General features: G+C 46.5%; 1 protein-coding gene and 1 long non-coding RNA gene across 3 annotated transcripts in view; both read right to left on the bottom strand.

Annotated features, from left to right (window-relative positions):
- LOC135054877 (zinc finger protein 26-like) overlaps positions 1 to 11582 on the bottom strand; it is a 21441-nt gene extending 9859 nt beyond the window's left edge. Inside the window, exons 1-6 of one of the 2 annotated variants that reach the window (XM_063958299.1) lie at positions 11415 to 11582; positions 8176 to 8304; positions 7595 to 7774; positions 6930 to 7053; positions 5836 to 5972; positions 5361 to 5549 (exon numbers count right to left, since the gene is read on the bottom strand). In XM_063958299.1, the coding sequence (XP_063814369.1) occupies positions 5361 to 5549; positions 5836 to 5972; positions 6930 to 7053; positions 7595 to 7774; positions 8176 to 8253 (708 nt within the window). In that variant the 5' untranslated portion in view covers positions 8254 to 8304; positions 11415 to 11582. Of the gene's footprint in view, positions 1 to 5360; positions 5550 to 5835; positions 5973 to 6929; positions 7054 to 7594; positions 7775 to 8175; positions 8305 to 11234; positions 11318 to 11414 lie in introns of those variants that run through there. The other variant, XM_063958300.1, reaches the window with a different exon arrangement.
- A 14163-nt stretch (positions 11583 to 25745) lies between these two features.
- LOC135054890 (uncharacterized) lies at positions 25746 to 53992 on the bottom strand. The gene is made up of 4 exons (XR_010243584.1): positions 53898 to 53992; positions 27695 to 27771; positions 27158 to 27234; positions 25746 to 26399 (listed from the first exon to the last, which is right to left on the bottom strand). It is a non-coding gene; the product is annotated as an uncharacterized LOC135054890 (long non-coding RNA).
- Positions 53993 to 72089: the final 18097 nt, after the last annotated feature.

Below are 72089 nucleotides of genomic sequence, written 5' to 3'. Positions count from 1 at the left end.
AGGACCATGGGGAATAGCGGGCTCCGAAGGAGACTGGGCACTCTTAAGAAAGAATTAGGACTACCTGGTGTGCACTGGCTCTTCCCTCTATGCCCCTCCTCCAGACCTCAGTTAAGGAAACTGTGCCCGGAAGAGCTGACACAATAAGGAAGGGATTTGGAATCCCGGGTAAGACTCATACCAGCCACACCAATCACACCGTACAACTCGTGAACCTATATCCAGTTAACAGTATGAACAACAACTGAGCCTCACGAACAGATGGCTCATAACAATAACCCTTTAGTTAGGCAATAACTATATACAAGTATTGCAGACAATCCGCACTTGGGATGGGCGCCCAGCATCCACTACGGACTACGAGAAATAGAATTACCGGTGAGTAAATTCTTATTTTCTCTGACGTCCTAGTGGATGCTGGGAACTCCGTAAGGACCATGGGGATTATACCAAAGCTCCCAAACGGGCGGGAGAGTGCGGATGACTCTGCAGCACCGAATGAGCAAACTCAAGGTCCTCCTCAGCCAGGGTATCAAACTTGTAGAATTTTGCAAATGTGTTTGAACCCGACCAAGTAGCAGCTCGGCAAAGTTGTAAAGCCGAGACCCCTCGGGCAGCCGCCCAAGAAGAGCCCACTTTCCTTGTGGAATGGGCTTTTACAGATTTAGGATGCGGCAGTCCAGCCGCAGAATGTGCAAGTTGAATCGTGCTACAGATCCAGCGAGCAATAGTCTGCTTAGAAGCAGGAGCACCCAGCTTGTTGGGTGCATACAGGATAAATAGCGAGTCAGTTTTCCTGACTCCAGCCGTCCTGGAAACATATATTTTCAGGGCCCTGACTACGTCCAGTAACTTGGAATCCTCCAAGTCCCAAGTAGCCGCAGGCACCACAATAGGTTGGTTCACATGAAAAGCTGAAACCACCTTAGGAAGGAATTGGGAACGAGTCCTCAATTCCGCCCTATCCATATGAAAAATCAGATAAGGGCTTTTACAAGACAAAGCCGCCAATTCTGATACACGCCTGGCCGACGCCAAGGCCAACAGCATGACCACTTTCCACGTGAGGTATTTTAGCTCCACGGTTTTAAGTGGCTCAAACCAATGCGACTTTAGGAAATCCAACACCACGTTGAGATCCCACGGTGCCACTGGAGGCACAAAAGGGGGCTGAATATGCAGCACTCCTTTAACAAAAGTCTGAACTTCAGGCAGTGAAGCCAGTTCTTTTTGGAAGAAAATCGACAGAGCCGAGATCTGGACCTTAATGGAACCCAATTTTAGGCCCATAGTCACTCCTGACTGTAGGAAGTGCAGAAATCGACCGAGCTGAAATTCCTCCGTTGGGGCCTTCCTGGCCTCACACCAAGCAACATATTTTCGCCATATGCGGTGATAATGTCTTACGGTCACATCTTTCCTAGCTTTAATCAGCGTAGGAATGACTTCCTCCGGAATGCCCTTTTCTTTTAGGATCCGGTGTTCAACCGCCATGCCGTCAAACGCAGCCGCGGTAAGTCTTGGAACAGACAGGGCCCCTGCTGCAGCAGGTCCTGTCTGAGCGGCAGAGGCCATGGGTCCTCTGAGATCATTTCTTGAAGTTCTGGGTACCAAGCTCTTCTTGGCCAATGCGGAACCACAAGTATAGTTCTTACTCCTCTCCTTCTTATTATTCTCAGTACCTTGGGTATGAGAGGCAGAGGAGGGAACACATAAACCGACTGGTACACCCACGGTGTCACTAGAGCGTCCACAGCTATCGCCTGAGGGTCCCTTGACCTGGCGCAATATCTTTTTAGCTTTTTGTTGAGGCGGGACGCCATCATGTCCACCTGTGGCCTTTCTCAACGGTGTACAATCATTTGGAAGACTTCTGGATGAAGTCCCCACTCTCCCGGGTGGAGGTCGTGCCTGCTGAGGAAGTCTGCTTCCCAGTTGTCCACTCCCGGAATGAACACTGCTGACAGTGCTAACACATGATTTTCCGCCCATCGGAGAATCCTTGTGGCTTCTGCCATCGCCATCCTGCTTCTTGTGCCGCCCTGACGATTTACATGGGCGACCGCCGTGATGTTGTCTGACTGGATCAGCACCGGCTGGTGTTGAAGCAGGGGTCTTGCCTGACTTAGGGCATTGTAAATGGCCCTTAGTTCCAGAATATTTATGTGTAGGGAAGTCTCCTGACTCGTCCATAGTCCTTGGAAGTTTCTTTCCTGTGTGACTGCCCCCCAACCTCGAAGGCTGGCATCCGTGGTCACCAGGACCCAGTCCTGTATGCCGAATCTGCGGCCCTCTAGAAGATGAGCACTCTGCAGCCACCACAACAGCGACACCCTGGTCCTTGGAGACAGGGTTATCAGCCGATGCATCTGAAGATGCGATCCGGACCACTTGTCCAACAGATCCCACTGAAAGATCCTTGCATGGAACCTTCCGAATGGAATTGCTTCGTAAGAAGCTACCATCTTTCCCAGGACTCGCGTGCAGGGGTGCACCGACACCTGTTTTGGTTTTAGGACAATTCCTTGGCCTTCTCCTCCGGGAGAAACACCTTTTTCTGTTCTGTGTCCAGAACCATCCCCAGGAACAGTAGACGCGTTGTAGGAACCAGCTGCGACTTTGGAATATTCAGGATCCAGCCGTGCTGTTGTAGCACTTCCCGAGCTAGTGCTACTCCGATCAACAACTGTTCCCTGGACCTCGCCTTTATAAGGAGATCGTCCAAGTACGGGATAATTATAACTCCCTTTTTTCGAAGGAGTATCATTTCGGCCATTACCTTGGTAAATACCCTCGGTGCCGTGGACAGACCAAACGGCAACGTCTGGAATTGGTAATGACAGTCCTGTACCACAAATCTGAGGTACTCCTGGTGAGGAGGGTAAATGGGGACATGCAGCTAAGCATCCTTGATGTCCAGCTTGTAGAATCCAGGGATCCACCCGTGAGCGAACCCACTGGTCGCTGAAGTTCCGGAGACGGGCCCCCGCCGCACCTGGCTCCACCTGTGGAGCCCCAGCGTCATGCGGTGGACTTAGAGGAAGCGGGAGAGGACTTTTGTTCCTGGGAACTTGCTGTTTGGTGCAGCTTTTTCCCCCTACCTCTGCCTCTTGGCAGAAAGGACGCGCCTTTAACCCGCTTGCCTTTCTGGGGCCGAACGGACTGTACCTGATAATACGGTGCTTTCTTTGGCTGTGAGGGAACATGGGGTAAAAATGTCGACTTCCCAACCGTCGCTGTGGAAACGAGGTCTGAGAGACCATCCCCAAACAATTCCTCACCCTTGTAAGGCAAAACCTCCATGTGCCTTTTAGAATCCGCATCACCTGTCCACTGCCGAGTCCATAATACTCTCCTGGCAGAAATGGACATTGCATTTATTCTAGATGCCAGTTGGCAAATATCCCTCTGTGCATCTCTCATGTATAAGACTACGTCTTTAATATGCTCTACAGTTAGCAATATAGTGTCCCTGTCAAGGGTATCAATGTTATCAGACAGGGAATCTGACCATGCAGCTGCAGCACTGCACATCCATGCTGAAGCAATAGCCGGTCTCAGTATAATACCTGAGTGTGTATATACAGACTTCAGGATAGCCTCCTGCTTTCTATCCGCAGGCTCCTTTAGGGCGGCCGTATCCGGAGACGGTAGTGCAACCTTCTTTGACAAGCGTGTGAGCGCTTTATCCACCCTAGGGGATGTCTCCCAACGTATCCTATCCTCTGGCGTGAAAGGGTACGCCCTTAGTAACTTTTTGGAAATTACCAGTTTCTTATCGGGGGAAACCCACGCTTCATCACACACTTCATTTAACTCTTCAGAAGGGGGAAAAACCACAGGTTGCTTTTTCTCCCCAAACATAATACTCTTTTTTGTGGTACCAGGGTTAATGTCAGAAATGTGCAACACATTTTTCATTGCCGTAATCATGTAACGGATGGCCCTATTGGAATGTACACTAGTCTCATCGTCGTCGTCGACACTGGAGTCAGTATCCGTGTCGACATCTGTGTCTGCCATCTGAGGTAACGGGCGTTTTTGAGCCCCTGATGGCTTTTGAGATGCCTGGGCAGGCACGGACTGAGAAGCCGGCTGTCCCACATCTGCTCTGTCATCAAACCTCTTATGTAAGGAGTTGACACTGTCACGTAATTCCTTCCACATATCCATCCACACAGGTGTCGACCCCGCAGGGGGTGACATCACATTTATCGGCACCTGCTCCGCCTCCACATAAGCCTCTTCATCAAACATGTCGACACAGCCGTACCGACACTCCGCACACACACAGGGAATGCTCTGACTGAGGACAGGACCCCACAAAGTCCTTTGGGGAGACAGAGAGAGAGTATGCCAGCACACACCACAGCGCTATAAATCACAGGGATGTACACTATAATGAGTGATTTTACCCTATAGCAGCTATATATATATATATATATATATATATATATATATAGTATTTGCGCCTAAATTTAGTGCCCCCCCTCTCTTTTTTACCCTATTGAGCCTGGAAACTGCAGGGGAGAGCCTGGGGAGCGTCCTTCCAGCGGAGCTGTGAGAGGAAATGGCGCCAGTGTGCTGAGGGAGATAGCCCCGCCCCCTTCACGGCGGACTTCTCCCGCTTTTTTTATGGATATATGGCAGGGGATTTTACACACATATATAGTCTTAATGACTATATTATGTGTATTTTTTTTTGCCAATGTAAGGTAATCTTATTGCAGCCCAGGGCGCCCCCCCCCAGCGCCCTGCACCCATCAGTGACCGGAGTGTGAGGTGTGCATGGGGAGCAATGGTGCACAGCTGCAGTGCTGTGCGCTACCTTAATGAAGACCGGAGTCTTCAGCCGCCGATTTCCTGGACGTTCTTCTTGCTTCTGGCTCTGCAAGGGGGACGGCGGCGCGGCTCCGGGACCGGACGACCGAGGCTGGGCCTGTGTTCGATCCCTCTGGAGCTAATGGTGTCCAGTAGCCTAGAAGCCCAAGCTAGCTGCAAGCAGGTAGGTTCGCTTCTCTCCCCTAAGTCCCTCGTAGCAGTGAGTCTGTTGCCAGCAGATCTCACTGAAAATAAAAAACCTAAATATACTTTCTTTTCTAGAAGCTCAGGAGAGCCCCTAGTGTGCATCCAGCTCGAGCCGGGCACAGATTCTAACTGAGGTCTGGAGGAGGGGCATAGAGGGAGGAGCCAGTGCACACCAGGTAGTCCTAATTCTTTCTTAGAGTGCCCAGTCTCCTTCGGAGCCCGCTATTCCCCATGGTCCTTACGGAGTTCCCAGCATCCACTAGGACGTCAGAGAAATCGGCAACGAGCGAACAACTCGGAATGACCCCCAATGTCCCATTCCCAGCAGTCACCTCTCCAGTCAGCAGCTGAATGATCTTGTTGGTGAGTTCCAGAATCTTCTGCTCATTGTCTCTCTCATGTATCAGTGAGTGAGGTGGAGGCTCCGTGATGGGGCTCTGGGTCCTGCTCAGTCCTCCAGACACACAAGGATGGCTGCCGGGTGTCACATTGTCACCAGGTGTCCTTATTAGTAAATATTTCTATAACATTACAAAAGTTGTATTACTTATGCCAGTTATTTTACACACTCATGATTAAACACAGTCTATTACCCACCCCTTCCAGGATGCTCTGATCTTCCAGTAGAAAAAGGTTACACCAACCAGCAGCTTATATATTTTATAACAGTTTATAACGAAGCCTATTCTTGTTATCTACAAAGTAAATGTCCGAAGAAAGCAGATACAAACCACATCGACCATGGATATCCAGATTTACTCATAACGGTCTAAGCCAAGTCACAGTAACATTCCCAGAATCCCTCACCTCTCTAGACAGCAGCTCAATCATCTCCACTGTGAGATTTAAGATGATCTCTGTCACATGATTCCCGTATTTCTCCATCGGTGGGTCAGCCCCATGCACTGAGGCTGTATTAATGAAGCTATGGATATCAAAGTCACCTGGCGGGAACAGATAATTAGATGCAAACCTCTAACATCATTTGTCATTTTCACAAAGGGCGGATCCTAGTAAGCAACATGTTACAGCTAAATTATTACACGTTCTGCAGCTAGAATCCTTTATACCTAAGTGGAAATAAACCTTCAGAATATCGACAGTACATGTCACCGTCAGGCTGCGGTTGGGATTAGGATTAGGCCTCTAACATTAGAAAAACGCTATGTTGACATATCCAATGTCACCACAAGGTGGAAATTATGACCATGCTGACATGTCACCATAAAGTCCATGTCAACATGCTGACTGTTGACATTACATACCAAACATCTATATATAGTTGGCTTTCACTTATGGTTCAACTGTCCAATCTGGTCTCTCACTGAATGGGAGATCTGTTTTCTTACTGTTCTCTGACATATATTTGTGAATATCCATCACACAAAGTCAAACAACAACGATCACTGTGGCAGTGTCCAAATTGCAAGAGCCGTTTCATGGTACGGATGGTGTAATGGTTAGCATTACTGCCTCACAGCACTGAGGTCATGGGTTCCATTCCCACCACGGCCCTAACTTTGTGGAGTTTGTATATTCTGCCACTACTTGGGTGGGTTTGCCCTGGGCACCTCCGTTTCCTCCCACACTCCAAAAAATGTACTGGTAGGTGAACTGGCTCCGAACATAAAAGTTTAACCCTAGCGTGCACGTGTACCTGGGCAGACTAGATGGGGCAAGTGGTTCTTATCTGCTGTCAAATTTTATTTCTGGATACAAGTCAGTTTACACAGAAAGAGATTTACAACAGGTGTTTTATTTTTACTTTTGGGGTTAGCACTACTAAATCATAAATAAAACAGAACAAAATATAATCAAAAAGGCATACGTTATTGTATGTAATTACAAGATTTATTGCATATGTATTTTGTAAAGAATACAGAAAAAAAAGCTCCACTTACCCGCTGAATTGTGGAGACTGTGATTCTCCATCAAGACGTCCTTGTACAGATCCCTGTGTCCCTCTAAATACTCCCACTCCTCCATGGAGAGATAGACAGTGACATCCTGACACCTTATAGGAACCTGACACACACAATGACACAGTCATCACCCAGACACCTTCCCTGGTGTTACTGTATAATGCCCCATTCCCAGCAGTCACCTCTCCAGTCATCACCCAGACACCTCCCCTGGTGTTACTGTATAATGACCCATTCCCAGCAGTCACCTCTCCAGTCATCACCCAGACACCTCCCCTGGTGTTACTGTATAACGCCCCATTCCCAGCAGTCACCTCTCCAGTCATCACCCAGACACCTCCCCTGGTGTTACTGTATAACGCCCCATTCCCAGCAGTCACCTCTCCAGTCATCGCCCAGACACCTCCCCTGGTGTTACTGTATAATGCCCCATTCCCAGCAGTCACCTCTCCAGTCATCACCCAGACACCTCCCCTGGTGTTCCTGTATAATGCCCCATTCCCAGCAGTCACCTCTCCAGTCATCACCCAGACACCTCCCCTGGTGTTACTGTATAATGCCCCATTCCCAGCAGTCACCTCTCCAGTCATCACCCAGACACCTCCTCTGGTGTTACTGTATAATGCCCCATTCCCAGCAGTCACCTCTCCAGTCAGCAGCTGAATGATCTTGTTGGTGAGTTCCAGGATCTTCTGCTCTTTGTCTCTCTCATGTGTCAGTGAGTGAGGTGGGGAATCCGTGATGGGGCTCTGGGTCCTGCTCCCTCCTCCGGACTTACGGAGGTGTTTGACAGAGTCTCCAAACCTCTTCAGCAGGACACAATCCTATATATTGAAAAGGCAACATGTTCAAATAAGTGAGATAACATTTCCCTTACATTCCCGTGGCCTGTTGTGGGCGTGATCTAGATAAAGCAGGCGTGTCTGGACCGTTTTTCGGGGCGGCTGCATGATGTCACATGCAGCCGCTCTGAGAAACAAAATGGTGCCAGACCACTTGCCGGTGCAGCCAGGCTTGCACAGGCAGGGATTATTTTTTTTGTGTGGCCATTTTCCATTTTGCACAGAAGTCCACTCCAAGCTCAACAGGTGTTTTTCCTGGTTAGCCCGAGACCCCCGGCGAGCAGTATCCCAACATGTCACATGTGCGCAGAGATATTGGCCAGATCCTTACAAATAACTTTCGTTAATAAGGGCAGTCATGTGACATTTCCCGCGTCACTCACCTGCCCGGTCAGAAGACACAGGAGCCTGAGGGCGTGTGCCAAGACTCTCTCCTTCCTTTCATCCTGGCCATGGTCCATGACATACTAGTCAGTCAGACAGTGTACAAGGGCTGCTACATTTCCGCCAACCTATTGTGAACAGTGAAAATGTTAGTAAGTACCAGACAAAGCGGAGAGTTTGTCTCAGCCACAATAATACAGATGTATCTTGATTGATCAGGACAGTTTGGAATAATATAAATGAGCCTAGACTTGGCCCAGAGTTTGAATTATGAGTTTTTTTTCCCCTTTCCTATTACATTTACATATCTAGAAGGGCCAGCTTATCAAACAGTTTATGGCTTCCAGTGTTTGCAGGGACCAGTAGTGCTGCAACTTATGTGCTGCAGTAGTGCTGCAACTATATGTGAGGTATTTTTAGCCTTTATATAGGTTACATTTGCCTCCCAGGGCGCCCCCCTCCCAGCGCCCTGCACCCTCAGTGACTGCCGTGTGAAGTGTGCTGAGAGGAAAATGGCGCACAGCTGCAGTGCTGTGCGCTACCTTTAGAAGACTGCAGGAGTCTTCAGCCGCCGATTCTGGACCTCTTCTGACTTCAGCATCTGCAAGGGGGCCGGCGGCGCGGCTCCGGTGACCATCCAGGCTGTACCTGTGATCGTCCCTCTGGAGCTTGATGTCCAGTAGCCAAGAAGCCAATCCATCCTGCACGCAGGTGAGTTGACTCCTTCTCCCCTCAGTCCCTCGCTGCAGTGATCCTGTTGCCAGCAGGACTCACTGTAAAATAAAAAACCTAGCTAAACTTTTTCTAAGCAGCTCTTTAGGAGAGCCACCTAGATTGCACCCTTCTCGGCCGGGCACAAAAATCTAACTGGAGTCTGGAGGAGGGTCATAGGGGGAGGAGCCAGTGCACACCACCTGATCTGGAAAAGCTTTACTTTTTGTGCCCTGTCTCCTGCGGAGCCGCTATTCCCCATGGTCCTTTCAGGAACCCCAGCATCCACTAGGACGATAGAGAAATACTATTTAGAATTTATAATAATTACCCCAACACCCGCCACCCAGGGGTGCTCATATTTTCCCAAGGGACAGAGGGCCTAAGCCAGAGACATGCACTAATGCCTTCACAGCTGCCAATGAAAAATACGCAAATGCCGCAGCTGGGAATATTGAGACATCCACTGGAGGCGTTGCAGGTCTCCTGCTGTGCAGGAAGACTAACCATCGGATGCTATGCCTATCTCCTATCTGGGGGTGTGATCTGTGCATCACATACCTCCCAACTGGCCCGATTTTCGCAGGACAGTCCCTCTCGCAGGCTGCAGTGTCCCACGGTGGAGGTGGGGCAGTTAAGAGTATCCTGTCACTCACTGCGGTAGTGGTGTCATGTGAAGCCACGCCCTTTTTATAGAAGCCACACCCCTTTTTGGGCATGAACAACTTTGCCACGCAAAGGAGCTCTGACCTGCCTCTTAGGAATGTTGGGAGGTATGGTATCGGGGGTAGAGCACCCACAGGAGCTAGTTCTATTTCCTATCTGGGGGTGTGACCTGTGCATCAGGGGTAGAGATACAGATGTAGCCATGTTCATCTCGCTGCAATGCGGCATGCTGTATGGCATGCCGTGCTGTAACTATTCACAGCCAATGATCACTGCAAAAGTATGTATGTGTATGTATGTGACGCATTGTGGGCAGTTTGTATGTGAGGCTTTGGGGGCAGTATGTATGTATGTATGTATGTATGTATGTGAGACTCTGGAGGCAGTATGTATGTATGTGAGGCTTTGGGGGCAGTATGTATGCATGTGAGACTCTGGGGGAAGTATATACGCATGTATGTATGTGAGGCTTTGGGGGCAGTATGTATGTATGTATGTATGTATGCGAGACTCTGGGGGCAGTATGTATGTATGTATGTGAGGCTTTGGGTGCAGTATGTATGTATGTATGTATGTATGTGAGACTCTGGGGGCAGTATGTACGCATGTATGTATGTGAGGCTTTGGGGGCAGTATGTATGTATGTATGTATGTATGTATGTGAGACTCTGGGGGCAGTATGTAAGTATGTATGTATGTGTGGGCTTTAGGGGCAGTATGTATGTATGTATGTATGTATGTATGTGAGACTTTGGGGGCAGTATGTATGTATGTATGTATGTGAGGCTATGGGGTCAGCACGTGTGTATGTGGAGCTATGAGGTCAGTGCATGTATATGTGAGGCTATGGGGCAGTATGCATATATGTATGTATGCATGTGAGGCTATGGGGGCAGTATGTATGTATGGGGCTATAGGGTCAGCGCGTGTGTATGTGGAGCTATGAGGTCTGTGCATGTATATGTGAAGCTATGGGGGCAGTATGCATATATAAATGTATTTATGTATGTATGTATGTATGTAAGTATGTATGTATGTAAGGCTATGGGGGCAGTATGTATGTACGTATGCATGTGAGGCTATGGGGGCAGCATATATGTGAAGTTTTTGGGGTAGTATGTATATATGGGTTGCAGTTACGATGCCAGCATCCCGATATAGATAGCAATACTGGCGTCAGTATGCCAAACGCCAGAATTCTAATCGAGATGGCTTCACAATATTACACTGGTAAGTCCTGGGAGTAGGGGGCGGGGGTTAGGAACCCCAGGGGAGGGCTAGGGTTAGCCACCACTGGGGAGGGTTTTGGGTCAGGCTGTAGGAAGGGTGAGAAGAATCACACCCCTATGTGATGTCATACATTGTGATATTACATATAGGTGGACCTACAGGATTGGTTCAGAGAGCTGATGCGCAGGGAAAGCTTTTTTTAAGAAGTCCTCCAAGTGCATCTGCCTGCTGTTGTCTCACAGCCTGGTGCAGCTCTCCAGGTATTGGTGGTAGGAGCCAGGCCCCCCTCTCATTAAGGGCCAGTCCCCCCCTGATGGCTGCCCTGTATGTATGTATGTATGTATGTATGTATGTATGGATATGGATATGGGAGCAGTATGCATATATGTATGCTAGACTATGGGGGCACTATATATGCTTATGGGGGCAGTATGCATGTATGTATAGTCACAGTGCACACGCAGACTTCTTCTCAAACGACCGCAGCAGCAACAATCCCCCAGGTATACACGCAGGACACAATAACATAACAGCAGCACGCACAGGAGTCATTTATATCTGCGGGTCTATGCATGAAAAAGGGACTACAGTGGCAGTAATGCAGCATCCGGGTATCGGGCGCTTTACTCACCACCGCGCTGCGGGTTCGTCCCTAGTTATCGTGGTACAAGAGGAACTTGAATGAGTCTCTGCCGATAGGCATCACGGGAGTTGAAGTCCGGGAAATCACTGGGCCATGCGTGCAGTGACGTCACCGGCTGCTAGCCGCCAGGCTGTTCGCTTCTGAACATGCTGGATTGAGTATCGAGCACTGGGAGGGTTATTGCTATCCATTTTGTGTCCTCCTTGCGGCCATCTTGTTGTAGACCATCGTTGTTCCCCAGTTGGACTGAAGTGGAACTAGAGCTCTCAGAATAGGACACATTTTTCCAGTATGATTTACTGCGCGTCTTCCTCCTATGCTTTACACCGTAGAGGGGGGATTGCTTTCATTACAGATTTGCATTGCTAGTTTCTGTACTTTTATTTTTCACATTTTACCAACCCTCCCAAACAAATAATATAGATTGACTGCGAAGTGTGTCTTTCCATACAGCAATTAATTCACAAGATGTTAATACCCCAATTAAATATGGCAATTCATTTGTAAGGCTTTAAGGCAGACACGCCTGCTCGCCTGGAATGTCCGGGAGACTCCGAACTGCTGCTTTAGGGTCTAATTGAGCTGCTCCCGATACTTTATCCAGGAGAACAGACCGCGCAGCAAAACCTGTGTACATCCGGACCCTGCTTTTAACATCGGGAGGCAGTCAATTTGCCAGTTGTCAGGAGACCGACACCAGAACCCCGACACCTGGTGAAATACCGGCGGCCGAAATTCCCACTCGGGTGGTGGTCCACACCACCACCCAAGAGGGAATATAAACCTGTGGCGACCGAAGATCGCCACCGGGCCCAAAGCGTGGCAAGCGCAGCGAGCCTACGACGGGACAAGCTGTGCTCGCTGCCAGTATTCCCGCTGTCGGGATCCCGGCGTAGGTCTCCTGACCGCCGGGATATCATACTGATCCCTGTTTTAACATCTAACAACCTACAGAGACGTTATTTTATAGCATTACTGCTCTTTTCTTAAGCTAGGTACACACTATCCAATTTTCGGGCATTATCAGGCCCATCAGATGATAATATGTGCATGGAGCGTTGGGCTGTTTGATGCCGATAAAAAGAGGATTTTGGTACTTACCGATAAATCCATTTCTCTGAATCCACTTGGGGACACTGGAACTCTCAGATAGCTGGGTGTGAAGTATGCAGACCGGAGGTAGCACAATCTAAATAAAAAATGTATGCACAGCTGGCTCCCTTCACGCCCCCAATCCCTCAGTGTGAAAAATGTTACGGAGAGAAGAGGGAATATGAAAACTAAAGCCTTATAGAAAGGAACCAACCATACCAACAAGTCAAACAGCAACCAAGAACTATTAACATAATAATCCAAACCGTTTGAACTAAATTTAACAAGAAAACGCAGGCTAACAGCACCGAGGCGGGCGTCTAGTGTCCCCGAGTGGATTCAGAGAAAAGGATTCATCGGTAAGTACCAAAATCCTCTTTTCCCTTTCATCCACTAGGGGACACTGGAACTCTAAGACAGCTGGGGACGTCCCAAAGATACTCCAATTGGCGGGAGTGCTGTCCGAAGCCTGTAGAACCAAACGTCCAAATCTGGTATTCCTAGAAGCAAACGTACAAACTTGTAGAATCGAGTGAACGTGTGTGCTGATGACCACGTTGCAGCTCTGCAAAGTTGGGTAGTGGAGGATCCTCTAGCCGTAGCCCGTGAAGCACCCACTGATCTGGTGGTATGAGCATCTACCCGAAATGGAACTCTCTTACCACTAGGGATATAAGCCTGTTTGATGATAAATCGTATCCATCTGGCTAGGGTCTGCTTTGAAGCCGGCAAACCCTTCTTGGGCCCATCATACAGAACAAAGAAAGGGTCAGACTTTCTAATATAGGACGTAGCCTGTACGTAAATCCTTAAGGCTCTGACCACATCCAAAGGCAAGTCCCTCTCCACAAATCCTTGGAAGGAGGGGACCACAATGGGCTGGTTAATGTGGAAAACCAAAACCACCTCAGGGAGGAACTCCGCCTTTGTACGGAGTTCCGCTCTGTTCTCATGAAAAACTAGAAAGGGAAATTACACGAAAGATCCCCTGACTCTGAGACCCTTCTTGCTGATGCTAAAGCTAGGATCAGGGTAACTTTCCAGGATATATATTAAGATCTGCCTTCTCCAAAGGCTCAGAAACTGACGATTTAAAAATTAGAGCACTATATTTAGATCCCATGGGACTTGTGACAAAAGGTCTTCCCTCTGAGGCAGCCTCCAAGGATCTTACGCCAGGAGTGCCCTCAGGTCCGAGTACAAACTTCTGCGAGGCCAGTCTGGTGCTCTCAAAATCACCCATGCACCTTCCTTTTTCACCTTCTTTAAGACTCTTGGTAAAAGGGGAAATGGCGGAAAGATGTGCACAAGATCATATGACCAGGGAATCGCCAGTGCGTCCACCACCTCTGCTGCTGGATCCCGAGTCCTGGCCACCTACCTTGGTAACTGATGGCTGTTTTGAGAGGCCATTAGGTTTATTTGCGGTAGGCCCCACCATTGTACTACTGCCTCAAAAAATTGTGGGTGCAGACACCACTCCCCTGGATGCATATCTTGGCGACTGAGATAGTCTGCTTCCCAATTTTCCACTCCTGGAATGAAGACTGCTGACAGGATTAAGTTGCGCTTTTATGTCCAAGACAGGATCTTTGTGGCCTCCTTTAATGCCATGCGGCTTTTTGTTCCTTCCTGCCGGTTTATGTAGGTCGTTGCAATCACGTTGTCCGACTGTACTCTCACATGTTGAGCCCTCACTAGGTCTTCCACCAGAAGAAGAGCATTGTAAAAGACTCTTAGTTCCAGAATATTTATTGGAAGACTCCTCTCCTGTGGTGACCATCTTACCTGAAACTGATGGTTTTCCAGCATATCCTCTGAGACTGGCATCTGTTGTCAGAATCTTCCAATCCCAGATGCCAAACCTCTTTCCCGCAACTAGATTCTTGTGGCCCAACCACCAAATTAACGAGGTCCTGGCCTGGTGCGACAAGCGAATCCTTCGGTGGAGAAGCCAATGCATGCCTGCCCCCTGAGCAATCAGATTCAGCTGAAAAGGTCTGGAATAAAGCCTGCCATATTGGATCGCTTTGAAGGATGCTACCATCTTTCCAAGAAGCTTTAAACAAAGATGTAGAGAGACTGTTTGGTTCTGCAGAACCTGACGTATCATTTCTTTGATGTCTTGAATCTTGTCTTCTGGGAGAAACACCTTCAGATGTACTCCGGACCAGAATAATTTCTTGTGACTGGTGGCGTGGTTCTAGGATACGTGGTAGGCAGAAAAGTAGATTTCCCTGCTGTTGCTTGTGAAATCCACTTGTCTAATTCCGGACCGAAAAAAAGTCTCCCCTACAAAGGGGATCGCCTCCACTGACTATAGCAAGTATTTGTGGTCTTGGTTGGTGCTTTTGACATGTTAAACACCTACACACACACCACTCAGCAGTGCTTTCACCCTATTAGAATAGGAAGAGAAAGACCGTAGGGATATAGGGAGCAAAAAGAAATTGGAGTCACACAGCTGGAATTATATTCATTAAAACAAAACAAAAAAATTAACATAAACCAGCCTGACGTTTGCAACCCTTACACCACCAACTGGTAATACAGCTTGAGTTGACTGGGTTGGTAATTCTGTTGCACCACCTCCGCAGGACCTGTTAGCAGTGTCCCTTGGAAGATAAAAACATATAGTTTTAAGTCAATTATATTCAGAGAGATCTCAGCAGCAGGGCTTCTTACTCTAACAGCGCCAGACTCAGCCCTCATTTACTTGAGACCCTCCTCCTCTTCTACTGCTATCACTTCCGTGACTGGACTTTGCCTATATCCTCCCCTCAGAGAGGAAAGCCTGCTCAAGTTGTGCGCCTAACACTAAAAACAAAATGGCCACAACTAAAATTTTATGGTCACATCATTCCCTCAGAGAAGTCTGCCGGCGCCGAGACTCCTCCCGCTCCGTTCACTGCCTCCCACACCCGGGAACCTGATCAGCGGCTTTGCCTGCACTTCTCCCCTTGATTTCACCATCGCTCCGAAGCTTCTGGTCCTGCAGCGGCCAAACCCTCCGACAGCCCCCGCAGTGTCCTGCGCCGCCAAGCCGCCTAGTCTCCGCTCTCTCAGCGGCGACCCCAGCTTCTCAGCATTGTACCTTGTGCGCTTTGTAACTAACGTGGCTTACACTATTTCCGGGGGAATGAAACTCAGATGCAGGAAGGGACGGTCGCTCTTCTGCCTGCTACCCAAACCGCTGTATTCCCCCTCAGTGATAGTACTCACTCTGCTCCTGCTGCCTTTCAATCTCCTGAGAGAGATCCAGAGCCCTCAAACGGGATCTTTGTCTCTGCTACACCTTGGAGCCTCCGCCTCCTTTCAGACAGGTTGGCTCGGCCCCAGACAGATATTAGATATAAATGAATTCTTTAGAGGAGCAGGTGCTCATTTTCTGTGCTGCACCTCCAGCACAATTTTTCAAACTGAGGGATTGGGGGGCGTGAAGGGGGAGGAGCCAGCTGTGCATACATTTTTTATTTAGATTGTGCTACCTCCGGTCTGCAAGCTTCACACCCCAGCTGTCTGAGAGTTCCAGTGTCCCCTAGTGGATGAACGAGAAACAGTGTATACGGGTGCGCACATATCCGATATGGACTCTGTCAACTTGGAGTGTTTACAGGATTGGTGGCACCCATCCGCCAGTGTGTTACTAGCTTTATTTCTTGCTCTATTAATGCTATAGCAGTGTTTGTAGAATTAGTATTTTTTCCTACCCAGATATTGTACACGCTGGGACACATGGAATAGCTTCTTCATTTGCAAACATGTAGCTTATTCTGTCTTTTTTTCCTCTGGATTTAGGGGTTGCTTCAGAGGTGGGCACAGCTGCTGCGGCTGTACGACAATATGCAGAAGCCAAATTAGGCATCCTGTGTAAAAAGACGCCCACTGCCGGCTTCTGTGATCCGCTGCCTGCATCTGAAGGGGATGCGGTTAGCATCCCAGCAGTTAGGATGGCGGTGGTCAGGTGACTGATGCTGGAATCCCAACACCACTCTAAGGGGTACATTTACTAAGCAGTGATAAGAGCAGAAAAGTGAGCCAGTGGAGAAGTTGCCCATGGCAACCAATCAGCACTGAAGTAATATCTATAATTTGCGTACTATAAAATGATACAGAGCTGCTGATTGGTTGCCATGCGCAACTTCTCCACTGGCTCACTTCTCCACTCTTATCACTGCTTAGTAAATGTCCCCCTAAATCCCGGCGCCGGAATTCCGATTGCCGAAATCTCAAAGGTAAGTATCACATCACTACTAGGGTTAGAGTTCAGGGGGGAGGTTAAGTTAGGCACTGGGGGGAGGGGGAGGGGTTAGCCGTAGCGCCAACCCCCAACTCTTAAGGTCCATACACATGGAGCAATATAGCTGAGAGGTTTTGACTATATAGTCAAAATCGCTCAGAAAGTTAGTGCATATCGCTCTGTGTGTACACAGATAGCGATGCGCATCCCCGCCAGGTCGCTATCGCTGCTAAAAATAGACTGTGCAGGCAAGTCATTTTGGCTAGGTCGCTGGAAAAGAAAAAGCATCCCCTTGCTTAAATGAGTTAGCCAAATCGCCCATAGCCAAAACCGCTCATAAAGTTAGTCAAAATCTCTGTAAAAGTTAGTCAAAATCAAGGGAAAACTTTCCGTCAAAATCTCTCATAGTTAAAATCTCTCCGTGTGTGTGCACCTTTAGCCCTAGCTGCCATCCACAGAGTCTTAAGGTGCATACACACGGAGCGATATGGCTGAGCGATTTTGACTATATAGTCAAAATCACTCAGAAAGTTAGTGCATATCGCTCCGTGTGTACACAGCCAGCGATAGCGATGCGCGTCCCCGCCAGGTCGCTATCGCTGCTAAAAATAGACTGTGCAGGCAAGTCAATTTCGACTAGGTCGCTGGAAAAGGGAAAACATTCCCCTGTTTAAATGAGTTAGCCAAAATCGCTCATAGACAAAATCGCTGGTAAAGTTAGTCAAAATCTCTTGTAAATTTAGTCAAAATCTCCTACTGCCAGTTCAAGGGAAATCGCTCAGTCAAAATCTCTCATAAGGTCCATACACACGGAGAGATTTTGACTGAGCGATTTCCCTTGAACTGGCAGTAGGAGATTTTGACTAAATTTACAAGAGATTTTGACTGACTTTACCAGCGATTTTGTCTATGAACGATTTTGGCTAACTCATTTAAACAGGGGAATGTTTTCCCTTTTCCAGCGACCTAGTCGAAATTGACTTGCCTGCACAGTCTATTTTTAGCAGCGATAGCGACCTGGCGGTGACGCGCATCGCTATCGCTGGCTGTGTACACACGGAGCGATATGCACTAACTTTCTGAGCGATTTTGACTATATAGTCAAAATCTCTCAGCTATATCGCTCTGTGTGTATGGACCTATAGACAAAATTGCTCCGTGGGTACGGACCTTTAGCCCTAGCCACCACTCCAGTTAGCGTAGGGGACAGGTAAAGTAATTACCCCGTCACCTGACGGCATTCTAATTGTCAGGGTGTTGGTCATGAGACCACCGGTAACATGTATCGCACCCGTCCGAAGACACAGCATCGGATACATGGAGGGAACAATCATCTCCAGACATCTGAGTAACCCCGGGGCCAGTAACGCAGATACTGACTTCAGGACACAAATGTTTTGTATTTTTTCCTGTGAGAACCAATATGTTTGCTTTAACCCCTCCCCCTCCACAAACCCCACCCCCTCAACAGACCTCGCCTCCATTAGTTCTGCTTCTTCTAGATATTTTCCAGGCTGGTTTTCCATAGCAATCTGTCCCTATCAGTGCTTACCCCCAGCCAGCAGCAGGCAGCCCCAGCCAGAGAGCAGCAGCAGCAGTAGACACCGCCAGTGACTCTGTACCTCAGAGGTGCTAAATGCAGGTGGTGGTGGGGGGGGGGGTTGCACACTCCTTTACACCCCCCCCCCTGTGGCCATTATGTTTAAGTGGAACTATACATTGTGTCCATTACACAGCAATTACAGGAGCACTCTCTGGTTAGTGGGTGGTCGCAGAGTCTCTTCCCTGCTAAAGGATCTTCCCTTCCAGGATCTCCGAAGGTGTCGGTACTTGGAAGTTGTCCTGTACTCTCAGTATGATGGCTTTTGTATCACCCAGACACGTCATACGAGTACGTGTCTTACTAGGTGCACAAATACCCTGTATAATACCAACACTGACAGTCCCTGCACATTCATTATTACTGTAACATGTGATGCTCGTTGTAGGAGAGAATATGGGAATGAATAAACATTCTATGGTCACCGCCATCGATGGAGCATGCACAGAACAAGATAGCACAGTGACTTACCAAGTGAACACTGGAAAGATGGCACCTTGGCACACTAATTATAGGGAGGGACCTGCTTTCCGCACCCACTGGTGACCAGTGGGGTATGCTGCTCTGGGTGCAGGGTGTGTGGGTGAGGCACCCATAGACCGAACACACTGCACCTATTATAAATATGCCTATGATTAGGGTGATGGTAACGTAATAGTAGGCAGGAAAGTGACACCTGTACATCTGCATGTGCACCAGCAATCCCCCAAACATAGGACCAGTTGTTTGAGGCAGGTACCAAAGGTATGTGATCTTCTACCTATGAATGTCCTAGACGGACACCTCTGCGCACATTTACACAGCACAAAGCACACTGTTGCCCTGATTCAGAGTAGGGCGATACTGTGTCTGCAGTAGCGCCCGCTGCTGGATTTGCAGGTGCAATAATATGCCAATGCTGGTTTCAGCCCTCCCCTTGTGCATTAGCATGTGCCAGACAGTGCGAGCTCTGAGACGCCCATTTCCTGTGCCCCCCATACACAGTAACACCGCCGGAGGTTCCAGACAGTCCCCTGTCAGTGCTCCATCGCGTTCAGATTTTTCTCGGACGTCCTAGTGGATGCTGGGTACTCCGTAAGGTCCATGGGGAATAGACGGGCTCCGCAGGAGACTAGGCACTCTTTAAAGAAAGATTAGGTACTATATCTGGTGTGCACTGGCTCCTCCCTCTATGCCCCTCCTCCAGACCTCAGTTAGAATCTGTGCCCGGCCAGAGCTGGATGCACTTAGTGGGCTCTCCTGAGCTCACTAAAAAAGAAAGTATTTGTTAGGTTTTTTATTTTCAGTGAGATCTGCTGGCAACAGACTCACTGCTACGTGGGACTTAGGGGAGAGAAGCAAACCTACCTGCTTGCAGCTAGTTTGTGCTTCTAAGGCTACTGGACACCATTAGCTCCAGAGGGATCGAACACAGGGCCCGACCTCGATCGTCCGTTCCCGGAGCCGCGCCGCCGTCTCCCTTGCAGAGCCAGAAGACGGAAGATTCCAGAGAAAATCGGCGGCTGAAGACTCCGGTCTTCAATAAGGTAGCGCACAGCACTGCAGCTGTGCGCCATTGCTCCCACAGCACACCACACGCTCCGGTCACTGATGGGTGCAGGGCGCTGGGGGGGGGGGCGCCCTGGGCTGCAATTTGTATACCTTACTTGGCAAAATGCACATAATACAGTTCTAAACTGTATATGTGCCTAATCCCCCGCCATAAATATTATTAAAAAAGCGGGAGAAGCCCGCCGCTGAAGGGGCGGGGCTATCTTCCTCAGCACAGCCAGCTCCATTTTCTCTTCACAGCTCCGCTGGAAGGACGCTCCCCAGGCTCTCCCCTGCAGTATACACTATGGAAAGGGTAAAAAAGAGAGGGGGGGGCACATAAATTTAGGCGCAATTGTGATAATAAGCAGCTATTGGGGGGAAAATTCACTTTGTACTAGTGTAAATCCCTCTGTTATATAGCGCTCTGGTGTGTGCTGGCATACTCTCTCTCTGTCTCCCCAAAGGACTTTGTGGGGTCCTGTCCTCAGTCAGAGCATTCCGTGTGTGTGTGTGTGTGTGTGTGTGTGTGTGTGTGTGTGTGTGTGTGTGTGTGTGTGTGGTGTGTCGGTACGGCTGTGTCGACATGTTTGAGGAGGACGCTTACGTGGAGGCGGAGCAGGTGCCGATAAGTGTGATGTCGCCCCCTGCGGGGCCGACACCAGAGTGGATGGATATGTGGAAGGTATTAACCGACAGTGTCAACTCCTTGCATAAAAGGTTCGATGACGCAGCTTTGGGACAGCCGGCATCTCAGCCCGCGCCTGCCCAGGCATCTCAGAGGCCATCAGGGGCTCAAAAACGCCCGCTACCTCAGATGGCAGACACAGATGTCGACACGGAGTCTGACTCCAGTGTCGACGAGGATGAGACAAATGTACAATCCACAAGGGCCATCCGATGCATGATTATGGCAATGAAAAATGTGTTGCACATTTCTGACATTAACCCGGTTACCACAAAAAAGGGTATTATGTTTGGGGAGAAAAAGCAGCCAGTGACTTTTCCCCCATCTGATGAGTTAAATGAATTGTGTGAAGAAGCGTGGGGTTCCCCAGATAAGAAACTAGTGATTTCTAAGCGGTTACTAATGGCGTACCCTTTCCCGCCAACGGATAGGTTACGCTGGGAGACATCCCCTAGGGTGGACAAGGCGCTCACACGCTTATCAAAAAAGGTGGCATTGCCGTCTCAGGATACGCCTTAAAGGAGCCTGCAGATAGAAAGCAGGAGGCTATCCTGAAGTCTGTGTATACACACTCAGGTACTATACTGAGACCTGCTATTGCTTCAGAATGGATGTGTAGTGCTGCAGCAGCATGGTCTGATTCCCTGTCAGATAACATTGATTCCCTTGACAGGGACACTATTTTGCTAACCATAGAGCATATTAAAGACGTAGTCTTATATATGAGGGATGCACAGAGGGACATTTGCCAGCTGGCATCTAGAATTAATGCAATGTCCATTTCTGCCAGGAGAGTATTATGGACTCGGCAGTGGACAGGTGATGCTGATTCTAAAAGGCACATGGAGGTTTTGCCTTATAAGGGTGAGGAATTGTTTGGGGACGGTCTCTCGGACCTCGTATCCACAGCAACAGCTGGGAAGTCCACTTTTTTACCTCAGGTTCCCTCACAGCCTAAGAAAGCACCGTATTATCAAGTACAGTCCTTTCGGCCTCAGAAAGGCAAGCGTGTCAGAGGCGCGTCCTTTCTGCCCAGAGGCAGGGGTAGAGGGAAAAAGCTGCACCAGACAGCCTGTTCCCAGGAACAAAAATCCTCCCCTGCTTCCACTAAGTCCACCGCATGACGCTGGGGCTCCACAGGTGGAGCCAGGTGCGGTGGGGGCCCGTCTCCGGAACTTCAGCGACCAGTGGGTTCGCTCACAGGTGGATCTCTGGGTTCTACGAGTGGTATCTCAGGGATACAAGCTGGAGTTCGAGACGTCTCCCCCTCGCCGTTACCTCAAATCAGCCTTGCCAACTACTCCCAAGGAAAGGGAGGTAGTACTGGCGGCAATTCACAAGCTGTACCTCCAGCAGGTGATAATCAAAGGGGTTACTATTCCACAATGTTTGTGGTACCGAAACCAGACGGTTCGGTGAGACCCATTCTAAATTTGAAATCCTTGAACACTTATATAAGGAAGTTCAAGTTCAAAATGGAATCGCTCAGGGCGGTTATTGCAAGCCTGGAAGAGGGGGATTATATGGTATCACTGGACATCAAGGATGCTTACCTACATGTCTCCATTTACCCACCTCACCAGGAGTACCTCCGATTTGTGGTACAGGACTGCCATTACCAATTCCAGACGTTGCCGTTTGGTCTGTCCACGGCACCGAGGGTATTTACCAAGGTAATGGCCGAAATGATAATACTCCTTCGAAAAAAAGGGAGTTATAATTATCCCATACTTGGACGATCTCCTTATAAAGGCGAGGTCCATGGAGCAGTTGTTGGTCGGAGTAGCACTATCTCAGGAAGTGCTACAACAGCACGGCTGGATTCTGAATATCCCAAAGTCGCAGCTGGTTCCTACGACGCGTCTGTTGTTCTTGGGTATGATTCTGGACACAGAACAGAAGAAGGTGTTTCTTCCGGAGGAGAAGGCCAAGGAGTTGTCATCTCTGGTCAGAGACCTCCTGAAACCAAAACAGGTGTCGGTGCATCACTGCACGCGAGCCCTGGGAAAGATGGTAGCTTCTTACGAAGCAATTCCCTTCGGCAGGTTCCATGCAAGGATCTTTCAGTGGGATCTGTTAGACAAGTGGTCCGGATCGCATCTTCAGATGCATCGGTTGATCACCCTGTCCCCGAGGGCCAGGGTGTCTCTGCTGTGGTGGCTGCAGAGTGCTCATCTTCTCGAGGGCCGCAGATTCGGCATTCAGGACTGGGTCCTGGTGACCACGGATGCAAGCCTCCGAGGTTGAGGGGCAGTCACTCAGGGAAGAAACTTCCAAGGACAATGGTCGAGTCAGGAGACTTCCCTACACATAATATTCTGGAACTAAGGGCCATTTACAATGCCCTAAGTCAAGCAAAACCCCTGCTTCAAAACCAGCCGGTGCTGATTCAGTCAGACAACATCACGGCGGTCGCCCATGTAAACCGACAGGGCGGCACAATAAGCAGGATGGCAATGGCAGAAGCCACAAGGATTCTCCAATGGGCGGAGAATCACGTGATAGCACTGTCAGCAGTGTTCATTCCGGGAGTGGACAACTGGGAAGCAGACTTCCTCAGCAGGCACGACCTCCACCCGGGAGAGTGGGGACTTCATCCAGAAGTCTTCCAGCTGATTGTAAATCGTTGGGAAAGGCCACAGGTGGACATGATGGCGTCCCGCCTCAACAAAAAGCTAAAAAGATATTGCGCCAGGTCAAGGGACCCTCAGGCGATAGCTGTGGACGCCCTAGTGACACCGTGGGTGTACCAATCGGTTTATGTGTTCCCTCCTCTTCCTCTCACACCAAAGGTACTAAGGATAATAAGAAAGAGAGGAGTAAGAACTATACTCATCGTTCCGGATTGGCCAAGAAGAACTTGGTACCCGGAACTACAAGAAATGATCTCAGAGGACCCTTGGCCTCTGCCGCTCCGACAGGACCTGCTGCAGCAGGGGCCCTGTCTGTTCCAAGACTTACCGCGGCTGCGTTTGACGGCATGGCGGTTGAACGCCGGATCCTGATGGAAAAGGGCTTTCCGGTTGAAGTCATTCCTACGCTGATAAAGGCTAGGAAGGATGTGACAGCAAAACATTATCACCGCATATGGCGAAAATATGTTGCTTGGTGTGAGGCCATGAAGGCCCCAACGGAGGAATTTCAGCTGGGTCGATTTCTGCACTTCCTACAGTCAGGAGTTACTATGGGCCTAAAATTGGGATCCATAAAAGTCCAGATTTCGGCCCTGTCTATTTTCTTTCAAAAAGAACTGGCTTCACTGCCTGAAGTTCAGACGTTTGTTAAGGGAGTGCTGCATATTCAGCCCCCTTTTGTGCCTCCAGTGGCACCTTGGGATCTCAACGTTGTGTTGGATTTCCTAAAATCACATTGGTTTGAGCCACTTCAGACCGTGGAGTTGAAGTATCTCACGTGGAAAGTGGTCATTCTTTTGGCCTTGGCTTCGGCTAGGCGTGTGTCAGAATTGGCGGCTTTGTCATGTAAAAGCCCCTATCTGATCTTCCATATGGACAGGGCAGAATTGAGGACTCGTCCCCAATTTCTCCCTAAGGTGGTATCAGCGTTTCATTTGAACCAACCTATTGTGGTGCCTGCGGCTACTCGGGACTTGGAGGCTTCCAAGTTGCTGGACGTAGTCCGGGCCCTGAAAATCTATGTTTCCAGGACGGCTAGAGTCAGAAAAACTGACTCGCTGTTTATCCTGCATGCACCCAACAAGCTGGGTGCTCCTGCTTCTAAGCAGACTATTGCTCGCTGGATCTGTAGCACGATTCAACTTGCACATTCTGCGGCTGGACTGCCGCATCTTAAATCAGTAAAAGCCCATTCCACGAGGAAGGTGGGCTCTTCTTGGGCGGCTGCCCGAGGGGTCTCGGCTTTACAGCTTTGCCGAGCTGCTACCTGGTCGGGATCAAACACGTTTGCAAAATTCTACAAGTTTGATACCCTGGCTGAGGAGGACCTTGAGTTTGCTCATTCGGTGCTGCAGAGTCATCCGCACTCTCCCGCCCGTTTGGGCGCTTTGGTATAATCCACATGGTCCTTACGGAGTTCCCAGCATCCACTAGGACGTCAGAGAAAATAAGAATTTACTCACCGGTAATTCTATTTCTCGTAGTCCGTAGTGGATGCTGGGAGCCCGTCCCAAGTGCGGACTTCTGCAATACTTGTATATAGTTATTGCTTAACTAAAGGGTTATTGTTATGAGCCATCTGTTGAATGAGGCTCAGTTGTTGTTCATACTGTTAACTGGGTAAGTTTATCACAAGTTGTACGGTGTGATTGGTGTGGCTGGTATGAGTCTTACCCTGGATTCCAAATCCTTTCCTAGTAATGTCAGCTCTTCCGGGCACAGTTTCTCTAACTGAGGTCTGGAGGAGGGGCATAGAGGGAGGAGCCAGAGCACACCAGATATAGTACCTAATCTTTCTTTAAAGAGTGCCCAGTCTCCTGCGGAGCCCGTCTATTCCCCATGGTCCTTACGGAGTACCCAGCATCCACTACGGACTACGAGAAATAGAATTACCGGTGAGTAAATTCTTATTTTTTTGCAAAGAATCTCCCAAATTATGTGAACTCTCGCCTTGTGTGCGGATCTGAATCAGGCCCTGTATGTGATGTGTATAAGGGCACACTACCCAGAGATCTCAGATTTAGGGGACATGTTGTCAGATGGTTTCATCTTGGTTCCACTGATCCCTCATGATCCCTCTTCTATTCAGTGACACATTCATCTGCATCACGTCCTTTGTGATTACTCCCAGGATACCGGTGTGGTATGGTATGCCGGCGGCCGGGCTCCCGGCGATCAGCATACCGGCGCCGGAAGGCCGACCGCCTGCATACCGACAGCGTGGCGAGCGCAAATGAGCCCCTTGCGGGCTTGCTGCGCTCGCCATGCTGCGGGCACGGTGGCGTGCTAAGCGCGCCATGCTATTTATTCTCCCTCCAGGGGGTCGTGGACCCCCACGAGGGAGAAAAACTGTTTTTATGTCAGCTGTCGGGATCCCGGCGCCGGTATACTGTGCACCGGGATCCCGACAGTCGGCAACCTGAAGACCACCCCAGGATACATAAGCTGTCTGATGGCTGATCCCCTCCCCTCTCTTTTCAGCCCAGATTACACCACCCCATGAACTTCAGGTCAAATAAAGACAAGGAGACGGATGTAGGAGGAAAAGGGAACAGAGCTTTTATTTATAACTTGGTTCTTTTGGTAATTTAAGCTTGTCCTATAAGAGGACCTATGTGGTGGAAGCCTCGTGACTCACGAGGAATCATCCTTCAGCACTCAGGAGAGGAAAACCCCCTGTGGGGGAAACCTTTGGGGCTGGAAGGACTGCCCTTCCCTCTGGGCATTAAGAAGCTCTGCAGCTGTAGTCAATGGGTATTTTGCTCCTAGGCATGAGGTGTGTACTAAACATTAAGTTGGTATGGGAGCGTCACAGTGGAAGACCCGAATGGAACAAGTAGAGCAGTAGACCTGGCTGGAAAGGGAATGCTTGGTGCTGGAGTAGATATGTTGGACTTGGATGGGCTTTTCAATGGTATGTCAGGTTGGATCCGGCTATGCTGGTGTGCCGGACTCGGCTAGTCTTGGACACTGGGCTGGAACTGCTTATGCAGAATGCCGCTATGGGATCGGCCATGCTGGAATAGTGTGCTGGGGTCAGCTACGTTGTAATGCCGTGCTGGTATCGGCTAGACTCGGACTCCGGGCTGGAACCAGCTATGCTGGTATTCCAGGCTGGGACAGCTGTGCTGGCGTAGTTAACTGGAATGGAAGCAGCTGGAAGTCAGTGAAGCACTGGAGACCTTAGCAGCTGAAAGAAGCAGCGGAGAGGTAAGTTGCAGGGGTGCCATGAGCCATGACACATATGCTATGCTGCATTCATAATGACGTCACATACATTCACCTTTACAACAGACAACAGATTCCTTGTGTGCAGCAGCATTCATCCCACTCTCTAATAATTTCCTCTGCGATGTTACTAATCCTGCTCATTAAACTGATTATCTTGTCCTCATTATCTTCCCTGGCTCAGTGTGAGACTACAGGGGGGGTACGCACGGAGAGATCCGTGCTTAACTTCTAAGCAGTCTTACTAGGTTGCTTAGAAATGAAGCACGGTTCTCTCAGTGTGTATGCCCCATAGGGATAGCGATGTGCGGCCCCGCGCCTCGCTAACGCTGGTTCTAGAGTGTGCCTGCATGCAAGCACAAACTAGTCAGGTCGCCCACTTCACTGCTGTGTGAAACGAGCATCCCCCCCCCCCCTGTCCCCCCTCCCTCACTCAGCACACATCGCGCTGTGGGCTGAGTGGGGGGAGAGATGTGTGCTGAACGGTCTGTGCTAGATCGCTCGGCACAGATCTCTACCATGTGTACCCCCCTTACATCACAATCTGAGTATGAGATTACATCACATTGTGAGATTTAGGCCTACTAAATTGGGACAAAACACCGCCTTCTGCAACCAGACACACCCACTATCACATGAGCACCGCCCCTTTTGAGATCTATGAAAAACATAATTCTGCAAACAATAAAGTATAATAAATAAAAATAACAGCGCACTTACCTTTCTCCAGATGCATGGCCAGGGAATCTTTATGGGGAAACAGCCACGCATGGCTAATGCGTCATTGCTTCACGCTCCTACAAAATATAAAAATACTTACGACACTAAATATAAATTACACTCCCTACACTTAACACTAAGCATGCTTATAAAAAATGTAACCTAACTGACAATCCTCTGCTAGTAAAGCTGAATCCACTGGCTGACCACGGTATACTAAAATCTGGATTTTTTTTCAAGCTTAATGGTACTTTCAAGATGCTTAAATTCCCAGAAGGTCCATCCCAGAACTTTCTTCTTATTGCATTTCATTCATTCATCTCCTGTAAATTACAATCTGCATGTGAGATTACATGACATTGTCAGATTTAGGCACAGACACCTCCCGACATTTAGGCCTACTAAATTGGGACAAAAACCACCTACTGCGCCCAGATACACCAACTATCACGTGAGGTTCACACCTTTTGAGATCCATGAAAACCCTAATCCTGCAAACAATAAAGTACAATAAAAAAAAAATAACAGCGCACTTACCTTTCTCCGGAGGTGCAGCCAGTGAATCTTTATGGGGAAACAGCCACCCATGGCTAATGCATCCTGGCTTTTCTCGCCTCCAAAAAATTAAGGGGGATATTTAATAAAACATAATTATCTCATAAAAGCTGGAAAATGTGATATTTATGTTCTCTGGAGATAGAGCTAAATATCTCCTCTCCAGTGGCAGTTGCAGAGCAGTCCACAATTCAAACCACAAAGTACAATAAATAAAAGTAACAGCGCACTTACCTTTCTCTGAAAGCATAGGAAGCAAAGCTTAAAGGGGAAACAGCCAGGAGAAGGAGGATACAGAGCAGCTGCTGCAGGGGCCAGGGCTGTGAGGATGCAGCAGGGTGCCGTTACCGCTGAGAGCTGCCATTACTGCTGGGAGGTGTGGCTAAATGAAGAGAGCAGGAGCCAGCAGACTTTGATTAGTATCAGCTGTGGTACTGCTGGAGCAGTGTGGAAAGTGGGAGACCCCGGCGCCTTTCAATTGGTGACACCGCCAGAGGAGAAAACAGCAGGAGGCGTTATATCCAGATGTTTATACCAGGCTTCAGGATTGGGCAGAAGGCAAAATACTCCCAGGCAATTTTACAACGACCCTTTTTCCTAGTCTGGACAGATCTGGACTGGCATGTGAGTGGTGGGGCAGCACATCACCCACATTGCATTTGCTGATGGATTCCCTTCCCTTACATAGTAACATAGTTAATGAGGTGCAAAAAAGACAAGTTGTCCATCGAGTTCAACCTGTATTATATTTCCTATACTATTCTATGTGTAACTTAAGTTTAACTATAATGACCCAGGTATAGTCTAAATGACAGCTATAATTCATGCTGTTACTAAAATACAATCATTTTAAATGCTATACCCTTGGATATTTCTTTCAGTTAGGAACTGATCAAATCCATTTTTAAGCATAATGACTGAGTCCGCCATTACTACCTTCTCTGGCAGAGAATTCCAAATCCTTACTGCCGTTACTGTGAAGAACCCCTTCTTTAGCTTAGTATGAAATTTCCTCTGATCTAACATCAGAGGGTGTCCACGTGTCCTGTGTAGAGATCTCCCAAATAACAAATCGCCTGATAGCTCCATGTATTGTCCTTTTATATATTTGTACATATTAATCATTTCTCCTTTTAGACGCCTCTTTTCCAGTGTAAATATATCTAACCTAGTAAGCCTCGCCTCATAATCCAGCGACTCTAACCCCTTTATCAGTTTGGTAGCTCTTTTCTGAACCCTTTCGAGTTCCAAAATATATTTTTTATAGTGTGATGCCCAGAACTGTACACAATATTCCAGGTGTGGCTGCACCAATGACTTATACAGAGGGATGATTACACTCTTATCCCTTGTCTTAATTCACCGTTTTATGCATGCTTATACCTTATTTGCCTTTGTTGCTGCACTTTGACATTGGGTACTGCTGCTAAATCTACTATCAGTGAACACCCCCAAATCTTTTTCTATTACCGTTTCCCTACATTTTCCCCATTCAATTTGTAGGTTGCATGTTTATTTTTAGTCCCAAAGTTCATAACTTTACATTTTTCTATATTAAACTTCGTTCTCCATGTAGCAGCCCAAATTTCCAGTTTAAATAAGTCATTCTGAAGAGACTCAACATCCAGATCTGAATTAATTACCCTACACAGTTTAGTATCATCTGCAAAAATTGACACTGTGCTTTCCAGACCTATTCCTAGGTCATTCATTAATATATTGAACAGTAGTGGCCTGAGTACTGACTCTTGTGGTATTCCACTGGATACAGTGGCGCAGCTGGAAAACATCCCATTAACCACCACTCTCTGTTCCCTGTTATCCAGCCAATTACTTACCCAAGTACAAATAGTGTTTCCTAGACTTAGCTCTCTTAGTTTGAAAATCAGTCTTGTGTGGCTCTCTGTCGAAGGCTTTAGCAAAATCTAAATAGACCACGTCCACTGCTTTCCCTTGTCGAGATTATCACTCACTTTCTCATAGAAGCTGATTAAGTTAGTTTGACATGACCTGTCCCTCACAAAACCATGCTGGCTCCTATTAATAACCTTGCAGGTCTCCAAGTACTCCTGTATGCTATCCCTTATTATACCTTCCAATATTTTCCCCACTATAGATGTCAAGCTTACCGGTCTATAATTACCAGGATGAGTTTTAATTTCCCTTTCAAATACTGGCACTACCTCAGCTATAAGCCAGTCCTTTGGTACCATGCCTGATATAATTGAATCAGAGAAAATCAAATATAAAGGCCTTGCTAGTTCTCAGTTTAGCTCCATAAGAACCCTTGGGTGAAGTCCTTTTGGATCAGGGGATGTAGTAATCCTCGGTGGATCCGTGGAGACACTGGAATCCAGTCACCCAAGATTACACCTTTTATTTCCACTCCCACCATTCATCTGCTACGTTAGTCTCAAATTCCCTGCTTCCCAGAATACATGAATCCCGCCTTGAAAACATAGTTATTTCAAATCACGCTCCAACGTGGTTTTCCTTGCAATTGGCTAACCCTAAAGTTTCCTCCTTCAATTGGACATTGCACTCATATTTGTTCTCCTCCCCAAATTTTAAGCAATATTTGGAACAGCAGTTTCTCAATTATATTGACGACAATGTATCACACCTTGATGATCCTTTATTTTGGGCTTCATCTAAACCTGCCTTTACTATGCAATTCCTTAGGGCAGCTAAATTATCAACTCTTTTGGAGGAGGTAAGTGAATCCTTAACGACTCCCATCACAGTGCTGCAGGTTCTTTATCTAATGGTAAGTCCTCGTGTCCACACCGCATCAGTGTCGAATATTATAAAATATTGGCCCCTCATTTACTTTCCCTTTACAATTGTATTTTAACAGGAGAGCGCCGCAAGATTTTATTCAAGCCCGTATTATAGTTTTATTGAAATCTGGTAGGGACCCAGCTCTGACTGAATCTTATAGGCCTATGTTCCTGCTAAACGAAGATTTCAAACTTTCCGCTAGTATTATTGGCCAACGTTTGCAGTTAGTGCTTCCCAATTTGATATATCCTTCGCAGACGGACTTTATGAAGGGTAGCCATTTAGGACCCGATTCAGACCTGTTCGCTGCTGTGCGTTTTAGCACAGCGGCGATCAGACCCAAACTGCGCATATGTATGCACCGCAATGCGCAGGCGTGTCGCACGGCTACAAAGCGGATCGCCGCTCAGCGTTGGGTTTGTGCGAAGAATCCATTCGCACCGGCGATCGCAAGGAGATTAACAGGAAGAGGGCATTTGTGGTTGTCAACTGACCGTTTACGGGTTTGTTTGCAGGGAGGGTGTCCGACGTCAAATCCAGTCCCGAACAGGCTGATGTGATCACAGCGGCTGAGTAAGTCCTGAGTTGCGCAGAGACTGCACTAAATCAGTTTTTGCAGCTCTGCTACACAAGCGATCGCGCACTTGCACAGCTAAAATACACTCCCCTGTAGGTGGCGAATATCCGATCGCAGGGCTGCAAAAATCGCTGCCCAGTGATCAGGTCTGAATTACCCCTATTGCATAAAGTATAGCAACTGGTAGCAGTTTTGACTAAATCACATCTTGCAAAGGAAAAACACGTTGCTTGTGAGTTGTGATGCTGACAAGGATTTTGATAAAGTCTCATGGTCACACTTGTTATGTGTCTTTCATTTGCAGCGCTTCAGCTCAGAATTTGAGAGTCTGTTCCAAACACTATATTATACTCCCACTGCATTTCTTTCGATTAATAGCTTGAATACGCCTTCCCTACAGTTATTTCAGGGAATGCAGCAGGGTTGCCCATTTATCCCCTCTTTTATTTAATTTGGCAATTGATCCTCTTATTCACAGTTTTTTTCTTTGTCAGGATTGGGTCAGGGACTGTAATGACATTGTATTCAAATACATATACTTTAATATGGCGTTGGCCCCCTTTTACAGCTATAACAGCTTCCACTCCTCTTGGAAGGCTTTCCACAAGATTTTGGAGTGTTTCTGTGGGAATTTGTGCCCATTCATTCTGTAGAGCATTTATGAGGTCAGGCACTGACGTTGGAACGAGTAGGCCTGGCTCGCAATCTCCATTCCAGTTCATCCCAAAGGTGCTCAATAGGGTTGAGGTCAGGGCTGTGTGCGGGCCAGTCAAGTTCTTCCACATCGAACTCATGAAACCGTGTCATTATAGTCCTTGCTTTGTGCACTGGGGCACAGTCATGTTGGAATAGAAAAGGGCCTCACCCAAACTGTTGCCACAAAGTTGTAAGCATAGCATTGTCCAAAATGTCTCGGTATGCTGAAGCATCAAGATTGCCCATTACTGGAGATAAGGGGCCTAGCCCAAAACCTGTAAAATTGCCCCATACCAGTATCCCTCCTCCACCAAACTTCACAGTTGGTATAATGCAGACAGGTAACGTTCTCCCGGCATCCGCCAAACCCAGACTTGCCCATCTGACTGCCAGAGAAGCATGATTCTTCACTCCACAGAACACGTTTCCACTGCTCCACAGTCCAGTGTCAGTGTACTTTACACCACTCCATCCGACGCTTGGCATTAGACTTGGTGATGTGAGGCTTGCATGCAGCTGCGTGGCCATGGAAACCCATTTGACGCACAGTTTTTCTGCTTACATTAATACCAGTGGAAGTTCTGAACTCTTCAGCTATGGAATCAGCAGAGCATTAGCGACTTTTACGCACCATGCGTCTTAGCAGTTGTTGACCCCGCTCTGTGATTTCATGTGGTCTTCCGCTTTGTGGCTGAGTTACTGTTGTTCCTAAACGCTTCAACTTTCTAATAATATCGCTTACAGGTGACCGTGGAATATCCAGAATGGATGAAATTTCATGAACCATTGATAGAGTCAGTTATTACCTAAAAACATCCAGCTATATTCTATAATGGACTAAGTATGCTATTGGCGCACAGAGTACCGTAAGGGTACGCACCTAGCATAGCGGACGCTAGGCCGCGGGCGCGACACACAAGCGAAACGCACGCTCACTGAATGTTACACAGTAACCCTTAGTAACAACACACCATAAGGGTATGCTTTACACTTTGAACCTTGGCAATGAAATACTAAAACGATGTAATGCTTATTAACCTTGATTATATGAGAAGCTGCTTGAGCGATTGAGACGCTCAGAAAACCCTTTACAGTAACTAGTGAAAACACAAGACCTGGTTAGGATACAAAAACCACTTGGGCTCTAACACCCAGTGGATGATTCTATTTGAGTAAAAAGGCTACAGAGAACTTACACACGTGGGAATGATTCGCAGGCGCGTCCTGAATCCAGCCCTCAGCCTTCAATATGAAAACCTTGCAGAGAGAGTGAGTGACTGGACAGGCAATGGTGGTCTTTATATACACAACATACAGTAACAATACAATGGTCCCTATAATCTTATGGTTCATTGGACACAGGAATGTGTCTCTGCATTATAACAAAAGGTCATAGGTGGGTTCGAACAGGTGGGCTGTGCCTTTCTCCAACTGCTCAGGTGGGAGGTATCCTTAGGATTCCCGCCGCATGGGTAATGAACAGCAAATACAGTAAATATCTATAAACTACTTTTGTACATAACTATGCGCAGGAGCGAGCAATCTCTTCCTAACCAACACCGAAATGTTACCAATAAAATACTCTACAGCTGGATACTAGACACCACCGTTCTACCTTTATCTGACCCTTCCTATCATGCAAAGAGGAATTTCTCTGTCCAAGAACCGTTTACACTAAACATACTTTCTGACATTGTTAAAGGGAATATTCACTATAAAACACACTATGTGGGTAAAATATGTTATGATCGAGTCGCCCGCTAGACGCTTACAAACTCTACCGTAAATACGCATACACCGTGCGTGATCGCCGGAGCGATCTTACGCAATTTGCGGATATCTGCACGCACGGCAGAGCGCATGCACGTGCCGCGGGCATGTGCATGAGGGGTTAGTACAAGGCATATGTAAGAGGATATTTTTCGACTTTGACAGTCCACCCTTTGGCAGTCAACAATAACTGCCACTATCTAAACAATTAAGCAGAAAAATATATTACCATGAAATACCTTATTATGATTGGGAGTAGGGAGAAGAGGAGGAGGTGGGAAATGTATGACCTAGTGAGATAGTAAAAAGCATGTATGTATGAAATCCATGTCTGAGGGGTCATGTATCATCGTGCCGTACATGTTCTAAAAATAAGCTTCGAGGTATTGCGAAGTATACATTGAATCCTTCTTATCCCGTATTAAGGGTCTGTAAGTGGGCTAACAAACTCTACCGAGCTCTTTTCGGCCTTTAGTTCCAACAAATGGGGTGCACATTAGTTGATGATACATGAAGGGGGAAAGTATGTGAGTGCTAATATATGTGTCTATATCACCTGTCGACTATGTGTGTCACTACCTGAAGATAGAAGAGATGAAGATAAGAAACATGCTTTATAAATGCATTCGTATGGATATATATGTGTGGTCGTCCTTGGGCGTCTGTTGGGGTCTTGTTGATGTCTTGTCGAAGTCTTGTCCGGATAACTGTATCTTTGCTGAGTGGCAAGCAAAGCTCTTCAAGTGTCCATAAAAATTACAGTCTCTAACAGTTCATCAAATGGCTGTGACAAAGTTCATCAATGGTCTGTATAATGGGTCATCAAAATCTTCTTCCGAGTCGGTGTCTTCTTACCTTGGAGGAAAACAAAGGAGAAACGGGTGAAAGAAACGGACCGTGGAATCACGTTTTATCACAACATTGTCTCGATTGCTGGGTCATAAATTAAACTAGTTGTTGTTACAATGCCCTCGCTCCTTAAACTCATCAATTTGGTACTACGCTTGCAATTCATTAAAATTCGAACACATCTGAATATCAAACCAATCATTATGATAACTCCTAGGATACATAAGAGGAATTTCCCTACAGTAATGATAACATTTTGAGCCCATTCTCCTAAACCTGAGAACCAATTGCGTGGGTTCAACCATGATACCCAGCCGGTCAGTTCATTGCCCACAGAAGCAAGGGTAAGGTTGTGTCTCCTTCGGAACTCCCATTTCAATTGCAAGATATCGTCCATCTTTTGATCTATGACCTCGGTTGGGTCCTCAGTGCTGTTTGTGATATACGTACAACACTTCACACCATACTGAGTTGCTAGGGTGACACAATACCCTCCTGTCACTGCTGTGATGTAATTGAGAACCATCCTGTGCTGGATCAGTTCCGTTTTGTAAGCTTGCAATTCTCTCCCAGTATACCTGAAGGTGTCATCATACATCTCGGTGATATTGTCTATCAGGTTCGCTAGCGCGGTAATATACCTAAAATTTATAACTCCTCTGGCGGTACGGGTGATATCTAGCGCGAGCAGGAGTTGAATCCCGGTGGATTCGTGGATCAAATCAGAGGCTGCATGCTCTGTCCTATCTATAAGGTGTCTTTTTACAATGTGTTCGTAATGGGTGTGAGTGTAAGGAGCTTGAGCATTGCGGTGAACGTCTTTCATTTTATCATGGGTAATGGTCATTACTTCCGGTAACACTCTTCCAATGTAACACAATCCCTCTGAGTTTGGGGCAAGCCACTTATACGCCTTCCTCCCACATATGAAATATGCATCATCGGGGAGGACATATGGGACAGAATATGACATCACCATATTACAAACCTTCCAGGTGAAAAATCCTACCCCTAATTCTCTCATCTGACTAGTACACGTATCGGGTTGTATGATATGCGCACAGTATCCTGGTGATACTTCTCCAACTCGCATGGGCCTACTTCCTAGAGTGTACCTATATTGGAAATATCTTCCACTGTTGGTTATTTGGCGTATAAGCTCTGAGTCAATGGGCATTCTATCGGCTCTGTGTGAGAATGTCATGGTTCGGTTGTTCCATGTCACTTCCCAATTTCCCGGCTTTCGGGGATTGGAAATGTTAAAACATATTAAGGACCTATCTACATGATATTGGAGGAGCTTCAAACTAGGAGGCCTAGAAATATTAAATTTCTTGTCCACCGGTCTCCCATCCCTTAATTCAAGTACCTCATCTATCGTTAAGGAGTATGGCACTAGTCCTGACTTTCTATGACCTTGAGGTACTTGTGAGCACACCCAGCATTCCGTTTGGTTTAAAACCTTACCCACTAATGAGTGATAGTCACTCAATGGATGTCGGTCCATATTGATATTAATGCTGGACTGACATCTCTGGATGCATCCGTCCTCAACTATGTTGTCACAATTCCTACATATGCAATTTTCTTCAGCTAACAATCCTTCACAATGTCTGTTAGTTTCATGGCTACCAGATCGTTTTCTGATACTCTCCTTTGCTCGGTGATTGTGTTGCTCTTGGAATTCTACGAATCCATCCTGGTCATCAGAACCCATTCCAGATCCTTTCTCGACCTCACTGGTACTCTCACCGAAACAGACTGCTCTGGTCAACAACAGGAAAACACGGACTGCAGTCTCTTGGGGCGAGTCCATCTTAGGAGGAGAAAGAAAGAGTTGTAATGGGGGAAAGAAAACAACTAGAAGGGGAAGAAAACTTGGTGCGACAACCGCCTCCGATCTTGTGGTTCTCTGTGCTCAGGTGCCGTGACAACAGTCCTGCCTCTCAGCCTTCCCGGAACAGACACTCCAGTGATATGGTTTCCTCCACACTCTGCTCTTTGTCACGGGCTCTCTCTGGGTCAGCGACCTTCTTACAGTGGGACGAGTGGACCCAAGTCTCTCTTTCGGCAACCTTCAATGCTGTTGTGCTGGTCAGTGAGACTTGGTACGGTCCTTCCCAACGGTCAATCAGGCAACCTGCGCGTAGAAAATTCTGAATCATTACATAATCCCCAGGTTCAATGTCATGACAATTACTGTCTGGCAGATCAGGAATCACCAGCTTTAGATTGCTATTCTGATTCCTCAACTGCTTGCTCATCTTAACCAAATACTTTGCAGTGACTTCATTGTTACATTTCAAATCATTCTGGGGGTCAATCATTACATGGGTTTGTCGACCAAAAAGAATTTCAAAGGGGGACAGATTAAGAGGGGACCTGGGAGTGGTTCTGATGCTGTACAATACAAGTGGCAAAGCTTCTGGCCACAACAATCCAGTTTCAGCCATTACTTTGCTCAACTTGTTCTTAATAGTGCTGTTTACTCTTTCCACTTTCGCACTCGCCTGTGGGCGGTACGGAGTATGCAGCTTACTATTAATTCCCATTAATTTGCACATTACCCGAAAGACTTCACCTGTAAAATGGGTACCCCTATCACTTTCAATTATCCTAGGGATACCATACCTGCACACAAATTCCTGCACGTAGCGGTATTTGTGGCAGCGGGGAACGCTTCAATCCAATTTGAAAACACATCAATACAAACCAATACATACTTTAAATTTCTACAGGGTGGCAATTGTATGAAATCAATTTGTATTACCTGAAAAGGGCCGTCCGTTGGCGGAATATAGGATGGTTCTGTTGGTATCGCCTTTCCAATGTTCTTCCTCAAGCAGGTGAGGCATGTCATTGCCCTCTTACCCGCATGGGAAGAAAATCCTGGCGCACACCAGTAGGCTCTTACCAACTTGCACATACCTTCTTTACCTAGATGAGTCAGCCCATGTGCCGCCTCCGCTAAACTCGGAAGGTATGCTCTGGGTGCCACTGGCTTACCCTGTCCAGAGTCCTGAGGACTCCTGGCCATATCCTTTTGACATCCAGACTGCCTTTTCCTGTGGAGAACACAAATCTTGCATTTCACTCAATTTCTGTGTGCTGACGGTATTGAATACCATCAGTTGTGTGATGTCCGTCTGTATGGGGGTACTGGCTGCTAATTTAGCAGCTTCGTCTGCGCGGCTGTTACCAAGTGACACTGGGTCTTGGCTGTATGTGTGGGCTTTACACTTGATAACAGCCACTCTGTCAGGTTCCTGTATTGCTGCTAAGAGTCTTTTGATGTGGGTCGCATGCGCCACGGGTGTGCCAGCTGCCGTCATGAAATTTCTGAGGCGCCATAGGGCCCCGAAATCATGCACTACTCCAAAGGCATACCTAGAATCCGTGTGAATATTGGCTGACTTACCTTTAGCCAATTCACACGCTCTGGTTAGGGCGACCAGCTCAGCAACTTGTGCTGAGTAAGGTGGGCCCAGGGGTTCCGCTTCTATGGTGCCTTTGTCATCTACGACTGCGTATCCAGTACACAAGTCTCCCGAGTCCGTCTGTCTGTGGCAACTACCATCAGTGTAGAAAGTAAAATCTACACCTTCCAGTGGGTTGTCACTGATGTCAGGCCTTGCAGTGAAATTTTGGGTCAAATATTCCATACAATCATGTGTGTCAGTGTCTGTACTAAATCCTCCTTCACCATTACTCTCATCCCCCACCCTTTGTGCCTGTCCAGGCACACCTGGGAGATACGTTGCAGGATTTAGTGCGCTGCATCTCCTTATGGTGATGTTTACAGGGGCCATTAGTGCTAATTCCCACCTTGTAAACCGTGCGGATGACACGTGTCTGGTTTGGGCAGAATTCAGTAAGGCTGACACTGCATGAGGTGTATGAATGGTCAGGTTGTGTCCTAGCACTACATCTTCGCTTTTACTCACTAGCAATGCTATCGCTGCAACACTTCGCAAGCATGTGGGGAGGGATCGTGCTACTGTGTCTAGCTGAGCGCTGTAGTAGGCTACGGGCCTGCAGGCATCACCATGCTTCTGGGTTAAGACACCTGCCGCACACCCAGCACTTTCTGTACCGTACAGTTCAAAGGGTTTCCCATAATCTGGCATACCTAAAGCTGGTGCCTGTGTTAGGCACTGTTTGAGTCTCTCAAATGCCAGTTCGGACTCATCTGTGTGCGAAATCCGATCTGGTTTGTTTGATGAGACCATCTCTTGTAAAGGTAAGGCTAGTATGGAAAACCCTGGGATCCAGTTACGGCAGTACCCACACATTCCTAGGAAAGTGCGAATCTGTTGCTGGGTTTGTGGCAGAGTCATGTCGCGAATCGCCTGTACTCTATCAGCAGTGAGGTGTCTCAGTCCTTGCGTCAAGCAATGTCCCAAATATTTTACCTTGGTCTGGCATAATTGCAACTTATCCTTTGAAACCTTGTGTCCCGTATCAGAAAGATGAAGCAAAAGCTGTTTCGTGTCTTTCAAGGACGATTCGAGTGAATCAGAACACAGCAGTAAGTCGTCTACATACTGTATTAATATTGATCCGCTCTCAGGTTGAAAGGATTGTAGACAATCATGCAAAGCCTGTGAGAAAATACTTGGGCTGTCAATGAAACCTTGTGGTAAGCGAGTCCAGGTGTACTGTACTCCTCTGTATGTGAATGCAAACAAATATTGACTGTCAGGGTGCAGAGGTACCGAGAAGAAAGCGGAGCAGAGGTCAATAACAGTGAAAAATTTCGCAGTGGGAGGTATTTGCATAAGGATGACGGCTGGATTTGGCACTACGGGGAATTGGCTCTCAACTATTTTGTTGATCCCCCTTAGATCCTGCACTAGCCTGTAACCCCTCCCCCCGCTCTTTTTCACAGGGAAGATGGGACTATTGGCAGTGCTGGACGTCCTAACCAGAATGCCCTGTTGTAGCAAGCGCTCTATTACTGGGTAAATTCCTAACTCCACCTCTGGCTTCAGAGGATACTGTGGGATTTTTGGAGCTATCCTACCATCTTTTACTTGAACTACTACAGGAGCTACATTTGCCATTAATCCAGTGTCTTGTCCATCCTTGGTCCAAAGTGACTCCGGTATCTGGGTAAACATCATTTTCTCTACCTTGGACGGACACCTATCTGTAACAGCAGTGTGTGACATTAACCTTTGTGGGGAGTCTAGCATATCCTGTACTTCCTGAGCGTGATTCTCAGGTATATCTAAGAACACACCTCCAGGAGTACAATATATGACACACCCCATCTTGCACAGTAAATCTCTCCCAAGTAGATTAGTCGGAACCGATGCAGCTAGCAGAAAGGAGTGCTTGGTCTGCAAAGGCCCTATCGTAATCTCTGCTGGTTTGCTTAAAGGGTAGTGTTGTACTACTCCTGTTACTCCCATGGCTGGAATTGTTTTACCAGTGGTCTTCATACCCACTGTTGAATTTAACACTGACTTGGCCGCCCCCGTGTCTACAAGGAAAGGTAGAGATCTACCAGCTACATCAATTGTGACCTCGGGTTCACTTCCAAGGCTCGCAATTAATTTCACTGGCTGCAGACTACAGGTGTGGCCCCACCCCTATTGCATGTGGTGACCTCCCCGCAGCGCGCTGGCAGCTACAACATGTGAAGGAGGTAACTGGGAATTTTCAGAGACTTGCCAGTCTCTTTTTGGTGGGTACCTTCTTGTTTCACCTGCATGTGGCTCATAACTCCGTCTCTGCGGTCCCTGATCCCAATTACGTGTGTCATGTCGTTGTCTAGGGGGTTGGTATACCTTATATGGGTCGTTAAACATACAATTCCATGCAATATGTCCTTCTCTGCTACAGTTATAACATTTTATCACATTTGACTTACCCACAGGGGTCTGGGGCTTAGGCTGAGGTGGCTTTGTTGTAAGGGCTTGTATACTTACTGCCATCAGCTTATCGCCCTGTGACTCCCTGTGTCTCATGATGTTCCGAACATGTTCAATAGCGGTCTCTCTCAAAGCAGCCATCGACATACCTCTCCAGTTGGGTTGAGTGGTCTGTACCCTTGTCCTCAACACTTCCTTTAAACCATCCATTAATACAGAAACTGCTACTTCCCTATGGTGCACATTTGTCTTAATGTCTTCTATTCCAGTGTACCTAGCCATTTCCTGCAGTGCCCGATGGAAATACTCAGAAGCAGTTTCCCCTTCTTTTTGTCTTATGGAGAAGATTTTGTTCCACTTGACAACAGCTGGGAAATATACTCCTAACTGCAGGTTGATACGTTTTACATTGTCCTGATTGTACTCATCAGTGAGAGGTACTTCTTCATCTAACCTACAATCAGTGATAAACTTCGCAGAGTCGATATTGGGGGGCAAGCATGCCCTCAGCAATGTCCGCCAATCTTTGTTATTGGGTTCTGCGGAGTTACCTAATTCTCTAATGAACCTTTGGCTTGCAACTAGATCTTTCCTAGGATCAGGGAATTCAGACATAATTGTTCTTAATTCTGTCCGGGAAAAGGGACAATGCATTGCAATGTTCCTGACGGGAGTGACTCCTGTAGCGTCAGTTTTTCCATTTGGGACTGCAATTACCCTGACAGGATTAAGTTCAATCACATCACTCTGGGTTGATTCTACAATATGTGGTGTAATTGTTTCTGCGTAATGTACAGTGCCGTACTTACCTGCGGACACGACCTCACCTGTCCCTCCACTAGGGGCCTTCGCTACTGCTCTTACTGGTTGGGCCGTGCCCACTGTAGTCTCACTTATGGTGGCTGCTAGAGAGAGTGCCGATATTGTAGTAGGCTCATCTTCCTGGTCGCAGTCCTGAGGGAAGTTTAAGACAGGATACAACTTGCACGGGTTAACATTAGCATCAATACACTTATCTACTTTACTCTTATCATTTATACATTTATTAAGTGCACTTTTATCATATACCAGTATGCCATTCTCTGTAGCCACTTTCTTTCCTGTTATGTATGGTGGTGGTGGTGCGGTAGCTATCAGTTTCCTGATAGGATTGGAACTAGCTGCTTGAGCTAATCCTCTTTGTATCTCGCCTTCCTGTTGCCATAACTGTAAATAATCATAATTTCTAATCCGTTGCTTCCCGGATTTTATCAGACATATCCTTCTCCTTAAATTTTGCAAAACCTCAGGATTAAAACTGCCTACCCTGGGAAATTTCTCCCCATCGTTCACAGTCATATGTTCCCACTCATTGCATAAAACCTCTGCGTGTGATCCATATTTCTCACACATTACGTACCTCGCTGACCCGACTGGCCGCGGAATAATATCAACCTGAACCTTGGTTGATCGTCCCTTACTTGAGCAACTGGCCCCCATTCTTTGCAGGTATTGCCTTCTCAGCGAATTCCTACAAAAACCACGTTCCCAGAGGTAAGGCGACGGTGAAAGTCCAACGAGTGCCTTCACCCACTCTCGCCCACGTCGACCAATATGCCCACACACTGCTTCAGCGCTGGCGTGCTCAACCCAGGGCCCCTATGTAACCTCTACTTACTGGGGCGTGTGGGAGTATGCTACCCTCCCCAGTAGGTATCAGTTGCTAGAGAATTCCTGAGTGAACAGCGAACCTCCCTTAAAATAAAAAAAAACCTACACAAATCACGTTAGAATGTACAAATAGTGTTTATGATCCCGCAAAGCGTACGCAAATTGCGTAATGGGTATCAAGGTAACCAACTAATGCACACAATTACATGCGGTACAGTCGCAATGCGTATAAGTAACTATTACTTATCCGCAGAACGACTAGCGGAATCGGTTGTTTAGGCTGCGAAACCTTCAGCCGGAGCGTATTCTCAAACCGGGCATATATGGGTATTGCGCCAACCCCCAGGGCTGCGCTCTCTACCTCTGACCTTTCTTAAGTCAGGGTTTTCAGAAACTGCGTATATGTACTTTTAACGGATTTCTGACTTTCGCGGACCTCCTGGTCTGCTGTAACACTAATTGCTCCTCTTACCTTATGGACTTTTAACGTGAGATGGCCTTCTCCCACGCCACCACGTGTTCACTTCACGGGTATCCTTCTACGAGATCTCGATTTTTCTCAAGGTTCACACCAAAAAAAAACTTTACTTGCATACACACGCTCTTTCACTTCATATATACTTTGATTTTTCTGTACAGAAAATTTCTTTCATTCAGGTAACACAGGCTAATCCCAGAGGTAATGCAACGAGAGGAGGATCTTTTTAAACTAAATTTTGGAAACTGAAACAAATTTGTGCTATTATCTCGTGGCTTCCGTATCTACTACTAAAACAATGCTATCGTGTGATTTGTATTTAGTGGGCGTATCCGTACGCACGTTGCGTAATGTACGCCACGTGTGTAGACCTTTGCGTTGCGTACGCTGTCTCGCACTCGGTCAGAGACACGTGTACACAGGCCGGATACGTCCGCAGTAACACAAATAACACGCTTCTATAAATGCAAACGATATTTAACTATAATCGTTTACCAAACACCACACAATATCTCCTGTATAAACCTTTATAACTGGGTCAGGCTGTGTGCGTGTTTTACAATTACTCCCTTAAGTATTACTTTTACTTTTAACTAAATAGCAACAAATTTTCTCAGCACGTGATCAATGCTAATGGCAAACAGAAAGGTAGATATGTGAAAATACGCAAATGGAAATACAAGTGTGTGCGTGTGTTGCGTGCGCAATTTTCACCAATACAGAAATTTAAACAGATTTAAAAGACACTAGCTTAACATTCTTACCTTTCGGATCCGGATCCCACCAGCATCCCTACAAACCAAGCGGAGCAGACGCTTATCTAATCAGCACTTACCGTATCCCCAACCACCAAACGGCTAACAGGGGATACTACCTTCCCGCCCTTTGCTGATGGATAAAGTCTGCCTGGTTCCGCTTGGCTGCGGATATGAGGAGGCCCGGACGATGCCCCCAATTGATAGAGTCAGTTATTACCTAAAAACATTAAGCTATATTCTGTAATGGACTAAGTACGCTATTGGCGCACAGAGTACCGTAAGGGTACGCACCTAGCGTAGCGGACGCTAGGCCGTGGGCGCGACGCACAAGCGAAACGCACGCTCACTGAATGTTACACAGTAACCCTTAGTAACAACACACCATAAGGGTATGCTTTACACTTTGAACCTTGGCAATGAAATACTAAAACGATGTAATGCTTATTAACCTTGATTATATGAGAAGCTGCTTGAGCGATTGAGATGCTCAGAAAACCCTTTACAGTAACTAGTGAAAACACAAGACCTGGTTAGGATACAAAAACCACTTGGGCTCTAACACCCAGTGGATGATTCTATTTGAGTAAAAAGGGGAAAAACAGTACAGCTTATACACTACAAAACTAACATAAAATCTAAACAGAATAACGAGAAAAATATGAACAATAGCGAACGATCGCAAATACAAGAAAACAGAATGTGTACACAATGAGAACAAATGGCAAACAGAGAGGATAACAAAATGGCTAAAGAGAACTTACACACGTTGGAATGATTCGCAGGCGCGTCCTGAATCCAGCCCTCAGCCTTCAATATGAAAACCTTGCAGAGAGAGTGAGTGACTGGACAGGCAATGGTGGTCTTTATATACACAACATACAGTAACAATACAATGGTCCCTATAATCTTATGGTTCATTGGACACAGGAATGTGTCTCTGCATTATAACAAAAGGTCATAGGTGGGTTCGAACAGGTGGTGCCTTTCTCCAACTGCTCAGGTGGGAGTTATCCTTAGGATTCCCGCCGCATGGGTAATGAACAGCAAATACAGTAAATATCTATAAACTACTTTTGTACATAACTATGCGCAGGAGCGAGCAATCTCTTCCTAACCAACACCGAAATGTTACCAATAAAATACTCTACAGCTGGATACTAGACATCACCGTTCTACCTTTATCTGACCCTTCCTATCATGCAAAGAGGAATTTCTCTGTCCAAGAACCGTTTACACTAAACATACTTTCTGACATTGTTAAAGGGAATATTCACTATAAAACACACTATGTGGGTAAAATATGTTATGATCGAGACGCCCGCTAGACGCTTACAAACTCTACCGTAAATACGCATACACCGCGCATGATCGCCGGAGCGATCTTACGCAATTTGCGGATATGTGCACGCACGGCAGAGCGCATGCGCGTGCAGCGGGCATGTGCATAAGGGGTTAGTACAAGGCATATGTAAGAGGATATTTTTTGACTTTGACACCGTCTTATTGCAAAGGTGGCATTCTATCACAGTACCACGCTTGAAGTCACTGAGCTCTTCAGAACGAGCCATTTTGTATCACAAATGTTTGCAAATGGAGACTGCATGGCTAGGTATTTGATTTTATATAACTGTGGCAATGGGTCTGAATAAAGGACCTGAATTCAATAATTAACAGGCGTGGCTAAATACTTGTATCCTTATATGTGTATATTATCACCCCCCCCCCTCCTCTACACACACACACGATTAGAAGCCTTACACATAATGCCCCCAGTAGTGCTCCGTACACATAATGGCCACAGTATTAGCTGCTTACACATACTAGCTCCAGTAATGCCCCGATATAGTGCCAATAATAAATAATGCCCCCAGTATAGTGCCAGTTACACATAATGCCCCCAGTATAGTACCAGTTACAAATAATGCTACCAGTATAGTGCCAGCTACATGTAATGCCCCCATATAGTGCCAGCTACACGTATTGCCCTCAGTATAGGCCAGCTACATGTAATGCCCCCAGTATAGTGCTAGCTACACATAATGCCCCCAGTATAGCTCCAATTACATGTAATACTCCCAGTACAGCACCAGCTATATGTAATGCCCCTAATATAGTGCCAGTTACACATAATGCCCCCAGTATAGTGCCAGCTACACATATTGCCCCTGTATAGTGCCAGCTACACATATTGCCCCAGTATAGTGCCTGCTACACATTGCCCCCAGTTTAGCACCAGATACACATAATGCCCCCAGTACAGTGCCAGATACACATAATGCCCCAGTACAGTGACAATTACACATAATGCCCCAGTATAGTGCCAGATACACATAATGCCCCAGTATAATGGCAGCTACACATAATGCCCCCAATAATGCCAGATACACATACTACCCCCAGTATAGTGCCAGATGCATATAATGCCACAGTAGTGCCAGCTACACAATGCCCCCAGTAGTGCCAATTACACATAATGCCTCCATTAGTGTTCACCTCTGCTGGGCTTCTGCCGCTGCTGCTGCTCTTGTCTGAGGGGAGGGAAGAACAGAGCACACCTCTCCTGCCCCTCACTTGAAGTCCGATCGCCGGTGGCCATTTGAAATATAGAGCCGGATTGTGAGCCAATCAAAGCTTGCAGTCTGGCAGCAAACCAGGATCCACTGCTGCCACTCCGTGAGCTCAGATTGGCTGACGGTCGGCACCAAATCAGAAATGGCTGGTGCCCTTGGAAGCCCGGTGCCCCGCACGGCCGTTCCTGTCAAACGTGCCTGAAGCCGGCACTGAAGGGCACGGATGGATTTGCTGACCCTGCACTAGAGCAAACTTTTAGCAAGGAAACTCTGTTAGTTAGGCTCTTACATACATGCCCCTCTTCTTTTCTAACTCATCTAATGCATAATCTACTGATACATACCGCATGCCTGGCTTGGCAGTATCCTCATTCTCAAGTGAAGGTGTCTCCTGTAGTTACATTGTTTCTTCTTATAGGTCATAACCCAGGGTTTACTGTAGGAATCCTTCAAATGTCTTTACAACATGGAGTTTGCATGGACTTCAATACGTTTACCAATTTACCAATTTACAGATAAACTAATATGACCATCTACTCCTATTATTGTCTAAAGCAGCCATATGGCCAACTTTAGGTTCCCGTTTCTTTATTTTCAAATATGCAGCTTTGTAAACACTGTGTTACCTAAACTTTCTGATTCAGACAAGGGATGTAGGTTGGATGATGTGCTGTCTCGTTGTTCTACTAGGGTATTTTCTCTTACGTCCTAGAGGATGCTGGGGACTCCGTAAGGACCATGGGGTATAGACGGGCTCCGCAGGAGACATGGGCACTATAAAGAACTTTAGAATGGGTGTGCACTGGCTCCTCCCTCTATGCCCCTCCTCCAGACCTCAGTTAGATCCTGTACCCAGAGGAGACTGGGTGCATTACAGGGGAGCTCTCCTGGGTTTCTCTGAAAAAGAATTTTGTTAGGTTTTTTATTTTCAGGGAGCACTGCTGGCAACAGGCTCCCTGCATCGTGGGACTGAGGGGAGAGAAGCAGACCTACTTAAATGATAGGCTCTGCTTCTTAGGCTACTGGACACCATTAGCTCCAGAGGGTCGGAACGCAGGTCTCACCCTCGCCGTTCATCCCGGAGCAGCGCCGCCGTCCTCCTCACAGAGCCGGAAGATAGAAGCCGGGTGAGTATTAGAAGAAAGAAGACTTCAGTTCTTCTCTGAGGTAACGCTGAGCGCCATTGCTCCCACACACAACACACACTGCAGGCACTGATGGGTGCAGGGCGCAGGGGGGGGGGGCGCCCTGGGCAGCAATAATAAACCTCTAGGACTGGCTAATATAGTTATATAGGCTGCGGAGGCTGTAGATTATACAATCCCCTGCTGGTGTTGAAAATTTGAGCGGGACTGAAGCCCGCCGCTGAGGGGGCGGAGCTTGATCCCACAGCACTAACCAGCGCCATTTTCTCCACAGCACACTGCAGAGAAGCTGGCTACCCGGACTCTCCCCTGCTGAACACGGTGACAGAGGGGAAAAAAGAGGGGGGGGGGCACTTATAATTGGCGCAGTGAGTGTATATTGATATATAAAAGCGCTGTTTATCTGGGAATTTGATTTCCAGTGTCAGTTGGCGCTGGGTGTGTGCTGGCATACTCTCTCTCTGTCTCTCCAAAGGGCCTTATTGGGGAACTGTCTCCATATAAATATATCCCTGCGTGTGTCTGCATGTCTGAAGCGGAAGGCTCATCTAAGGAGGAGGTGGAGCAGATGATTGTGGTGTCTCCATCGGCAACGCCGACACCTGATTGGTTGGATATGTGGAATGTTTTAAATGCAAATGTGACTTTATTACATAAGAGATTGGACAAAGCAGAGTCCAGGGATAATACAGGGAGTCAATCAATGGCTTTGACAGTCCCCTATCCCAAATAGCAGACACTGATACCGACACGGATTCTGACTCCAGTGACTACGATGATGCAAGGTTACACCCAAGGGTGGCCAAAAGTATTCATTATATGATTATTGCAATAAAAGATGTTTTACATATCACAGATGACCCCTCTGTCCCTGACACGAGGGTACACATGTTTAAGGAAAAGAAACCTCAGGTAACGTTTCCCCCATCTCATGAGCTGAACGCATTATTTGAAAAGGCTTGGGAAACTCCAGACAAGAAACTGCAGATTCCCAAGATAATTCTTATGGCATACCCTTTCCCTGCACAGGACAGGGTACGTTGGGAATCCTCGCCCAGAGTGGACAAAGCTTTAACGCGCTTATCCAAGAAGGTGGCGCTACCGTCTCCAGACACGGCAGCCCTCAAGGATCCTGCTGATCGCAGACAGGAAACGACTTTAAAATCAATGTATACACATACAGGTGCTTTGCTCAGACCGGCAATAGCATCGGCTTGGGTTTGTAGTGCGGTAGCAGCTTGGACAGATACCTTGTCAGCTGATATTGATACCCTTGATAGGGATACCATTTTATTGACCTTAGGTCACATCAAAGACGCAGTCTTATATATGAGAGACGCTCAGAGAGACGTTGGGCTACTAGGTTCGAGGGCCAACGCCATGGCGATTTCTGCTAGGCGAGCACTGTGGACCCGCCAACGGGTGATGCCGACTCAAAGAGGCATATGGAAATTTTGCCTTACAAGGGTGAGCTTTTAATTGGGGAAGGTCTCGCGGACCTGGTTTCCACAGCTACCGCGGGTAAATCTACTTTTTTGCCTTATGTTCCCCCACAGCAAAAGAAAACACCACAGTATCAGATGCAGTCCTTTCGGTCGCATAAGTCCAGAAGAGGTCGAGGCTCTTCCTTCCTTGCCAGAGGTAAGGGTAGAGGGAAATGAATGCCTGCTACGACTAGTTCCCAGGAGCAGAAGTCCTCCCCGGCTTCTACTAAATCCACCGCATGACGCTGGGGCTCCACTGATGGAGTCCGCACCGGTGGGGGCACGTCTTTGACTCTTCAGCCACGTCTGGGTTCAGTCGGACGTGGATCCTTGGGCGATGGAAATTGTATCCCGAGGCTACAAGCTGGAATTCGAAGATGTGCCTCCTCGCCGATTCTTCAAATCGGCTTTACCAGCTTCTACCCCAGAGAGGGAGATAGTTTTAGCTGCAATTCAAAAGCTGTGTCAACAGCAAGTGATTATCAAGGTTCCCCTAATAGAACAGGGAAAAGGGTATTATTCAACCCTGTTTGTGGTCCCGAAACCGGATGGCTCGGTCAGACCCATTCTAAATTTAAAATCCCTAAACCTGTACTTAAAAAGGTTCAAGTTCAAGATGGAGTCGCTCAGGGCAGTTATCTCCAGCCTGGAAGGGGGGGATTTTATGGTGTCACTAGACATAAAGGATGCATACCTTTACGTCCCCATATATCCTCCTCATCAGGCATACCTGAGATTCGCTGTACAGGACTGTCATTACCAGTTTCAGACGTTGCCGTTTGGGCTTTCCACGGCCCCGATGGTTTTCACCAAGGTAATGGCGGAAATGATGGTGCTTCTGCGCAGGCAACGAGTCACAATTATCCCGTACTTGGACGATCTCCTCATAAAAGCGAGATCAAAGGAACAGTTGCAGAAAAGCGTGTCGCTCTCCCTGAGAGTGCTGCAGCTGCATGGTTGGATTCTAAATCTACCAAAGTCACAGTTGATTCCAAAGACTCGACTATCTTTCTTAGGCATGATTCTGGACACGGAACAGAAGAGGGTTTTTCTCCCAATGGAAAAAGCCCAGGAACTCCAGAACATGGTCAGAGACCTGCTAAAACCAAAAAGAGTGTCAGTCCATCAAAGCACTCGAGTACTGGGGAAAATGGTGGCGACCTACGAGACCATCCCCTTTGGCAGGTTTCATGCGAAGACTTTTCAGTGGGACCTTCTGGGCAAGTGGTCCGGGTCCCATCTTCAAATACATCAGAAAATAACCCTGTCCCCCAGGGCCAGGGTGTCTCTCCTGTGGTGGCTGCAGAGTGCTCACCTTCTAGAGGGTCGCAGGTTCGGCATTCAAGACTGGGTTTTGGTGACCACGGACGCGAGCCTCCGAGGAAGGGGAGCAGTCACACAAGGAAGGAATTTTCAGGGACTATGGTCAAGCCAGGAGGCTTGTCTACACATCAACATACTGGAATTAAGGGCCATATACAACGGCCTACGACAAGCAGAGAATCTTCTTCGCGACCTACCGGTTCTGATTCAATCAGACAACGTCACAGCCGTGGCTCATGTAAACCGCCAAGGCGGGACAAGGAGCAGAGTGGCAATGGCGGAAGCCACCAGGATTCTGCGCTGGGCAGAAAATCACGTAAGCGCTCTGTCAGCGGTATTCATTCCGGGAGTGGACAACTGGGAAGCAGACTTCCTCAGCAGACACGATCTCCATCCAGGAGAGTGGGGACTTCATCAAGAAGTTTTTGCAGAGATAACAAGTCTTTGGGGACTTCCTCAAATAGACATGATGGCGTCACGCCTCAACAAGAAGCTTCGGAGGTATTGTGCCAGGTCAAGGGACCCTCAGGCAGTAGCCGTGGACGCCCTGGTGACACCGTGGGTGTTTCAGTCGGTCTATGTGTTCCCTCCTCTTCCGCTCATCTCAAAAATATTGAGAATCATAAGACGAACAAGAGTGCGGACAATACTCATTGTTCCAGATTGGCCTCGAAGGGCCTGGTATTCGGATCTTCAGGAAATGCTCACAGACGATCCGTGGCCTCTTCCTCTCAGAGAGGACCTGTTGCAACAGGGACCCTGCGTGTTCCAAGACTTACCGCTGTTACGTTTGACGGCATGGCGGTTGAACACCGAATCCTAGCTGGGAAAGGTATTCCGGAGGAGGTCATCCCTACTTTGATAAAGGCTAGGAAGGAGGTGACGGCGAAACATTATCACCATATCTGGAGGAAGTATGTATCTTGGTGTGAAGCTAAGAATGCTCCTACGGAAGATTTCCACTTGGGCCGTTTTCTCCACTTTCTACAGACAGGAGTGGATATGGGCCTAAAGTTAGGCTCCATTAAGGTACAGATTTCGGCCCTATCTATATTCTTCCAGAAGGAATTGGCTTCTCTCCCAGAAGTCCAGACTTTTGTAAAGGGAGTGCTACACATCCAGCCTCCTTTTGTGCCCCCAGTGTCACCATGGGACCTTAACGTGGTGTTACAGTTCCTAAAATCTCACTGGTTTGAGCCTCTTCAAACTGTTGAATAAAAATTTCTCACTTGGAAGGTGGTCATGTTGTTGGCCTTGGCATCTGCTAGGCGGGTGTCCGAATTGGCGGCTTTGTCTCATAAGAGCCCCTATCTCATTTTCCATGTGGATAGAGCTGAGTTGAGGACTCGTCCTCAGTTTTTGCCTAAGGTGGTGTCATCATTTCATATGAACCAACCTATTGTGGTGCCTGTGGCTACGGGAGACTTGGAGGATTCCAAGTCCCTTGATGTAGTCAGGGCCTTAAAAATTTACGTAGCCAGGACGGCTCAGATTAGGAAAACAGAGGCACTGTTTGTCCTGTATGCAGCCAACAAGGTTGGCGCTCCTGCTTCTAAGCAGACTATTGCTCGCTGGATCTGTAACACGATTCAGCAGGCTAATTCTACGGCTGGATTGCCATTACCAAATTCGGTAAAGGCCCATTCCACTAGAAAGGTGGGCTCTTCTTGGGCGGCTGCCCGTGGCGTCTCGGCTTTACAGCTTTGTCGAGCGGCGACTTGGTCAGGTTCAAACACTTTTGCAAAATTCTACAAGTTTGATACCCTGGCTGAGGAGGACCTCATGTTTGCTCAATTGGTGTGCAGAGTCATCCGCACTCTCCCGCCCGGTTGGGAGCTTTGGTATAAACCCCATGGTCCTTACGGAGTCCCCAGCTTCCTCTAGGACGTAAGAGAAAATAAGATATTAAACCTACCAGTAAATCTTTTTCTCCTAGTCCGCAGAGGATGCTGGGCGCCCGTCCCAGTGCGGACATATTTCTGCATGACTTGTATATAGTTGTTGCTTACATAAGGGTTATGTTACCGTTAAGATCAGTTATTGGCTGATACTGTTTTGTTCATACTGTTAACTGGTTGCGTATATTCCAGGTTATACGGTGTGGATGGTGTGGGCTGGTATGAATCTTGCCCTTAGATTAACAAAAATCCTTTCCTCGTACTGTCCGTCTCCTCTGGGCACAGTTTCTCTAACTGAGGTCTGGAGGAGGGGCAGAGGGAGGAGCCAGTGCACACCCATCTAAAGTTCTTTATAGTGCCCATGTCTCCTGCAGAGCCCGTCTATACCCCATGGTCCTTAAGGAGTCCTCAGCATCCTCTACGGACTAGGAGAAAAAGATTTACCGGTAGGTTTAAAATCTTATATTCTACATCGGTCATTTATGCTTATATTAAATTTGGATGGGGAAAAAAATAGGATTTTAATACCTACCGGTAAATCCTTTTCTCTTAGTCCGTAGAGGATGCTGGGGACTCAAAAGGACCATGGGGTATAGACGGGATCCGCAGGAGACATGGGCACTTTAAGACTTTAAAAGGGGTGTGAACTGGCTCCTCCCTCTGTGCCCCTCCTCCAGACTTCAGTTATAGAACTGTGCCCAGGGAGATGGACATTTCGAGGAAAGAATTTATCATTTAAACCCGGTGAGCGTCAAACCAGCTCACACCTCCAGCATGCCGCGGAACGTGGCATTCAACAGAACACCAGCTGACGGCATGAACAATATGCAGCAATATGCTGCCAGAAAACGTAACACAACCTGTGTGTAAACACCAGTGCCGTAACTAGACTTTTTAGCGCTGTGTGCAAGTAACCGCAACGGCGCCCCCCCCCCCTTGTCATGTTTTGAAATGAATGCTACCTCTCCCCCCTCCCCATCCCTTCCTATAATTCACACACCGCTAGTTACGCCACTGCCAGAGCGGCAACTAGACATTTTGGTGCCCTCTGCCAGAAAGAGAATTGCCCCCCCTCCGTTAGCCACATTACACAGCACGGTTGCGTCCGCCAGTTACATTACACAGCACGGTAGTGTCCGGCAGTTACATTACACAGCACGGTAGCGTCCGGCAGTTACATTACACAGCACGGTAGCGTCCACCAGTTACATTACACAGCACGGTAGCATCCACCAGTTACATTACACCGCACGGTAGCGTCCACCAGTTACATTACACTGCACGGTAGCGTCCACCAGTTACATTACACCGCACGGTAGCGTCCACCAGTTACATTACACAGCACGGTAGCGTCCACCAGTTACATTACACCGCACGGTAGCATCCACCAGTTACATTACACCGCACGGTAGCATCCGCCAGTTACATTACACCGCACGGTAGCGTCTGCCAGTTAGATTACACCGCACGGTAGTGTCTGCCAGTTACATTACACAGCACGGTAGTGTCTGCCAGTTACATTACACAGCACGGTAGTGTCTGCCAGTTACATTACACAGCACGGTAGTGTCTGCCAGTTACATTACACAGCACGGTAGTGTCCGCCAGTTATATTACACAGCACGGTAGCGTCCACCAGTTACATTACACAGCACAGTAGTGTCCGCCAGTTATATTACAACGCACGGTAGCGTCTGCCAGTTACATTACACAGCACGGTAGCGTCTGCCAGTTACATTACACAGCACGGTAGCGTCTGCCAGTTACATTACACAGCACGGTAGCGTCTGCCAGTTACATTACACAGCACGGTAGCGTCTGCCAGTTACATTACACAGCACGGTAGCGTCTGCCAGTTACATTACACAGCACGGTAGCGTCTGCCAGTTACATTACACAGCACGGTAGCGTCTGCCAGTTACATTACACAGCACGGTAGCGTCTGCCAGTTACATTACACCGCACAGTAGCGTCTGCCAGTTACATTACACCGCACGGTAGCGTCTGCCAGTTACATTACACCGCACATTAGCGTCCATTAGTTACATTACACCAGACAGTAATACTCCAAATATATATATATAGTTTTATAGCATAGCAGAAGAATATTTACACACAATCTTATGTATTCAATTTACATTAATGTATATGCAGTTATGGGGTTTGTTTTTTTACAAAATCTCTGCACTAGTAGTTTATCTTTTTTTCTTTATTTTAGATAAACTACACAGTACAATAAGTCACTGAGAGAAAGTCCAGAATTTTCAAACACAAGAAAAGTATTTCTTAATATTGTTATACTGAAATAAGTAGTAAGTAGCAGCACATACCTACAATATAAGGAGCACTTGCACGAGGGGTGGGAGGGAATGGAGGGAGAGACTTCACTTGCTGTGATAAGCAGCAGCTGCAGCTGTCGTCTCTCCTGTACCCGGAAGTCAGTGTACAGTGCAGGAGAGCAGGAGGAGGGGGGGCGGAGCAGAGCCCAGCAGCACACGGAGGAGAGACTCACAGAGATTGCCCAGCGCTGCCTGCTGTGCCTTCTGATCTATATTAGCAGCGCTGCCTCCGGCGGGGAAGGAGCCGGGCGCAGCGCTTCTAGTATACTGTACACTACAGCGGGCAGCGCATCAGCTGGTGGTAGCTAATCAGTGTGGATGCTGATGGTGCGCCCACAGCGCGATTGCGCTGTGTGCAATGGCCCCTCAGCACACACCTAGTTACGGCACTGGTAAACACAACCAATAATAGCACAACGCATGCCACGGCATGAATAACGTCAGCCACAGGCTGACTGAAAAGTAACACAGCATGTGTGTAACCAAACTTAATAACTGCAGATACAGTACGCACTGGGACGGGCACCCAGCATCCTCTACGGACTAAGAGAAATTGATTTACCAGTAGGTATTAAAATCCTATTTTCTCATACATCAAAGAGGATGCTGGGGACTCCAAAAGGACCATGGGGTTTATACCAAAGCTCCAGAACGGGCGGGAGAGTGCGGATGACTCTGCAGCACCGATTGACCAAACATGAGGTCCTCATCAGCCAGGGTATCAAGCTTATAACCCTTTTAAAGGTGTTTGAACCCAACCAAGGAGCTGCTCGGTAAAACAGTAATACCAAGACCCCTAGGGCAGCCGCCCATAACGCGCCCACCTTTCTGGTAGAATGGGCTTTCACCGGTTTCGGTAACGGCAATCCAGCCGTAGAATGAGCCTGCTGAAACGTATCACAGATCCAGCGTGCAATAGTCTGTTTGGAAGCAGGAACCCCAATCTTGTTGGGAGCATACAGGATAAACAGAGCATCTATTTTCCTAATCTGAGCCATTCTGGTAACATAGAATTTCAAACTTAGACCACATTGAGATACTTCGACGTCGCCCAGGCGTCGGTAGCCACCGGCACCACAATAGGATTGTGAAAAAGTTCAACCAATGAGATTGCAGGAACTGCAAGACCACATTAAGATCCCATGGTGCCACAGGGGCACAAGGGAGGGCGGATGTGTAACACTCCTTCTACGAAAATTTGAACCTCTGGAAAGGAGGCCAATTGTTTTTGGAAGAAACACGATAAGGCTGAAAACTAAACCTTAATCGAGCCCAACTTAAGACCCGCATCCACACGATCTTGTAAGAAAAGAATGTAGAAAACAACCCAACTGGAATTCTTCCGTAGTGATAAAGCCAAATATTTATCTTATTTAAAACACTCTAAAAGGTTAAAGAACACAGTACGCAATTGGCGCACGAGGTACCGTAAGGGTACGCTCTTAGCGTAGCAGACGCTGTATCGGGAGCGAGCCGCTCGAGCGACACAAACGCTCGCGAGAATACGCTGTTGGTATCGGGCACACTATAGGTGAGCGACTACCGTAATGCCACGCTATCAGCGTAGCGGACGCTCGAGACCACGAGGAGATCACGAGCGGCGCAGACGCTCACAAGATAACAATCAGTAGACCTTGAATGTAACACACAGAAAGGATTTTCTTATACTGTAGACCTTGTACTGAAACACTGTAGCGATATAACGCTGCTTAACCTTGTTTACACTAAAGCTGTTTGAGCGATAGAGACGCTCCTATTACCCTCTGCAATATAATGAACACACAATACCGGTCTAAGGGTCTAACGCCTTTTAAGGAAATGAATGAACGTTCAATTGCAAAAGAATAATACAATACAAGTTATACACTACCAAGATAACATAAAATACCTAACCAAGTAACTACACATAAAATACAATAAAGATACAATTACTTTAAAAAGGGAAGGAGAGAGAGAGAGAGAGAGAACGAGAGAGAATGGCTTATAACAATAAAGACAATATGATTGCAGAGAAACTTACGCACAAAGGGAAACAATCGCATGCGCCTTCTGGATATCCAGCTCCCGATTATCAGCAATGAGAACCGTTGAAGAGAATAGAGAGCTGGCCCAGATCGGCTTGTCCTTTTATACCCTACACAAAATACAGTACAATGGTCCCTATATTCTTATTGTTCATTGGACACAGGAATTCGTCTTCGCATTATAACAAAAGGTCATAGGTTGATTCATACAGGTGGGCTGTGACTATTTCCAACTGCTCAGGTGGGTGGGAAACTAGGTTTCCCGCCGCATGGATAATAAAGTGCAAATAATAGTAAATGTCCATAAACTTCTCATGTCCATAACTATTCGCACGAGCGAGTTATCCGCTTCAAACCAACACCGGAATATTGCTAATTAAATACTCTTCCGATGGATACTAAACACCACTGTATAACCCCTGTCTGACCCTTCGTATCAAACAAAGAGGGATCTCTTTGTCTATGAACATGCTACATTAACTAAACTTTCAGATTCTATCAAAGGGACCATAATCTACAAAATACATTATATGGTTAAAATATGTTACGATTGAGTCGCACGCTAGACGCATACAAACTCTACCGTAAATGCGCATACCGTGCGCCTGCGGGTGCACGCAACAGCGAGTATGCGCACGCACAGGAGAGCTCATGCACACACAGCGGGGACACGCATGAGGTGCAAATATGGCAGTGTGTAGCGTGATATTTTTCAGACTTTGACAGTCCACCCTTTGGCAGTCACCAATAACTGCCACTTTCTGAAACATTTCAAAAAGAGAAAAATATATGTCATGTGTAAATACATTTCTATGGTTGGGTAGGGGAGGAGAGGAGAAGGTAGGAAAAGGGTATGACCTAGTGAGATAGCAGAAGCATGTGTGTATGAATCCATGTTTGGGGGGGTCATGTATCATCGTGCCGTACGTGTTTTAAAATCAAGCTTCGAGGTATTGCAAAGTATACATTTGAATTCCTTCTTATCCCGTATTAAGGGTCTGTGGATGGGCTGTCAAACTTTACCGAGCTCTTTTCGGCTTTTGGTTGCAACAAAATGGGGGAGCACATTTTAGTTGATGATACATGAATGGGGGAATATGTGAGTGCTGATATCTGTGCCTGTATTCCCTATCGACTATGTGTGTCATTACCTGAAGCTTGCAGAGATGAAGATAAGAAACAATTATGGTAAATGCAGTGATATTCTATGTGAGGTTAATATACATTTGTTGATTGAAGTCTTGTCTGAAGTCTTGTCTGATGTACATGTTGACTGTAGTCTCTTTGTGCTTTTGCCAATAAACGCAAGCAAAGCTGTATCAATGTCCATAGACTTACAAAAAGTGTTGGGCTAGCGTAAAATTAAAAGTACTAGGGATATGGGGGTCTATGGCATAGTCCATCAGTTGTCTGTGTACAAGGTTGTCAGACTTCTTCTTTAGTCCATCTGTTGTCTGTATACAAGGCTGTCAAAATCCTCTTCCAAGCGGGTCTTTTTACCTTGGAGAAAAACAAAGGAGAAACGGGTGAAAGAAACGGACCGTAGAATCACATTTTCATCACATCATTGTCTCTATCGTTGGGTCATAAATCGCATCAGTCGTTGTTATTACAGTATCTTCACTCCTTAAACTCATCACTCGGGCGCTACGTTTACACTTTGTTAAAACCCGAACGCATCTAAATATCAGACCGACCAATATGATGACACCCAGAATACACAAAAGGAATTTCCCTACATCCATGATAATTCCTTGAGTCCATTCTCCTAAACCAGAGAACCAATTTCGTGGGTTCAACCATGACACCCAACTGGTCAGCTCATTACCCACAGCGGCAAGGGTGAGATTGTGTTTCCTTCGGAACTCCCATTTTAATTGGAGAATGTCGTCCATCTTTTGGTCTATGACCTCGACCGGGTCCTCGGTGCTGTTTGTAATATATGTGCAGCACTTTATTCCATACTGAGTTGCTAGGGTAACACAATACCCACCCGTCACAGCTGTGAGATAATTGAGAATCATCCTATGCTGAACCAGTTCTGTTTTATAAGCTTGGAGCTCCCTTCCAGTATACCTGAATGTGTCATCATACATTTCAGTGATGTTGTCTAATAAATTTGCAAGTGCAGATATATATTTATAATTTATCACTCCTCTGGCGGTACGAGTGATATCTAACGCGATTAGGAATTGAATCCCGGTGGATTCACTGATCAGGTCAGAGGCCGGATGCTCTGTTCTCTCTATCAGGTGCCGTTTAACGATGTGCTCGTAATGAGTGTGAGTATAAGGAGCTTGGGCACTGTGGTGAATATCTTTCATTTTAGTATGTGATACAGTCATTACTTCAGGCAGTACTTTTCCAATATAACATAACCCTTCTGAGTTTGGGGCAAGCCACTTATACGCCTTCCTCCCGCATATGAAATATGCATCATCGGGGAGAACATATGGGACGGAGTAGGACATTACCATATTACACATTTTCCATATGAAATCTCCTAACCCTAATTCTCCCATCCGTTTAGTACACGTATCAATTTGTACGATATGTGCACAGTATCCTGGTGATACCTCTCCAACTCTCATGGTCCTACTTCCTAGGGTATACCTATATCGGAAATATTTTCCACTACCGGCTATGTGGCGTATAAATTCTGTATCTGTTGGCATTCTATCTGCTCTATATGAAAAGGTCATGGTTTGGTTACTCCATGACACTTCCCAATTTCCCGGCTTTCGGGGATTGGAAATGTTAAAACATACTAGGGATCTATCCACGTGATATTGGTGGAGCTTCAAACTAGGAGGACTGGAGATATTAAACCTCTTGTCCACCGGTCTCCCACCACTTAACTCAAGTACCTCCCCTATCGTTAAAGGAAATGGTACTAGTCCTGATTTGCTATGACCTTGAGGTACTTGAGAGCATACCCAACAATCTGTTTGATTTAACACTTTACCCACTAAGGAGTGATAGTCACTTCAATGGATGCCGGTCCATGTGAATATTAAAACTGGACTGACATTTCTTGATGCACCCATCCTCAACTATCACAGTGTCTACAGATACAGTTCTTTTCTCAGCTAACAATCCTTCACAATGTTTACAAATAACATGGCTGTTAGATCGTTTCCGGTACTCGCCTTTGCTTGGTGATTGTGTTGCTATTGGAAATTTACACCTCCGTCTCAGTCATCAGAAATCCATTCTGGATCCTTTCTCGACCTCACTGGTACTCTCACCGAAACAGACTGCTCTGGTCAACATCAGGGTCAACATGAAAACGCGGCTCACAGTCTCTCGAGGCGAGTCCATCTTACAGGAGGAGAAAGGAGAAATTTGTAATGGGGTACAGGAAAACAGTTTGAGGGGGGAGAGAAACTTGTTACGATAATTAGTTCTCTAGTCTTGTTGTTTTTCTTGTTCAGCTGTCATCTCAAAGGTGCTGTCTCTCAGTCTTCCAACCGAACACTCCGGTGATACAATATTTCTTCCAAACCAGCGATCTTTCTGTAAGGAGCAAAAATCTTGCATCACCATTTGTCTAACTGATGTGTGACATACCATCTTTAAAACATGAAAACATGAATGAGAAGAGAGAAAACAAAAAAAAACAAAAGGGAGAGAGAACAATTCATATACATATATATTACATAAACCAACAATAAACAACAACAGGGAAAAAAAAAAACATTTTTCAAACGTTTAAAAACATTGTCAGATCTGCCGTTCATCACCAGGCTGTCATATCTACATGTCCAATGGTATCCTTGCTCAGTCCCTCCCACCAGCACCTCCATACTCCACCCTTTGTATCTGGCCAGGATACATTGATGCGGGTAGGTCATGCTGGGGTTTGGTAGACTTCTGCAAGGACCAAGTAGCTATGCAATGTTTGAGTCCTGCCGATAACCGTCAGAGATGGGGAAAAAGAAAACATTTCACAGATACATTACAAATTTTACCTGGTCATTCCTGTGTCTTCAGGGAATGACCTCCCAATTTGTTAACAATAACCTCAGGCTTACCATCAGTCCTAATGATCACCTTTCCTGACTACATGTCATGGGTGTGGCCCAAAATTCTTCCTATCTGATCCCTGATTATAATTTGATGTGTCATAACTTTGCTTGTGTTCTTGTCTGGGGGGTCTGACTTTATGTGAGCTGTTACAGTTGCTGGCATAATGCCCTTCTCTTTTACAAAGATAACAAACCCTGGGCTTCCTCCAAGTGTCAGTGACCTGAGGTCTTGGTTGATTTGATGCCTCCTCAAACGCTCGGATGCTCATCACCATCAACCGTTTTCCCTGTACTTCCCTGCTTCCTTGGATATCATGGTTATGTTGTTGTCTAGGGGGTTGATATGACTTTTTTCTACTTCTTGACCTACAATCTCTTGCAAAGTGTCCCTCTTTATGACAATTGTAACAGACTTCCACATTTGAATTTCTCGCAGGGGTTTGGGGCTTATGCTGGAGTGGTCTTGTGGTTAGGGCCTGTATACTTACGGTCATTAACTTATCACTTTGTGACTCCTGGTGTCTGGTGATATTCCGATCATGATCAATAGCGGCCTCTCCTAATGCGGCCACCGAGATATTTCTCCAGTTTGGGTTGGTGGTCTGTACCCTTGTTCTCAATACCTCCTTTAAACCATTCATTAACACAGATACTGCTACTTCTCTATGATTTACATTTGTCTTGATGTCCGTGATCCCAGTGTTTCTAGCCATTACTTGCAGTGCTCGATTAAAATAATTGGAAATACTTTCCTCTTCGTTTTGTCTTATGGAGAAAATTTCATTCCACTTGACAATGGCAGGGAAATATACTCCCAACTGTCGGTTGATCCGCTTAATACACTCCCGATTGTGTTCCTCCGTACAAGGTACCTCCGTGTCTAATTGACAATCAGCAATAAATTTCGCAGGGTCAACACTGGAGGGCAAACATGCCCTCAGCACTGTCCGCCAATCTTTGTTGGTGGGTTCTGTTGAGTTTCCTAGTTCTTTAATGAACCTTTGACATGCGACTAGATTTTTCCTAGGATCAGGAAATTCAGACATAATTGCTCTCAATTCCATCCGGGACCAGGGACGGCGCATTGCACTGTCCTTGACGGGAATGCTTCCCTGATCGTCAGTCTTCCCATTGGGGACTGTGATCACCCTGACAGGACTAAATTCAATTACATCACCTTGTGTTGGTCTTACAATATGAGGTACATTTGTTTGTGCGTGATATATAACACCGTACGTACCTGTGGACACGACCTCACCTGACCCTCCGTTAGGGGGTTTGATTACTGCCTTTACCGATTTGGTCGCGTCCACCTGGATGTCTTGTGTGATGGCTTCTGGAAGAGGTACCGACATCGTGCTGGGCTCACTTTCTTTCTTGTAGTCCTGAGGGAAGTTTAACATGGGGTGCGACTTGCACAGGTTAACATTTGTAATTTTTACACTTTCATTTTCATAAACATTATTACATTTGTTACTTTCATTCAATACAGTTACTAAGTGCATTTTTATCGTACCCTATTGCGCCATTCTCTGCAACCATAATCCTCTCCATTGCCATGTCTCTCTTCCCAAGATGAGAGTCAGATATGTAAGTTAAGTTTCGTTGTATTTCACTTTCCTTTTGCCATAACTTTAAACAATCATAATGTTTGATCCGTCTCTTTGCTGATTTAATGAGACATATCCTTCTCCTAAGATTTTGTAACACATCTGGGCTAAAGCTACCTACCCGGGGAAACTTCTCCTCGTCATGCACAGTCATTCTTTCCCATTCATCACATAAAACCTCTGTGTGTGAACCATATTTCTCACACATTACATACCTTGCCGACCCGATTGGTCGGTTCACTAAATCAACCCGAACCAAGGTTGATCGCCCCCTACCTGAACAACTGGCCCCCATACTTGCAGGTGTTGCAGCGAACCCTTACAAAAACCAAGATGTCCGGGGCAGGCCGGCGGCGAAGTTTACCGAGTACTCCACTCACTCCTCGCCCACGTTGGCCAGTACTGCAATCACTGATTCAGAGCTGCTGTACCCAACTTGGGGCCCCTATGAACCTTTACTTACTGGGGCATGTTGGACCAGTCCCCAGCAAGTATCGGTTGTTGGATAGTTCCCGAGTGACCAGCGAACCTCCCTTAAAATAAAAAAAATTACACAAATCACGTTAGAGTGTACAAATAGCGTTTATGACCCCTTACTGGTCAGGTTACTAACTAATGCACACAATCACGTGCGGTACAATCGTTCAGCACATAAGCAACTAATCTTATGTGCGGAGCGACCAGTGGAATCGAAAATTGTGGCTGCGAATTCTTTCAGCCTGAGCTTCAATGGTCTCTATAGCGGACTTCTTAGTCTGCTGTACCTAGACCTCCTGGTCTGTTCCGGACCTCCTGGTCTTGTGCTACAGTAGACCTCCTGGTCTGCTATACTCTAATGCTCAAATTTATGTTTAACAAGGGATGCCTCCCCAGCCACCATGCACGTCACTTACATGTATGTACCTCACGAGAACTCGACTTCTTGTGGTTCAACCCAAAAATTGTAAAAACTTATATATGCAAACACTCACCTCATGTACACTTTAATTTTTATTTCTGCGCAGAAATTCCTTTCATTCAGTAAATAGTCTAGACCAGATGAGTCGCAAATTGGAGAAGGATCTATTAGCTTAAAATTTCGGACACTAAAATTGACTTGCGCTATTTATCGCGTTGCCTCCTTTTCGCCTGTTAAAAATAATACTACCGTGTGTTTTGAATTATGTGGGCGTACCCGGACGCTCCGTTGCGTAATATACGCTACGTGCGTCGGCCTTTGTGTTGCGTACACTAGTCTCACCCTTTTGTTAGAGACACGTGTATGCCAGCCAGATATGTCCACAGAAATACAATTAACACGTTTATCAATGTAGATGATCTTTAATTGTATTCATCTACCGAGCACCACACAGGTCTCTCAAAGCTGTGTGCGTGCTTTACAAATTACCCCTTAATGTATTACTTTTACTCTTTAACTACTAATAGCAACAAATCTTTCCTAGCACGTTATCAATTGGGAAATGGCAAACAGGAGAGTGATATGTGAAAATACACGAATGAAAAGAAATGCAGATATATGCGTGCGTGCGTACGCAAGACAGAACAGAAAAAAAAACAGTTTTAAAAGACACTAGCATATTGTTCTTACCTCCGGTTCCGGATTCCTTCAGCACCCTTTACTAAGCGAAGCAGACGCTTATCTTGGTCAGCACTATGAGGAATATTACCTCCCGCCCTTTGCTGACCGATAATGTCTGCTGAAATTACCTAGTGCAGATATGTGAAGGACGGACGAGCCGCCAATTGATAAAGCCAAATATTTATCTTATTTAAAACACTCTAAAAGGTTAAAGAACACAGTACGCAATTGGCGCATGAGGTACCGTAAGGGTACGCTCTTAGCGTAGCGGACGCTGTATCGGGAGCGAGCCGCTCGAGCGACACAAACGCTCGCGAGAATACGCTGTTGGTATCGGGCACACTATAGGTGAGCGACTACCGTAATGCCACGCTATCAGCGTAGCGGACGCTCGAGACCACGAGGAGATCACGAGCGGCGCAGACGCTCACAAGATAACAATCAGTAGACCTTGAATGTAACACACAGAAAGGATTTTCTTATACTGTAGACCTTGTACTGAAACACTGTAGCGATATAACGCTGCTTAACCTTGTTTACACTAAAGCTGTTTGAGCGATAGAGACGCTCCTATTACCCTCTGCAATATAATGAACACACAATACCGGTCTAAGGGTCTAACGCCTTTTAAGGAAATGAATGAACGTTCAATTGCAAAAGAATAATACAATACAAGTTATACACTACCAAGATAACATAAAATACCTAACCAAGTAACTACACATAAAATACAATAAAGATACAATTACTTTAAAAAGGGAAGGAGAGAGAGAGAGAGAGAGAGAACGAGAGAGAATGGCTTATAACAATAAAGACAATATGATTGCAGAGAAACTTACGCACAAAGGGAAACAATCGCATGCGCCTTCTGGATATCCAGCTCCCGATTATCAGCAATGAGAACCGTTGAAGAGAATAGAGAGCTGGCCCAGATCGGCTTGTCCTTTTATACCCTACACAAAATACAGTACAATGGTCCCTATATTCTTATTGTTCATTGGACACAGGAATTCGTCTTCGCATTATAACAAAAGGTCATAGGTTGATTCATACAGGTGGGCTGTGACTATTTCCAACTGCTCAGGTGAGTGGGAAACTAGGTTTCCCGCCGCATGGATAATAAAGTGCAAATAATAGTAAATGTCCATAAACTTCTCATGTCCATAACTATTCGCACGAGCGAGTTATCCGCTTCAAACCAACACCGGAATATTGCTAATTAAATACTCTTCCGATGGATACTAAACACCACTGTATAACCCCTGTCTGACCCTTCGTATCAAACAAAGAGGGATCTCTTTGTCTATGAACATGCTACATTAACTAAACTTTCAGATTCTATCAAAGGGACCATAATCTACAAAATACATTATATGGTTAAAATATGTTACGATTGAGTCGCACGCTAGACGCATACAAACTCTACCGTAAATGCGCATACCGTGCGCCTGTGGGTGCACGCAACAGCGAGTATGCGCACGCACGGGAGAGCTCATGCACACGCAGCGGGGACACGCATGAGGTGCAAATATGGCAGTGTGTAGCGTGATATTTTTCTGACTTTGACAGTAGGAACTTTCTTGGATTCACACCAAGAAACATACTTTCTCCAAAAATGGCGGTAATGTTTTAACGTTACTTCTTCTCTGCCTGAAGAAGAGTAGGGATGACTTCACTGGGAATATCCCTTCGGGTTGGGATCCGGCAATCCACCTCTAAGCCGTCAATGGAAATCGCGGTAAGTCTTGGAACACACACGGCCCCGCCATAACAGATCCTCTCGTAGAGGAAAAAACCAGGGATCTCCTATGAGTAATTCCTGATGATCCGGATACCAGCACTCCTTGACCAGTCTGGAAGAATGAGGATCACCTGAACCTTTGTTCTTCTTATGATCTGTTAGCATCTTTTGGAAAGAGTGGAAGTGGAGGGAACACATAGACCGACCGAAAACACCCACAGTGTCACTAGGGCGTCCACCGCTATCGCTTGAGGGACCCTCGACCTGGACCAATATCTCTAAAGTTTCTTGTCGAGGCGAGATGCCATCTTGTCTATTTGTGGAATTCCCCAAACTTGTCACTTCTGTGAAAACCGCTTGATGAAGACTCCACTCTCCTGGATGGAGAACGTGTCCACCAAGGAAGTCTGCTTCCCAGTTGTCCACTCTCAGAACGAACATCGCTGACAGAGCACGTAATTGTTTTTGTCGCACAGCGGCAAATCTTTCTGGCTTCTGCCATTTCTTTTCCAGTTTTTGCTTGTAGAAAACCGCTATAAATGGTCCTTAACTCTAGGCCATTAATTTGGTGACAAGTATCCTAACTTGACCCTTGTCCTCGGTGAGAATTGCGCTGCTACCACAGGAGTGATATTCTGGTCTTGAAACCATGAATATCTCAGGTGGGAACCGGACCACTTGTTCAACAGGTCCCGCTAACACTCTGGCATGCAAGCTGCCCACTAAATGGCCTAGTAGGCCGCAACCCTCTTTTCCAGTAACTGAATGTATTTGGATTGACCCTGTTGCAGGTCCGAACAGACTCTGAATCCTCAGAGGGTTTTTTTTATTTTTTTTGGAAGCAAATAATATTTTCCAAGCCGACCACCGCGTCGTTGGGATCAACAGGGATTCCGGCAAGTTCTGCTGTTTAAGAACTGTCAAGGGGAAAACAACATTTTTCACCAACTGGCTTCTTGAACTCTCCGTAATCTGGAGAGCGATCCAGTACAGAATACTTCAGTCTCCTTACTATCGAAGGAAACCTATCATACCGCCATCACTCTGGTGAATTGGTAACGACAATCCTGAATCACAAACCTCAGGAAAGTCTAATGCGAAAGAAACCACAATTAGACCTCCTTTCTCCTTTTTCAGAGTAGAGAAACCTGTCATGAGAGATTCCCTCATGGATTTTAAGTAGGAAATTTGAGATTTCAGGTATAGGATTTTACCTGCAAAGAAAGGGGAATCCTTATCTATTCAGTCGAAATGACTGCATCCTACAATAATGCGTCACCAGCCGTAACCTAGGGCAAGAAGGTAGACATACCAGTGGCACCTGCTGCGAGCATATTAACAAAGTCATCACCAAACCAGGCTTCACCTTCATAGGGAAGAGGCTCCACTCCTTCTCGGAGTCAACATTAGCATCCCTTTGGTTTATCCACAACGCCCTCCTAGCCGAGACCGCCATGTACTTGGCTCGCGAACCCAAGAGTTCCATATCCCTTGTAGTCGCACGGTAGTATGCTACAATGTTCTAGATATGACCCAACTTAAGGAGTATCCCATCTCTCCCCAGGGTAATTATATCGGATGACAAGGTAACCGACCATTTCTGAATACAAATACTCCCCCATGCGCATGTAATGCAAGTATAATCAACGTATATAATGAAAATATCACTTAGCTTCCTGTATACGATCCTCTGTGACAGGGCTTGTGCAAGACAGGGGTTGACTCTCACTTTATTCTACCCACGGCGGGAAAAGAATAAACACTTGGCCTCCTCGTGAGGATTTGAAACCATCTTGTCACGGCTGACCTAGAGTTTTTTCAAAAGAGCGACCAGCACATGAAAAGGAACAACTTTACTTCAGCATTCATTATAAATTTAAACATAATTATGCACATTTAAATACACATATACACACATATATATATATATATACACACATGTTGAAAATCAGCCCGGCACTCTGTTTGTGGTCCAAATTTTGCCCCGGTGCCTCCAGTATTAGGATCAATAATAAATAAAAAAGTCTGCGGCACTCAAGGTCTTATCAAAAAGCTGGTTGTTATTGAAACATCAAAACAAGTACATCGACGTTTCGGGGATTTTAACCCCTTTTTCAAGATGTGTGGAAGCGCTTCCACACATCTTGAAAAAGGGGTTAAAGTCCCCGAAACGTCGATGTACTTGTTTTGATGTTTCAATAACAACCAGCTTTTTGATAAGACCTTGAGTGCCGCAGACTTTTTTATTTATTATATATATATATATATATATATATATTTTGTCTGGAACAGCAGGGACCCTAGTGACGTTAATACGTTCTTAATGTGTATAAAACATGTGCTGAATGCTGATTTTGTGTATCTAATCAGGAAACCTTATGGTCGACATAAGAAATAGTATCCGTGTCGATACCAGGGAGTAGTAACTGGGCAAAATAACATTTTTGCGACCCTGAGGGGTCTGAGGGAAATCTATATATATTATTATTAGTATTACCCTTACTACGTCTGTGATCTAGCCACAGATCTATGCAACCGTACCATACATATATATATATAAATACAGGTATTGAAATGCATCACATTATCATGTCAATTTTTTTACCCAGTCAGATTTGTTGGTGCCGACAGGATCACCCACACACGTCTGTGTCTCCCCTATAGTTTTCTCTTTGGAAAAAACATACATTTACTGACATGTTGACACACATTTACCATCAGGAGCCGGCGGTGCCGACTGAGACATTCCCATAGCCGTTTGTGGCAGAGTACTCAGCCTCCTACATGCCGACACACATGTACCAACCACCCACCGACATTACACTGACTATTTTGTGTCAGGGAAACACAGAAGACGCTCTCCAGCTCTTTTATACCATGCTCATTATATATTGTGCTTTTTTAACATGTATTGCACTAAACCACTGTGCCTCCCACTTTTTTCACTGTGATCTTGTTCAGCGGTGCTTTTGGCAGGGCCAGCGTTTCTGAGGAGAAAATGGCGCTGGTTAGAGCTGTGAGGGCCAAGCCACGCCCCCTTAATGGCGCGCTTCAGCCCCGCTACTTTCTAGCTATTTATACTGGCGGGGGTCTGTATACAGTGCCTATGCACTGTATACCTCTTATGCCAGGCTTTATATTGAGGTTTCATTGCTTCCCAGGGCGCCCCCCCCCTGCACCCTTGTAGTGCCGCTTGTGTGTGGGAGCAATGGCGCGCTGCGCGACCGCTGCGTGGTACCTCTGTGACTGAAGTCTTCTGCCGTCTTTACTGAAGTCTTCTGTACTTCGGTTACTCACCCGGCTTCATTCTTCTGGCTCTGTGAGGGGGACAACGGCGCGGCTCCGGGAACGAGCAGCTAGGCGCACCAAGTGATCAGACCCTCTGGAGCTAATGGTGTCCAGTAGCCTAAGAAGCAGAGCCTTTAAACTCACAGAAGTAGGTCTGCTCCTCACCCCTCACTCCCACGAAGCAGGGAGCCTGTTGCCAGCAGTGCTCCCTGAAAATAATAAACCTAACATAAAGTCTTTTCCGAGAAACTCAGGAGAGCTCCTCAGTGTGCATCCAGTCTCTCTGGGCACAGAATCTAACTGGAGTCTGGAGGAGGGGCATAGAGGGAGGAGCCAGTTCACACCACTTTTAAAGTCTTAAAGTGCCCATGTCTCCTGCGGATCCCGTCTATACCCCATGGTCCTTTAGGAGTCCCCAGCATCCTCTAGGACATATGAGAAAACTGGGTTACCCAAATGGCGTAATACATTTCCTTTTGATGAAGAAGAAGAAAAGCAAATCAACTTTTAATAGCAGCACTCATTCCCTAAATTCTTTTTAATAACAAATATATTTTATTCAGATATTTTATTAGTACTAATGTAAGCTTCGAAAAAGATTCTCAATACCCACATGTGATATAAGTGCCTTTATTATTACCACATATGATGTATTATATGTCCCCTTGTAATAGAGGGGACAAATAGAGTGAAATATTAAAACAATAGAGACAGAATAACGTGTAAGAAAAAATAAATTAAATTTGTGTGTATACAGATGTATATAAAAGAAAATGCTGGTACGCTGTCTTGATTTATAAATCAATAAATACCTGTGATTCAAGAAATTATTAATTTGTTTAATTTATTAAAACAACCACTGACTCCTTTTAGCCAGTGATGTTTATACAGGGTTACAGAATGTGTCAGTGTTGTGACATTTCTAGTGATTTCTCAATTTTGTAGATCACAATGCAACATTTGTTGCTATATAGTGATACAATAAGAATGTTAGGAACAACACTGCAAACATCCGGATGATAGTTTGTCTGTCTGTTTATTTATACGCATAAGGCTCTTATTGCCTTCAGTAATGCCGGTATATGATGATTACACGCTGACAAATGGTTCTTTGATATTGGGTATTATAAATTACCCCTGTTGGAATGTATGCTCATTAGCCACTACTCCTTAGTTGATATCCTGCTATTACAGTAATACCTTCGATGAAGATTGCAATTTCACACAGTGCTATCTTAAAAATAAGCCTGCTTCAGCACCTCTTTATAAGATTATATAGGAAGGAGACATAGAATCTATATATGACACATATGATTCACGAGTTGGTAATTCCATCCTTTCATAACCACTGTTTAATATGGTCCCAGTGATATATGTTCACAATGAATAGAGCATGCCAAATTTTTGAGAGATATAAATGGCTTATTTTAATCTCTCATATATTGATGTAACAATTACAGGACCTGTTGTTGCCTCAGTATCTAGCTGGTATTGCAATGCGGCACAGGCACGCACTGATAATTAACACTTTGGTGTATATTGTAAGGTTTTTCACAAGCAATCTTGATTTCTCTAATGTCCTAAGTGGATGCTGGGGACTCCGTAAAGACCATGGGGAATAGCGGCTCCGCAGGAGACTGGGCACATCTAAAGAAAGCTTTAGGACTAACTGGTGTGCACTGGCTCCTCCCCCTATGACCCTCCTCCAAGCCTCAGTTAGATTTCTGTGCCCGACGAGAAGGGTGCACACTAGGGGCTCTCCTGAGCTTCTTAGTGAAAGTTTTAGTTTATGAGACAATGGAAAATGTTTTATACATTTCTGATAATACGAGTACCACCAAAAAGGGGTATTATGTTCGGTGAGGGAAAAACTACCTGTAGTTTTCCTGAATCTGAAAAATAAAATGAGGTGTGTGATGATACGTGGGTTTCCCCCCGATAACAATTGATAATTTCTTAAAAAGTATTGGCTGTATACCCTTTCCCGCCAGAGGTTAGGGTGCGTTGGGAAACACCCCCTAGGGGGGATAAGGCGCTCACACGCTTGTAAGAACAAGGGCTCTACCTTCTCATGAGATGGCCGCCCTTAAGGATCCTGCTGATAGAAAGCAGGAGGGTATCCAAAAATGTATTCACACACATACTGGTGTTATACTGCGACCAGCAATCGCCTCAGCCTGGAGGTGCAGTGCTGGGTTGGCATGGTCGGATTCCCTGACTGGAAATATTGATATCCTAGATAAGGATAGTATATTATTGCCTATAGAGCATTTAAAAGATGCATTTCTATATATGCAGGATGCACAGCGGAATATTTGCCGACTGGCATCAAGTATAAGTGCGTTGTCCATTTCTACCAGTAAAATGGTCAGGTGATGCGGATTCCAAACGGCATTTGGAAGTATTGCCTTTAAAAGGGGACATTTGGGGTCGGTCTTTTAGACCTGGTGGCCACGGCAACAACTGGGAAATCCACGTTTGTACCCCAGGTCGCCTCTCAAAATAAGACGCCGTATTATCAGGCGCAGTCCTTTGTTGGCAAGCGGACAAAAGGTTCCTCTTTTCTGCTCGTGACAGAGGGAGAGGAAAAAGGCTGAAGAGATTACCCAGTTCTCAGGAACAGAAATCCTTTCCCGCCTTTTCAAAAGCCCTCAGTATGACGCTAGGGCCTTACAAACTCAGGCACGGTGGGGGCCCGTTCTCAATGAATTTCAGTGCGCAGTGCGCTCACTCGCAAGTAGACCCCTGAATCCTTCAGGTAATATCTCAAGGGTACATATTGAAATTCGAGACGTCTCCCCCTAGCCGTTTCCAAAAGTCGGCTTTACCGACGTCTCCCTCTGACAGGGAGGCAGTTTTGGAAGCCATTCACCCAGCAGGTGATAATCAAGGTACCCCTCCTGCAACAGGAAACGGGTTATTATTCCACACTATTGTGGTACCGAAGCCAGACGGCCCGGTGAAACCGATTATAAATCTAAAATCTTTGAACACTTACATACAGAGGTTCAAATTCAAGATTGAGTCACTCAGAGCAGTGATTGCGAACCTGGAAGAAGGGGACTACATGATGTCTTGGGACATCAAGGATGCTTACCTTCATGTCAAAGTTTACCCTTCTCACCAAGGGTACCTCAGGTTATGGTACAGAACTGTCACTATCAGTTCAGACGCTGCCGTAGGGATGGTCCACGGCACCCCGGGTCTTTACCAAGGTAATGGCCGAAATGATATCCCTTCGAAGGAAGGGAATTTTAGTTATCCCTTACTTGGACGATTCCCTGATAAGGGTAAGATCCAGGGAACAGTTGGAAGTCGGTATAGCACTATCTCAGGTAGTGTTGCGGCAGCACGATTGGATTCTCAATATTCCAAAATCGCAGCTGGTTCCGACGACTTGTCTTCTGTTTCCTAGGAATGTTCCTGGACACAGTCCAAAAAAAAGGTGTTTCTCCCGGAAGAGAAAACCAGGGAGTTATCCGAGCTAGTCAGGAACCTCCTAAAACCGAACCAAGTCTCAGTGCATCAATGCACAAGGGTTCTGGGTAAAAATGGTGGTTTCCTACGAAGCAATCCCATTCGTTAGATTCCACGCAAGAACTTTCCAGTGGAACCTACTGGACAATTGGTCCGGGTCGCATTTTCAGATGCATCAGCGGATAACCCTGTCACCAAGGACAAGGGTATCCATCATGTGGTGGTTGCAGAGTGCTCATCTTCTAGAGGGCCGCAGATTCGGCATTCAGGACTGGGTCCTGGTGACCACGGATGCCAGCCTGCGAGGCTGGGGAGCAGTCACACAGGGAAGGAATATCCAGGGCTTAGGGTCAAGCCTGGATACATCACTTCACATAAATATCCTGAAGCTAAGGGCCAATTACAATGCTCTAAGCTTAGCAAGACCTCTGCTTCA

The sequence above is a fragment of the Pseudophryne corroboree genome, chromosome 3 (genome assembly GCF_028390025.1).
Source record: "Pseudophryne corroboree isolate aPseCor3 chromosome 3, aPseCor3.hap2, whole genome shotgun sequence".
NCBI classification, from domain to species: Eukaryota; Metazoa; Chordata; class Amphibia; order Anura; family Myobatrachidae; genus Pseudophryne; species Pseudophryne corroboree.
Note: the sequence above shows the minus strand (reverse complement) of the source record. Positions and strands in the feature narration are given on the sequence as shown.